Genomic DNA, 72,089 nt, shown 5'->3' with positions numbered 1-72,089 from the left:
TCGAGGTTGACGAGAAGGCTTATCTTCGGGTCACCCCTCTGAAGGGAACCCATCGTTTCTGTATCAAAGGCAAATTGGCTCCTCGTTACATTGGACCTTTTCGCATTCTTGCCAAACGAGGAGAAGTTGCCTACCAGTTGGAACTACCTCCGCACCTCTCCAGAGTTCACGATGTCTTCCACGTTTCTCAACTCAGGCGTTGCTTCTCGGATCCTATCCGTGAAGTGGACCACGAAATGCTTGATCTCCAAGATGATCTTACATATCGAGAGTACCCCATTCGTATCCTCGATCAAGCCGAACGTACCACGCGACGTCATGATATCAAGTTTCTCAAGGTTCAATGGTCGCACCATTCTGAGGATGAAGCAACTTGGGAAAGGGAGGATCGTCTTCGACTTGAATATCCCGCCTTCTTCCCGGAGGAACCCAAATCTCGGGACGAGATTCTTTTGAGTGGGGGTGAGTTGTCACACCCTAGCTAGTCATGCATTAGAGTATTGCATCATGTTTACTCTTTCATCAGAAACTTGAAATGGGGATGACAGAACCCCCAGTCCCCTCTGAAACCAACTAGGGTTACTAAAATAATTTTTCAATGAACCTGAAATGCCCTTCTAAAATGCCCATCATTTTTGTCTTGGTTCAGAACCTCTGCCAAAAGTGGTGCACATTTTCCTAGGCCATCCTAGGGTTTTTGAATTAAATCATAAATATTTGAATTTGGGCATTTAAAATAATATAAAATATTTAAATGCTCAAATATCTCCAAACTAAAATGTTTCATGTTGGAAATAATCCAACTATGGGCCAGGAATAGTTTGGTGATTTTTGAAGTTGCCTAGGTATTTTATTTAATTCAACAAAGTTGCAGATATATTAAATAAAAACAGAAATAGAAAAAAAGGGGAAAACTTACCTGGCGCCACCACAGGCCCACCAGCCAGCCCACCTGGCCGGCCCAGCCCGGCCACCGCTCCAGCGAGCTGCTTGGCTTGCCAGGCAGGCAGCCAAGGTGCTCGGCGGCGGCACCGCAGCTCGCCACGCAGCTGCACGCCGCCCGGCCTCCCCCTCTCGCCGCCCTGATGGCCTGGACGAGCTCCACGTCGCGCCCCGACCCTCCTGGACACCTCCATTCGCCCCCAGCTCCTCTCCCTCGCGCTCCCACGCCATGGCCGACGCCACCGTCGCCGCACCACCGTCGTAGCCGTGCTCCCCGTCGTCTCCACGCCGCGCCACCCTGTCCAGAAGCTCCGCCGTCCTCTACTCCTTCGAGCTAGCCGAGCCCCGAGCGCTCGCGTGCCTCGAAGCCGCCGCACCAACCTCGCCCGAACCGCCATCGCCGGAGATCCCCTTCGCCGTCGCCGCCGCAGCAGCTCGTCCCCGACCCCGCCGGTGGCCTCTACGGGAGCGCTGTGAGCCTAGCTACTCCTCCGACCCTCTCTCTCTCATTCCCGAGCTGTGTAGCCACCGCACGAGGATCACACGCCCGCACCGTCGCGGACCTCGTCGCCGACGTGCTTCCGGCCACACTCCGGCCACAAGATGGTGTCCATCTTGCTCACCGAGTCCCACAACACCTAGCTAGCCACTCCACGAGCCTCACCGACCCCTCTAGCGCCAAGTTCATCCTCGACCGAACCCCGGTGGCCGCCAAAGTCGTCGCCGGCGCCAACTCCGGCCACCCCGACCCCAACGGACTCCGCCAAGAGCTGCGGTTTGTCCTCAGCTCCACTCCGGTGGTCTCCGCGACCCATTTGGTGGCCGAAATGGCCAAAACCACTCCCGCCGCCGCGTCGGGCTCGCCGGCGGCTAAACGCCGGCAGTCGACTTTGACTTTGACCACGGGTGGGCCCTGGTTGACTCCCCTGAGTCAATGACAGGTGGGGCCCAGCCCTGTTAATTAAACAGGATTAGTTTTAATTAAATTTTAATTAAAATAATCACCCTGACATGCGGGACCCACTGTCAGGTTTGACCCAGACCTGTTCCGTTGACCTGCTGACGTCACACTGACGTCAGGCTGACGCAGTAATTGATTTTCTGGATTTAAATTAAATCAGGAAATTCCAGAATATTATTTAAACTTCAAAAATTCATAACTTTTATTCTGTAACTCCAAATTGGACAAATTATAAATGAAAAATGATCAGAAAAATCCAATCTATCCATCTGTACTATTTTCATGCATGATCAAACAAGTTAAATTGATATTTTAAGCAGAACAAGGAAAAGCACTTAAAGAGGCCATGTTTGAGTTTGAAATTTGAATCTTTGATTCAAATTTGTTCAAACCCTTCTGGTTTTAGTTGCATTAGCCCAACACACTCATATTGCCATGTTTCATGCATGCATCATATTGTTGCACATTGTTTGGTGATGGTTGTGTATCGGTGTCCTTTGCGACAGGTTCTGCCCCCGAGGAGTACCGTGATTACCCTAACGAAGAACCTTATCAGTGCATCGAACCATCAGGCAAGCAACCAACCATTTGATCATATCGATACAATCCCATGTTCTCGCTCCTGCTCTCTTTTACTGCATTAAGACAACGCGATTCAAACTGCTGTGTGCTACGGTAGTTGAACCCATTTCCTCTGCATGACCTGTCATTGCCACAGTAACTAGATGAAACCCACTAGCATGTGTAGGAGTTGCTTGAGCCATATGTATGTGTTGTTCCTACCTTGCTATGCCTGCTATGCTTAGAGTCGTGTCAGGTCTGGTTCATCTGGGTGATGGGCTAGAGTGAAATGTTATGTCGGTAATGAGAGTGGTGTGGTGAACACGATTTGGTAAAGGTATCGATGAGAGGCCATGTAGGAGTACATGGTGGGTTGTTTCATTGAAGCCGACCTTAAGCACTGAGATCTGTATGTGTGATTTAAGAATCAGCTACTACCATGCATTGGGCCCGAAACCAATGGACCCTCTCGACTTCTTATTCACCCTAGTTCTCCGTCCAGGAGTTGCAAGTAGTTTCTGGTGTTTGTAGCCTACTGGAGGCCGTGGACAGCGCTGACCGTAGGGGTGGGCTGTGATGCGGTAGGTACGTGGCCGGGTGTACCGAATACCCGTTAGGTATCTCGGGAACCCTGTTCACATCGTTCGGGGCCGTATGGGAAACCTCGGCCAGACTCCCTGCGGATGGAACCTGAATAGGCGATAAACCTGGACTGGAGGCTTAGGTGATTAGGTAGGTCGTGGCCGACACCCACGTTGGGCTTCCGCTTGAAGGTTGCCGAGTACATGTCGTGTAAACGGCGGTAAGTGGTGAGAGCGTGTATGAAGAAGTACCCCCTGCAGGGTTAACATGATCTATTCGAATAGCCGCGTCCGCGGTAAAGGACTACTTGGTTGCCTATACAGTTCATAGACAAGTAAATGGAAACTACTAAAAGCCTCAAGATAAGTGTGAGTGCCGAGGATGGCTCTTCCGTAGGAAGACGGAGGTGGATCCTCGGTAGTGTATTGAAGTGGTGAATAGTGGACTCGTGTGCGCAAAACTATTTCAAGTTGGAGTATCGTAGGATAGTCTAGCCAAGAGTCAAAGCTGGCTTGCTGCAATAACTCCACCAACCCTTCTTGATACTATGCATGTATGTAGGATCTGATGTAAGTCTTGCTGAGTACCTTTGTACTCATGTTGCTATAATCTACATTTTTACAGAAGACGCTGCAACCCCTTCTGATGGGTTCTATGTAGACGTTGACATCAACGAGTAGGCTAAAGACCCAGGTGGTGACCCTGAACTTGTAAAGGACCACGTAGTATAGCTAGGCTTTCCAAGCCTCTTTTATTTTACTAGTTGTCTGTACTCAGACAAGTTACTTCCGCTGTTGGCTTGTATGACTATATGACTTGTATGTTGGGTCGTGAGACCCGTACCTTTGTGTATGATATGTATGGCTCCCTGAGCCTTAAATAAAGTACTTGTGTCGTAGAGTCATGTTGTGATGCTTCGTTGTATTTGCACATATCGAGCATATTGTGTGTATGATTGAAATGCTTGGTATGTGTGGGATCTGACTATCTAGTTGTTTATCTTTAGTAGCCTCTCTTACCGGGAAATGTCTCCTAGTGTTACCGCTGAGCCATGGTAGCTTGCTACTGCTCTGGAACACCTAGGCTGGCCGGCATGTGTCCTTCTTCGTTCCTGTGTCTGTCCCTTCGGGGAAATGTCACGCTTTGAGTACCGGAGTCCTGTTAGCCCGCTACAGCCCGGTTTACCGGAGTCCTGCTAGCCCAGTGCTACAGCCCGACCTGCAGGTAATTCAATTACTGCGTCAGCCTGACGTCAGTGTGACGTCAGCAGGTCAACTGCGGCTGGCTGAAGTCAAACCTGACGTGTGGGGGCCACACGTCAGTGACAGGGGGGGTTAAACAGATTTAAATTAATTCTAATTACTAATTAGTGGCGCTGGGGCCCACTGTTAGTGTCAGGGGGGGTTGACTAACAGTAGTTAGCGCTAACCTAACCATCTGGCCGACAGGGCCCACGCGTCAGTGACCCTGGGGGGTCAAACCCCAGGTCGGTCAAGTCAAACCCCACCGGCGACATGACGCCGGCGAGATCCGAGACGGCGGCGAGAGTGCTTTTTGCCATTCCGGCGACCAAATGGACGGCGGAAGGCATCTACGTGTTGCTGAGGTTGAGCCGCGTCTATTGGTGGTGGTGGTTGGGCTCGGGGTGGCCGGAGTTGACGGCGGCGAGCTCGGCTGCGGCGGCCGGAGTTCGGGTGCGGTCGGGATCAGTGTTGCAGGGGGTTTGGGGAGGCGTTGGTGCGTTCTACGTGCTCCTGGTGATGTGTGGAGCACGATGGTGTGCTCGGTTGGGCGCTACGGCGACCGTGGCCATGACGGCGACATTGCCGGCGGCGTGGAGCTCTCGGTCGAGGTGGAGCTAGGGCCTAGAGGTCGGGAGAGACCAGGGAAGAAGGGGGAAACGCTCCGGGGGCTCACCGCGGTTGCAGTGGGCGTCGAAGCGGGCTCGGGGACGCGCCGGAGACGACGAATTTGACGGCGACGGTGGTCGGAGTCCGAAGAGGGGAACGGCGACGTGGCGGCGATGCAGGGCTTCCGGGGACCCGTGGAGCGGTGGGGAGGAAGAGGGAGTCGAGGCGGAGCTCCTGAGCTGGTCGGGGGAGCGAGGGGTGGTCGGAGACGGCGGCTATGGCGAACGGCGGCGACGGTGGTGTTCGGTCGGGCGGGAGAGAGAGCGAGGGAGAGCCGGGGAGAGTGAATGGGGTGTCGGCGAGGTCGGGGCGACGACCAGAAGACGATCCACGCGGCGCAACGGCGACCAGGGCGATGCAGAGAGGCTGGGTGGTGCGTGGCGAGCTCGGGCGCGCCATGCTCACCTCCCTGCCTGCTCTGGCAAGGGGAAGCAGCTGGCTGGCACGGGCCAGCACAGTGCTGGGCCGGCTGGGCTGGGCAGGTAGGTCCAGGTAAGTCTACTCCTTTTATTTAATTTTCTGTTTTCTGTTTTTATTTAATATATCTGCAACTTTGTTGAATTAAATAAAATACCTAGGCAACTCCAAAAATCACCAAACTACTCCTGGTCCATAGTTGGATTATTTCCAACATGAAACATTTTAGTTTGGAGATATTTGAGCATTTAAATATTTTATAGTCCATTTGGTGGCCGAAACGACCAAAATCACTCTCGCCGCCGCGCTAATGGTCGCCGCCGGCCAGAACTCCGGCGGGCTGACGTGGCCTAGTTAATTAGTCACTAACCCCCCCACCTACTGACGCTGACAAGTGGGCCCCAGGGCTTAGTCAAAGCTAACCAGCCCGGGTCAACACGGGATTAGCCCCTGTGTCACTGACGTGTGGACCCCACACGTCAGGTTTGACCCGAGCCAGCCCTGTTGACCTGCTGACGTCACTGTGACGTCAGGCTGACGCAGTAATTGAATTTCTGGATTTAAATTAAATCAGGAAATTCCAGAATATTAATTAAACTTCAAAAATTCATAACTTTTATTCTGTAACTCCAAATTGGACAAATTATATATGAAAAATGATCAGAAAAATCCAATCTATCCATCTGTACTATTTCCATGCATGATCAAACAAGTTAACTTGATGTTTTAAGCAGAACAAGAAAAGGCACTTTAAAAGGCCATATTTGAATTTGGAATTTGAATCTTTGATTCAAATTTGTTCAAACCCTTCTGGCTTTAGTTGCATTAGCCCAACACACTCATATTGCCATGTTTCATGCATGCATCATATTGTTGCACATTGTTTGGTGATGCTTGTGTATCGATGTCCTTTGCGACAGGTTCTGTCCCCGAGGAGTACCGCGATTACCCTAACGAAGAACCGTATCCGTGCATCGAACCATCAGGCAAGCAACCAACCATTTGATCATATCGATACAATCCCATGTTCTCGCTCCTGCTCTCCTTTACTGCATTAAGACAACGCGTTTCAAACTGCTGTGTGCTACGGTAGTTGAACCCATTTCCTCTGCATGACCTGTCATTGCCACAGTAACTAGATGAAACCCACTAGCATGTGTAGGAGTTGATTGAGCCCTATGTATGTGTTGTTCCTACCTTGCTATGCCTGCTATGCTTAGAGTCGTGTCAGGTCTGGTTCATCTGGGTGATGGGCTAGAGTGAAATGATTATGTCGGTAATAAGAGTGGTGTGGTGAACACGATTTGGTAAAGGTATCGATGAGAGGCCATGTAGGAGTACATGGTGGGTTGTTTCATTGAAGCCGACCTTAAGCACTGAGATCTGTATATGTGATTTAAGATACAACTACTACCATGCATTGGGCCCTGAAATATGACCCCGCTCGACTTCTTATTCACCCTAGCTCTCTGTCCAGGAGTTGCAAGTAGTTTCTGGTGTTTGTAGCCTACTGGAGGCCGTGGACAGCGCTGACCGTAGGGGTGGGCTGTGATGCGGTAGGTACGTGGCACGGTGTACCGAATACCCGTTAGGTATCTCGGGAACCCTGTTCACATCGTTCGGGGCCGTATGGGAAACCTCGGCCAGACTCCCTGCGGATGGAACCTGAATAGGTGATAAACCTGGAATAGAGGCTTAAGTGTTTAGGTAGGTCGTTGTCTACACCCACGTCGGCTTTCGCTTGAAGTCTGCCGAGCACATGTCGTGTGCAGACGCTAAGTGGTGGAAACATGTATGAAGAAGTACACCCCTGCAGGGTTAACATGATCTATTCGAATAGCCACGTCCGCGGTAAAGGACTACTTGGTTACCTATACAGTTCATAGACAAGTAAATGGAAACTGTTAAAAGCCTCAAGATAAGTGTGAGTGCCGAGGATGGCTCTTCCGTAGGAAGACGGAGGTGGATCCTCGGTAGTGTATTGAAGTGGTGAGTAGTGGACTCGTGTGCGCAAAACCATTTCAAGTTGGAGTATCGTAGGATAGCCTAGCCAAGAGTCAAAGCTGGCTTGCTGCAATAACTCCACCAACCCCTCTTGATACTATGCATGTATGTAGGATCTGATGTAAGTCTTGCTGAGTACCTTTGTACTCATGTTGCTATAATCTACATTTTTACAGAAGACGCTGCAACCCCTTCTGATGGGTTCTATGTAGACGTTGACATCAACGAGTAGGCTAAAGACCCAGGTGGTGACCCTGAGCTTGTAATGGACCACGTAGTATAGCTAGGCTTTCCAAGCCTCTTTTATTTTACTAGTTGTCTGTACTCAGACAAGTTACTTCCGCTGCTGGTTTGTATGACTGTATGACTTGTATGTGGGGTCGTGAGACCCGTACCTTTGTGTATGTTATGTATGGCTCACTGAGCCTTAAATAAAGTACTTGTGTCATAGAGTCATGTTGTGATGCTTCGTTGTATTTGCACATATCGAGCATATTGTGTGTATGATTGAAATGCTTGGTATGTGTGGGATCTGACTATCTAGTTGTTTATCTTTAGTAGCCTCTCTTACCGGGAAATGTCTCCTAGTGTTACCGCTGAGCCATGGTAGCTTGCTACTGCTCTGCAACACTTAGGCTGGCTGGCATGTGTCCTTCTTCGTTCCTGTGTCTGTCCCTTCAGGGAAATGTCACGCTTTGAGTACCGGAGTCCTGTTAGCCCGCTACAGCCCGGTTTACCGGAGTCCTGCTAGCCCAGTGCTTCAGCCCGGACCCACTTGCTGATGACCGACACGTTCGAAGCTGGGTCATGGATGCCTGTCCCTATAAGTCTGTGCCACTTTGGGTTTACGACTAGTCATGTCAGCCCGGGCTCTTTATCATATGGATGCTAGCGATACTATCATATACGTGAGCCAAAAGGCGCAAACGGTCCCGGGAAAAGGTAAGACGACACCCGTGGGGATACCGTGCGTGAGGCCGCAAAGTGATATGAGGTGTTACCAGCTAGATCGATGTGACATCGAGTCGGGGTCCTGACATCCTTGGAGCAGAAGACTGCGGACCAAGCATCTGAACTCGCCAAGGCTCTCCAGGATGTCAAAGAAGCCCGGGTTGAGTCCCAGAGCGCTCACCAGAAGATCCAGCAGGCGAGCCAGATAGTGGCTGGTAAGGCCTTTCTTTTGCAGAGTAAACTTGGAAGTAGGAGGTATATCTTGCTGACCCGAGTTAAGAGTTCTCTAGGCGCGTTGGCGGATCTGCCGAGTGTTCCTGACATCGTGTAGTTCTTCCGAGCTGAGGAGGGGAGCTGACTGAGAAGCTGTTCTGGTCGTAGTATCTTGCTCCAGAGCATCCGACGCCCCTCAACGACCAGCTGAAGCAGCTGACCAAGCTGCATATGGTGGCCGGCTTGGCCATGAAGGATCCAATAGTTCAACTTTGGCCAACTGAGCCCATGCCCAGCAGCTACTTTAGCCTCGTGAAGTGGCTTGTCAATGCACGTCATCGGATCAACGCCATAAATCGATCAGCCTGCATAGAAGTTGTCCGGATGGCCTTCGCCAACGTCAAGATGCAATGGGCGAAGATGAAGGCCACCGAAGTGGTCACCGCAGGTCCCCCCAAGGGCAAAGTTCATCGGAAGCCAAAGAGGTACTTTGAAGATGTCCTAGAAGGGACCTGAATAGTAGAGGGACAGTGTTCAAAGGATGTTATGTTTGATTAAATGTATTCGGGTGGAAGAAACCATGCTATGAATCCGCGCTATGATTGCGCCTTTTGTGTTAATTTTATCCTCCTATGCGGTCGTTTACTATTTATACTTCTGAAGGTTGCTAGTCATCGGCTTCTTCCCCCATGTAAATATTACAGGGGTGTTCGTGAATGCATGGCCGCACTTTATCCAACGTCTTGGTCCTTAGAGGAGGCGTCTGCGAGGTGAACTAGGCAATCAGACTATGCGGCTTTATTACCTTCACTTAGCCATAGGAGTCTATTGATGGGGCTAAATACTAGCCCCTATTGCATTGAGCGGCCATCCAGATTACGGTGCCTTTGCAACACGACTGGTCGAATCCCAGCCCCTCACATGACACATCAAGAATCACTAACGATCTTTAGTATAACACTAAGTCACCGGCGCTGACCAGCTCTCGCTTATCATGACAGACAGTTTTCGGCTTTCTCTATTAAGGTACTTAATTGGATGAACCAGAAATACAATCGCATTAGTTCTCCCTTTACTACTTTAGCCGAACAGGCGGAACGTAAGGTGGTAAGCACAGGAGCCGGGCAACCCAACTATGGACCAAAGACATGAATCAGAGCCGGTGCATATAATGCAATATCCAGGATGCCGAAGACAGCCCCCGGTTCAGACTTTAAAATGTGCAAGGCCGAAAACAGCCCCCGGTTCGAAGGCCGGGCTAAAGCACGTACGTCCATCAGAAGTAAGGAGGGAATACATAGGATAATATAACATAAGTAACAAACAAAGGGTGGTGATCATTTGCTTCCTTTATATCCTTATGAATACATCGAGACGTGTTCAGACAAATAGTGCCATGAATATTGAGGTCATGTTACATGCCAGAAAATTTGCATAAGGGAAAGGTTTATAGAGGGCCTTAAAGTAATGGTTTGAAGATCCCAATGGTACCCTGCCGCACGTCTGCGCCATTTCTCCTTAGTAGTGAGTCCTTTGAGAGGAGATGTAAGATGGTTGTTTGTAAAGAAGAGAAAGAGGGGCCAAAGAGGGAGCCCTCAGGCAACCATACAGCTTTTAGGTTTTCGAAAGAACCTGCAATGAAAGAGAAAAAAACAGGTATGTGAGGTCCGAAGGGACGAGCCATACTATGGGGTTGTCCCGCAGTGTGCCTCTGGCATTGTCCAAGGTATTTTAAGTACGTAGTTATGTACGCGCGGTACATATACTTTGACCTTATGGGGCAGTCGACGGAGGCAGAATTGCTATTTGAGGTCCGGGTCCGCCGAGCTATCTCCATGAGGTGCGGACCAGACATTTTTGACAATGTCATTGGTCTTGATGGCTGACGAATTGTTTGGCTTGATGAGGCCGCCGTATACCTCCGCTGCTAAGGCCACGGTGTGCTCTTCAGTATGGAGGGAGTGCTCCATATTTCCATTAACTATGATGACGCCCCGTGGTCCGGGCATTTTAAGCTTCAAATAAGCATAGTGTGGGACTGCATTGAAACAAGCGAAGCAGTTCGTCCGAGCTGTGTGTGATAGCCACTGCGGATAGGGACGATATCAAAGATCAGTTCTTCACTGCGGAAGTTGTTTGGAGAGCCGAATACCACTTCCAGTTTTAATGAGCCCGTACAATGGGCCTCCACGCCGGTTATCACTCCTTTAAAGGTAGTGTTACTTGGCTTGATTGCCCATTTTGCGAACAGTATCTTGATAGATCAAGTTGAGACTGTTACTGTCGGTGTCAAAACCAGCAGAATCGGGTAGGGGTCCCGAACCGTGCGTCTAAGGCTAATGGTAACAGGAGGCCGGGGGGGGCATGATGTTTACCCAGGTTCGGGCCCTCTCTATGGAGGAAATACCCTACTTCCTGATTGATTGATCTTGATGAATATGAATATTACAAGAGTTGATCTACCACGAGATCGTAATGGCTAAACCCTAGAAGTCTAGCCTATGAGATTATGATTGTCGTCCTACGGACTAAACCCTCCGGGTTATATAGACACCGGAGGGGGCTGGGGTTACACAAAGTCGGTTACAGAGAAAGGAATCTTCATATCCACATCACCAAGCTTGCCTTCCAGGCAAAGGAGAGTCCCATCCGGACACGAGACGAAGTCTTCTATCTTGTGTCTTCATACTCCAACAGTCCAGCCACACTACATAGTCCGGCTGTCCGAGGATCCCCTAATCCAGGACTCCCGCAGTAGCCCCCGAACCAGGCTTCAATGATGATGAGTCCGGCGCACAGATTGTCTTCGGCATTGCAAGCCGGGTTCCTTCTCCGAATACTTCAAAGTAACTGACTTAAATAGCAGTGTCCGACCCTTCATTTAATGATGCGCTCCTCGACTTCTGCACCTTCATGATTTTGGCTTCCACGTGTTCAGCGAATACGAGAGGTTGGGGCATTTTTGCATTTACCACCCTGACCAGATAAGAAAATTGTCTATTAAAGAGACGAGTATCTTCAGATCTAATCCATCCCGTCTTCCCACATGAGAAATCCTCAGAGCTAGCTCGCAGAAAACCACCCAAACATGGCTAGCGCTCCCAGCTCTCCCTGTCGCCCTCACGGCCCCAAACAGGGTGATTGGGAAAAGTGTTCCATATCCCACGACCAACTGGTGAAGCTGTAGACCAAAGGATTCCTTCCCCCGCAGATCTAGTCCCCGATTGAGCCGGACTGGTTTCCTTCGATGGTGGGGAGCAGGCGGATAAGTTCCCCAACCCATCTAGGGGGGAACGAGTATGCTTTGTTCATTATTTGTTGAGAGGTGTCGGATTTCCAATCTACCCGTTCCTCCGGGGGCTTTTGGAGCACTATGGCCTCCAATTGCATGACTTTACACCTGTATCCATCCTGCATATCGCGGGTTATGTAGCTCTTTGCGAGCTATTTCTGGTCTACGAGGCTCATTTCGAGTTATGGAAGAAGTTGTTTTGCCTCGTCCCTCGCAATCAAGAGGGATCAATATTCCAAGTGCGTGGATCCGAGATATGGCGCATCGCCGGGACCGGATACCTATCTGGCACACCAAATAAGGCATCCGAAGAATGGCCTTCCGAATGGTTTTATATTGAAGACGTATCCCTTCCTGACCCAATCCGGAGAGGTCTTCCCAAATATTCAAATACTCCGTTGAAGAAGCGCCTCAACTGGCATCCTCGGAGCCCTAGGGAAGGGGATAGCACGGAAGTCTACCAACTGATGAGCAAGAAAAAAAGTCTTGCTAAATCCGGATTGTCAATAGTTGAGGTTATGGCGATATCCATAATGCGAGGGGTTCAGCCACTCCAATACCGAGGGCACCCCATGTGGCACTTCAATGGAGAAGATGATGCCACCTGCTATGGTCGGAAGGGTCCGGACAATTTCGCTACTTTAGCAAAAATACTGTTCGGATTATACAAAGGAGACGAGGAGGAGTTCATCCATATTAAGCCTAGGGATGGATTTTCTATGTATAACCCTCCCAGCTAGGTGAGCTTCCGTCTATTCCATCAACTCCCTAAATTCTTTTTTATAAATATTAATTCATCATTTATAACAGGAATGGCGGAGAGTCACCAGGGAGATCCACAGCCTTGCGCCACAGCCAGAGGACCAGAAGACCCTCGACCCTGGATTCGAAGAGGATCCGGATATATCCATGGAGCTCGGGGAAGGGGCGTTTTCCCAGGCAAGCTATGATGGCATCGGAGTGGCCATCATTGTCGACTATCCCGGCCTTCTCCCTGCGACGCATGTAAGTGATCAGGAGGCTTGTCCTTTGATAGAATTCCCTTTTTCTGCCATACACACCGCACTATATTGTGCCCTAAAGGGGAGGAGGTCAGCGCACAAGAAGGCGGCGCCTACGACGGGAAGGCTTCCGAAGAGGAAGGCAAATAGAAATATGACCGAGCCTTCATTGAAGAGGTATGGTTTTAAATATTCCCCATGGTCGTCATCTCAAAGTTGACACTACTCATTGTGTCTTAAGAGGAAGAACATTCGCCTAACTGTGTCCGAGGACCCTGCCGGCCAAGCCTCCACTAGCCGGATTCCGGACCGGGCCACGAGGACATAGGCTAACGTGGAGGTAGCACCGGATTGTCCTTATGTGGAGGATTCAGATAAAATATCCGCCACAAACTCCAAAGTGGAAAGCGCCATGAATCATCAGCGCCGACGGGCCACTCTTCGCGACCCTAGTTTTTTAGAAGATGCTTTCAATGCCTTCAACTCGGGTGATGCATACATCCGAGCTGCCGGAGATGGTCTTTCCAGAGCAATAGATCAGTATTTGAAAGATATGTGGGTAACTACACATTTGTGCAGAACTGATAATCATATACCAGTAGCCCCCGAGACTTGAAGCAGTTGGTAGAACGGATTTAAGGATCGTTATATGACCAGGTGCTCACAGAGAAGAATAATCGGTTGTCTCAAGAGCTAAAAAAGTGTCAGGCCCAGCTGACTAAGGCTACTACCGAACTGGAGAAATCCAAGAAGGCAACATCTGGTAATGTTCCCCTCTATCGAGAAAACATAATCATATACCAGTATTATTAATACAAGCGCAATTCTTATAACAGAAGCACCAGATGTCGCACAAGCGAGAGGTTCAGGAGCTCAAAGGCAACTGGCCGCGGGTGAACGTATCCTGACACAGGTCAGGGCGGGTAAGAACAAACTCCAAGATGCCAACACCAAGCTTGGTGAAGAGCTTAAATATGAGCGAGCCTAGCTAGCTGACTCTGTAAAGGAAAACAAGAAGCTGCGGGGCGACATATTTGGTATGTGTTTGGATTTACGTTTATACAGTTCCGCAAGGGAAGGAACTAACAGAATTATGTCCGTATGCATATTGACAGGCCGTCCAGTAGAGGAGGTGTCCGGATCATTGAGAGATCTGCTACAAGAGCTGTCGCAAATGCACGAGCGAGCTCGACAAGTGATGCAAATCGTTGCTGAGGCTTTATGGCCATCCAACTCCCCTCCAGGAAGTATGGAGGGGCTTGTACATCTACTCTAGGGAGTGCGGCGGCGCTTCCGATTATCGAAGATATTGGCCTGCCGTGAAGGTGTGTGAGAAGCCTGGGCAATGGTGAAGACCAGCTATACCAAGCTCGACCTGAATCACATGGCCCGGGTCGGACCTATAGGGTCAAATGGAGAAGAAATTCACGTTAGCTTGGTATATGACCAAGTACAAGTAGCCGCCAAGTATTCCCAGCAGGATTGTAGGCTAGGTAGCTTATTAGATGGCATAGAAGGAGTGTTTGAGTCTAAATGACTATGTACTTCATTTGACAACTTAATGTCTCTAGCTGAATTGTAAAAACACTTGTCATGGTAGACCTTTTCGCTTCAACCTCTGTGCCCAAAGGTGCGGAGTGCTTACGAATACCTGCTCGGTAATGTAAACCGGGGTATGCGTAGAAGCCAGGCGTAGGGGTCATAGTTGCTTGAACAGACAAGTATCCGGCTAGTTATGTTATATTACATTCTGAAGAAACATCTTCCAGAGAGAATAGTTCTGTTAAGGGTTCCTTTCCCTGGGTAAGCATGCATGAATGTTCATGTCTGATCTATGTTTGAAAAAACACAGCGTACATAACATCAGGGGGTTCATAAAATGATAAGTAAAAAACATCTTTAGTTCGCCGATCGAATATTCCCTTAAGAATGCTAACTTTTTACTTCACCAAGTCTGAGGTACGCATCCGGATGACCCAATAGTAACAATAGCAGAGGTGCTCCCTTTATGCCCTAGCCGAACTAATGTGAACGTAGGGCATAAGCACAGGAGCCAGGCAACCCAGCTTGGCCAAAACTTAAGTCATATCGATGCATATAATGGTGAAGAAAAGTTACATACGTGGAAAAGACACATATGTGGTGAGCTTGATGCTCAGAAAATAATGAGAATAAGCTTATGTACAAGAAGCCCCTAGGTATAATTGAGATACATATTAAGAGTTGTATGCATTTGTAGGTGTATGGTCGAGCCGTACAGGAGCTTTACAGCTTAGTAAATAAAAAATGAAAAGAGAGGAAAAGTAAATAAAACAAAAGGAAGTGGAAAAGGAGACGAACGAAGAGTCCGACGCTAGGCATAGAATCTTCGGAGTCTGGCCGCGTTCCATGGGTTCGGCTCCAGGCGGTTATCTGATGCATCACGTACGCGATAGGCTCCTCCGGTGAGAACTTCGTCGATGATGAAGGGACCCTCCCACTTGGGCTTGAGTTTGTCCTTTTTCTTCTCCGGCAAGCGTAGAACGAGTTCACCAATGTTATAAGTCTTAGCCCGTACTTCTCTGCTTTGATATCCGTGAGCCTGTTGTTGAGAAAATGCGGAACGAGCCTTAGCAACATCGTGCTCCTCCTCCAGGGCATCTAAGTTGTCCTGCCGATCCAGCTCGACCTCTCTCTCTTCATACATGCGCAGTCGAGGTGAGTCATGAATAATTCGCAGAGTAACACAGCCTCTGCGCCGTACACCATGAAGAAAGGTGTATATCCAGTAGAACGATTGGGTGTGGTCCGCAGCCCCCTTAGTACGGAGTTGAGCTCCTCCACCCAGTGCTTGTCTGATTCTTTCAAAGACCACACTAATCTGGGTTTGATGCTGCTCATAATAAGACCGTTAGCTCGTTCGATTTGTCCGTTGGTTTGTGGGTGGTATACGGAGGCATAATCGAGCTTGATCCCAGATTGGCACACGAGGCCTTCACTTCATCGGCTATGAAATTGGAGTCGTTGTCAGTGATAATGCTATGTGGAACACCATAACGGTGCACAACGCCGGATATAAAATCTATCACTGGCCCGACTTCAGCCGTTTTGACTGGTTTGGCCTCTATCCACTTAGTGAATTTATCCACCATGAACAACATGTATTTTTTTCTTGTGGCTTCCTCCTTTAAGGGGTCCGACCATATCAAGCCCCCAGACTGCAAAAGGCCAAGTGATGGGGATTGTTTGTAGAGCGGTGGGTGGCATATGGCTTTGGTTAGCGAAAAGCTGGCATCCCACAGAGTGTTGGACGAGGTCCTGCGCGTCTGCTCGGGCCATTGGCCAATAGCAACTTGTATGGAAGGCCTTGCTTACAAGGGCTCGAGCTGCGGCGTGGTGACCGCCAAGACCGGCATGAATTTCCGCCAAGAGCTGCCGCCCTTCCTCCTCGGAGATACATCTTTGAAGTACTCCGGTAGCGCTTTTCTTATAGAGTTCTCCCTCTTGAACCTTGTAGGATTTAGAGCACCGCACAAGGCAGCGTGCCTCATTCTGATCCTCAGGAAGCTCTCTCCTATTAAGGTAGGCTAAGAAGGGTTTAGTCCATGGGGCTATGACTGCCATAATGAGATGGGTCGACGGTGTAATTTCGGTTGCTGAGCCCCCGATGATATCGGTGTGTTCAGAATCTGGGGTTGTATTCAGATCCGGATTGGTATTACTGCTCTCCCCTTGCCACACCACAGATGGCTCAAACAGCCTTTCTAAAAAGATGTTAGGTCGAACGGGGTCACGCTTAGCACCGATGCGATCAAGGACGTCCACTGCTTGATTGCTTTCTCGGGCCACATGGTGAAACTCGAGCCCCTCGAACCGAGCCGACATTTTGACAACAGCGTTACGATAAGCCGCCATCTTCAGATATTTGGCATCAAAATCTCCATTTGTTTGAGATATTGCGAGGTTTGAGTCCCCCCGCACTTCTAGGTGTTGTATGCCCATGGAGAGGGCCATCCGAAGCCATGCAATAAGGCTTCTTATTCGCCTGTGTTGTTGGAGTTCATGAACAATATTTGTAGGATGTACTGAATAGTATCTCTAGTAGGGGATGTTAGGACAACGCCTACCCCTAGGACTGCTAGCATTTTAGAGCCGTCGAAGTGCATGGTCCAGTTGGAGTATGTGCCGTACTCTTTAGGGAGTTCGGCTTCGGTCCATTCGGCGACGAAGTCAGCCAATACTTGAGATTTTTAATGGCCCTGCATGGTTTGTATGATATGTTGAATGGAAGGAGCTCAATGGCCCACTTGGCAATCCGGCCCGTAGCGTCGCCGTTTTTTTAAGTCATTGAGAGGTACTTCGGAGGCCACTGTAATTGAACACTCTTGAAAGTGGTGTCGTAGCTTCCGGGATGCCATAAAAACCACATATGCTATTTTTTGGTAATGAGGATACCGGGATTTGCATGATGTGAGGACGGTAGATACGTAGTATACTGGTTTCTGGAGAAGGAATTTGTGTCCGTCTGCCTCTCGTTCGACGACAAGCACCGCGCTCACGACTTGGTGTGTGGACGATATGTATAGTAACATGGGTTCACCGACGTTTGGCGCGGCCAGGATTGGGTTGCTCTTTAGAAGAGCCTTTATTTCTTCCAATCTGGCCGTTGCCGCATCCGTCCACTTGAAGGGTTCGGTGCACCGGAGGAGGATGATAAAGCGGCTTAAAGCTGCCACACATCCGGATAATTTTTGGACCTATTTAAGGTCTGTTGGGGTAGCCAACTGTGACAAAGCTCGTATTTTAGCAGGGTTTGCCTCAATTCCTCTATTGGAAACAATGAAGACCAGAAGTTTTCAAGCGGGAACGCCGAAAACACACTTTTTCGGATTGAGCTTGATGTCATATGTTCGGAGGTTGTTGAATGTGAGACGTAGATCGTCTATCAAGGATTTGACGTGCCTAGTTTTGAGACTACGTCCTCCACGTATGCTTCAACTATATTGCCGATTTGTTTCTCCAGGCATGTTTGAATCATGCGTTGATTGGTGGCACCGGCGTTTTCACTACAAAAAAATAAACTTCCGTGATGATACGTGTTTGTCACAGTAGGTCACGTTTTTTGTCATGCATGTACATCCATGACAAATTTATGACAGAATCAAGATAGTCATACCTGTGCTGTCATAGAAGTGTTCCATGACACTGCCAAAATTATCATCACCGAAGTGTCCACTTCCATGACGATAAATCGCGCGTCACAGAAGTGCTTTCGTCAAGGGTGATTGATAGTGGCATCCACCGTAACGGAACACCGTTAAGCTATCGGGTCGGATTTTGGATCTGATAACCCGTTAACAGCCCCGGCCAATGGGAAATTTCCACGTGTAAAATCATCATTGGCTGGAGGAAACACGTGTCAGCTCATCGTTGGGACAACTGTCATCCACTCATTAGACAGAAGGCGCCTATGATACGTCAACACGTGGCACGGCCCATCAAGTTTAAATGGGTCGGCCCAACTAAAGGCCCACAAGATTTTGCGGACCATAATGGGCCGGCCCAGTTAAAGGCCCACGAGATTCTGCAGACTATAATGGGCTGGCCCAGCTAAAGGCCCACAAGATTCCGCAGGCCATATTAGGCTAGCCCAGTAAAGGCCCACAAGATTTTTGTGTGCCATAATGGGCCAGCCTAGGTAAAGGCCCACAAAATTCTTGCGGATCATAATGGGTCGGCCCAGCTAAAGGCCCACGAGATTTCACCGACATTAATGGACCGGCCAAGATGTAGGCCCACAAGATTTTGAGGACCCTAGTAGTCCGGCCCATTAACTGGCTGCCATGTTTTGGGCCAAATGCCGGCCCATATGTGATCCGGTCCATTAATGGCCTGCCACGTTCCAGGCCTAATAATGGCCCATATAAGATCCGGCCTGTTAAAAGCCTCCCACTTTCTGGGCCAAATCATGGCCCAGATCAGGTCCGGCCTTTTAAGAGGCTTTGGGCTCAATTATGGCCCATATCAGATTCGGCCCATTGACTGGACACTATGTTTTTGGGCCCACTTGCTAAAGGCCCATTTTAGTAATTCGGCCTGATATTAGTTTCGGCCTGTTAAGGGCCCATTTAACATTTCGGCCCTATATTAATTTCGGCCTGTTAAAAGCCCGTCATATAGTTGGGCCTAACTATGGCCCGGTTTGCATCCGACCTGCTCGCAGCCAATATCTGATTGGGCCAAACAAGGACCAAGACAACTTTGGCATGTTAACAGCCCGTGAATTGATTCACACAATCATGGGTCGAGGTCCATTTCGGGCTGCTGCCGGCCCGTGAGCTATTCGGCACGTTTCAGGTCCAGCCTACTTCTCAGCCTCCTAAAAGCCCATTGAGTTTTCTTGCGGAAAGAGGGCCGGGGGTTACTCGGCCTATTAAAGGCCCGAATCTACTAGTGGGCCAGTTTGATGGGGCCCATGATGCGGATAATACATCGTGATTGCATGATGGCCCGATTATGTACCATAATTTTACGGTTTGGCCAGATTACTGCGAAGACAGGATATATATACAGTAAAATAACTGCAGCATCGTGAATAAGAAAAAACCTAGACTATACAATAAAGAAATTATGGCATATTACATCCACTGGGCAACAAAGTTTGCCACTATGATAATAAAGCACAAGCAGACAGCAGATTACAACACTGGGCATCAAAGATCGCCACCAGTGCAAATAAACACGTCAACAAAATAATATACAAAACCGATAGCAGTTCAATAGAGTTCAAAAAAGGTTAGCCCTGCTAGGGAGCTGCACCGCATGCAGCTGAGCAAGATGATGAGACTGCGCTTGTTCAATACTTATATCTTCCTCACTCTGAAAGATAAAGAAGCAGACAGATTATAGGTTTTGCACATAAAAGTATGAGTGCTGACAATTCATCACATTTCTTACCGACGAATAAAGTGACACAGTTTAAAATTGCGTTAACACAATATGGTATTGTTTAGGTCAAGACATGGCAGGAAATGACATTGTGAAGGAGTTGGCAGCTTCACGACACCACTAGATTACAGATCAAGAACTCATAAGTATCAATGGTTAGTGGGCTGTCAATTTATCCCATTTTAGATTGGCAAATAAAGAGACGGTTTAAATAATACTCCCTCCGTCCGGAGTTACTTGTCATCAAAATGGATGTGTCTAGAACTAAAATACATCTAGATACATCCATTTAAATGACAAGTATTTTCGGACAGAGGCAGTAGTAGAATGATATGACATTGCTCATAGTTAAGACATTGCAAAATATGACATTGTGGTGTAGTGGGTAGGTTCACCACACCACTGGATTACGGATGAAGAATAGAAGCATACATGCAGTGCAAAAGAAGATCACTTGCTCTCTATAGTTTAATTTACATGGTATGAAGAAGGAACTTGGTTGTACAACTGAAAACTTAAATTGAGAAGGACAAAATTTTGTTTATGAACTACATAATAAACTTTAAACATGCAATTTGATGCAAACACCAAAAATAAATAGCTGTTTTAGTCATGCCTAACCAAATATACACAACAAAGTTTGAAGGCTTGAGAAGGACAAACTTACATTATTGGTGAAGACAGGCTCTATAAAGCCCTTGTCCATGCTGATGGGGGGGGGCAATTCAAGAAGTTTAGCACATAATGTTCTTCATAAGCATTGCCTCTATTCTACATTTTGTTAAGAGTAAATATAGATGTGATAATATACGAAAAAATGGATAATATTTAAGATAAGATGAAGAGTGATGCTACATAACCAAGTAGATATAAATGTATGTGCAGCGATACATGCAAAAGGCACAGCCAAGAGCAATGCACAACTAAACTTCTTCAGTACCAACCTTATGGTAAGAGTAAATATAGATCTGATGTGTAGAAAATGGAGGGCAAAGGAAAATAAGCTGCAGAGTGATGGTACATGAACAACTACCAGTCAATATAAGTACACTGATAAAGGACAACATGTACTTACAAGAACAATGCAGAGCTAAAAAAATTCATTGGCATTGGATATATTCTACACTAATGTAACCATTCATACAGATCAGATAATTTGGAGCGAACAATTGATAAGCAAGATATCATGCATACTTCTGTCACATAATGAACCAGGTATGTATGCAAGTACATTGATACAGGAGAATAGGTACTAACAAGAGCAAAGCAGCGGGCATCATATTTGCGATATCCTGTCGTACTTTTCAAACCGGAATTCTTCTTCGAGCAGATTTCCTGCAAAAAAGATCCATAAGGCACTTGCCGAAAAGTAGAAGTTCAAATTGTCATGTGATTTCATAGACAGTACCTCATCCCGGGAACGAGACCAGTGCATAACAAGGTTTTTCCATTCAATGTCTTCTAAATTTAGCACAGGAGACTTCACCAGAAATTCATTTATAGACTTGCCATCAAAGTGTGATTTCCTCAAGTAACACCGATACTGCTGCAATGCTTCCTTGAAATGCACAAACAAGCTTTGCTCGTCATGACTATCCAGATTGACCCTCACCTAGTTACAACAATGTAATGTAAATCATTGATGTGTTCGATCAGCAGAAAACAGGAAAATGATAACCATGAATAATAGCACTTACACATAAGTTGGACAGGAAGATGTCAAAATGGTGTTTGTCTTCACTATAATCTTCCCATGATGGGAATATATGCACGTAGTCCCTAACAACATTGAAAACATTGTATTGTAAACTGGGAATAAATGGAATGGGGTTCCAATCTGCAGGAATTGGCCGTCTCTGCAGTTGGGATAGGTCTTCGGCTGGTGGACTTGCTGTACTTTTTGTTGGAGTGGGATTTTTCTGTGGTACGGCTGGTACTATGGCAAATGAAATCGGTATACCTTTTGCTAGAGTGCGGGTCCTATGTGGTGGGGCTAGTGGTGTGGCTAGTGAAGTATGGGTACAGTCTGCTGGAGTCGGTCCTATGTTTTGTGTCACTGGTTGTACAACCAATATAAGTGGGGCGTTGTATGATTTCTCCGGCACCACAACGTTTTTCAAGGACTTTGCTGGTGATCCTTCAGGTTCGGCAATCACCTTCTTCCTTTCTAATGTCTGATGCACAAGAACAACATTTGAGTGGAAAACATGGTATGATGACAGATGGAATATGTATTGATAATGGATGGGCATGGCATCTCGAGTTATATGATGAGTAAACTAAGCAGATGGTGGTGCAACAAAGTAGAAGAAATGCAAGACAGCATATGCAAGATACGCACATTCAATAAAACCTTGCCAAATTAGAATAGGAACCTTGATGGGTGAACACGACAGGCCATCTGCCTTTGACTCCTCGAGGTTAGAATAGTCATTAGGATGATATTCTGAACAAAAATCAACAGGTGGGGAGCGTACGAGTTTCATTGCTTCCAGAATGGCACTCAATTCCTTGGTGCCAATTTTGTAAGTCATTGCAGTGTTCCACAATATTCTTCTGATGTGCGGATTCTGATATTCACTGTAATTCCGTATAATATCTGAGAACCATGAAAACATAAATAGTTGTGAGATTATCTTTGTAATGCAGATGATATTCTAATATAGGGGTGCCCCTGTAAACACTTATGTGCTATCACTGGATTCTGATGAGAGAGCTCATGTGTGCTATAATATCGTGTGTGCATTTATATAATCTGGCACAAGTACACAAAAAAATAGGCTCCAGAACTAAGGATAGCTGGTAGATGATAGGTTCATAATATACTATATAGAGAGTTTATTGCCAAACCATGATAACAAGAGCACACAACAACTAGGCAGATCATAGTGTACATAACAGGGGTACACCATAACCATGATATATAAATCGGGAAAGTGGAACTGGCTTGAAAATATAGTGTTGTATTGCCGCTAGTAATTGAAAGCCTATCGATCACGTACATGCCAGCACTATCGAACATGCTAAAGAAGAGCAAGCAGATTTTGGATAATAAAATGTTGGTTGCGCAGTGCCCACACATGATGAACCGGAGCGCATTAAGAATGCAACTCCCAGTTGTCTCTCGACCATTTCAGGCGGTTTGATGAAGATCCTACGTCTCCTAACCCTTCTTCTTCCTTGTCTCTGATTCTTCCCATTCAGAACACCGCACGGGCCGCCGGCCGGACCACCGGCCCCCACCGCCTGTGTTCTTCCGCCACCCCACCCCCCACCTGCGTCGAGTTTTCTTCGTTCGGCGAGGCCCCACAACCACCCGAGCCCCTTGGATCGCACTGGTGAACTCGGGCGAGCTCTGAAAAATCGATTGACCCAATTTTGAAATTTAGTCTACTATGATTTAACTAGTGTGGAATATAAAAGGGGAAAACCGTAAGCATTGGGAGTATAGTGTTGAGCATGCCATGGCGGATCTGAAGTTGCAAACCGGACAAAGGCAACTTCGCAACTAAGACAAGAAATCAGAGTAAAGTAGTGCCGATCTATTTTCTTGCTGCGATAAATAAGTTGAGCAGATACGAAAGAGTATCGCCTCTGGTGCGGCGCCGTGTACGCATCTGCTGAGAATTTGACGGTGCTGCGGTAGCGATGGCTGTCGGCGGCGTGGAAGTAGATCTAGGAGGGTAGACGGTGGCGGTGGGGCACGGTGGACGAGACGGTCGTAGGAGCAGTGCTGGCAAGGTGGACGATGGCGGGGATGAAGCGAGAGGATGGGATGCAAGGATCTCGGTCCGAAGGCGTGGACGAGAGATGTCGATCTCTTGTAACGGACGGCGGCGTCGGGGTATCAGCTCCAGCATGGTGGAGGAGGACCGTGGTGGATGGGGTGGCGGACGGCGGCGGACGGAGGAGGGTGGGGTGGAGAGGGTGTTTTGGCGCCTACGGAGTACAAATGGGGAAAAGGGAGGTAGAGAGGAAGAGGGGGAACAATGTATTCAGGGCGCGCTTGTCTCAAATGCGAGGAAATTTACAAACTTAGCCCCCGTTTCAAATTTCTACTACATCACAGCAACATTAGTCGGTTGGGGATAGGACGGTAATCTCGCATACACCAAATATTTGCCGACGAGAGTTTGTTTTTGGCGCCCACCGTGTATGAATATGAATCGGGGAGGGAGTCCATTTCTGTCGAGGGCACACTGTGTTTTTGTTGGGGAACGTAGCAGAAATTCAAAATTTTCCTACGTAACACCAAGATCTATCTATGGAGAGACCAGCAACGAGTAGAAAGGAGAGTGCATCTACATACCCTTGTAGATCACTAAGCGGAAGCGTTCAAGTGAACGGGGTTGATGGAGTCGTACTCGTCGTGATTCAGATCACCGATGATCAAGTGCCGAACGGACGGCACCTCCGCGTTCAACACATGTACAGCCCGGTGACGTCTCCCACGCCTTGATCCAGCAAGGAGAGAGGGAGAGGTTGAGGAAGACTCCATCCAACAGCAGCACAACGGCGTGGTGGTGGTGGAGGAGCGTGGCAATCCCGCAGGGCTTCGCCAAACACCATGGGAGAGGAGGAGGAGGAGGAGAGACAGGGCTGCACCAAGAGAGATCAAATCGCGTGTTATGGGCAGCCCTATGCCTCATATATATAGGGGAGAGGGGGCTGCGCCCCCCTTTAGGGTTTCCCACCCCCAAGGGGTGCGGCCAGCCCTAGATGGCAAAGGGGGCGGCGGCCAGGAGGGGGAGAGAGGGGAGGCGCCCACTAGGTGGGCCTTAAGGCCCATCTGGACTAGGGTTTGCCCCCTCCCACTCTCCCTTGCGCCTTGGCCCTTGTGGGGGGCGCACCAGCCCACCTAGGGGCTGGTCCCCTCCCACACATGGCCCACGCAGCCTTCTGGGGCAGGTGGCCCCACTTGGTGGACCCCCGGGACCCTCCCGGTGGTCCCGGTACAATACCGATATCGCCCGAAACTTTTCCGGTGACCAAAACAGGACTTCCCATATATAAATCTTTACCTCCGGACCATTCCGGAACTCCTCGTGACGTCCGGGATCTCATCCGGGACTCCGAACAACAATCGGTTACCACATACAAGCTTCCTTTATAACCCTAGCGTCATCGAACCTTAAGTGTGTAGACCCTACGGGTTCGGGAGACATGCAGACATGACCGAGACGTTCTCCGGTCAATAACCAACAGCGGGATCTGGATACCCATGTTGGCTCCCACATGTTCCACGATGATCTCATCGGATGAACCACGATGTCAAGGACTTAATCAATCCCGTATTCAATTCCCTTTGTCTATCGGTATGTTACTTGCCCGAGATTCGATCGTCGGTATACCGATACCTTGTTCAATCTCGTTACCGGCAAGTCACTTTACTCGTTCCGTAACACATCATCCCGTGATCAACTCCTTGGTCACATTGCGCATTTGATGATGTCCTACCGAGTGGGCCCAGAGATACCTCTCCGTTTACACGGAGTGACAAATCCCAGTCTCGATTCGTGCCAACCCAACAGACACTTTCGGAGATACCTGTAATGCACCTTTATAGCCACCCAGTTACGTTGTGACGTTTGGTACACCCAAAGCATTCCTACGGTATCCGGGAGTTGCACAATCTCATGGTCTAAGGAAAAGATACTTGACATTGGCAAAGCTCTAGCAAACGAACTACACGATCTTTGTGCTAGTCTTAGGATTGGGTCTTGTCCATCACATCATTCTCCTAATGATGTGATCCCGTTATCAACGACATCCAATGTCCATAGCCAGGAAACCATGACTATCTGTTGATCACAACGAGCTAGTCAACTAGAGGCTTACTAGGGACATATTGTGGTCTATGTATTCACACGTGTATTACGATTTCCGGATAATACAGTTATAGCATGAATAAAAGACAATTATCATGAACAAGGAAATATAATAATAATACTTTTATTATTGCCTCTAGGGCATATTTCCAACAGTCTCCCACTTGCACTAGAGTCAATAATCTAGTTCACATCGCCATGTGATTAACACTCACAGGTCACATCGCCATGTGACTAATACCCAAGAGTTTACTAGAGTCAGTAGTCTAGTTCACATCACTATGTGATTAACACTCAATGAGTTTTATGTTTGATCATGTTGCTTGTGAGAGAGGTTTTAGTCAACGGGTCTGAACCTTTCAGATCCGTGTGTGCTTTACAAATCTCTATGTCATCTCCTAGATGCAGCTACCACGTTCTATTTGGATCTATTCCAAATAACTGTTCTACTTGGAGCTATTCTAAATTGTTTCTCCATTATATGTATCCGGTATCTCTTCTTAGAGCTATCTGGATAGGTGTTAAGCTTGCATCGACGTAACCTTTACGACGAACTCTTTTACCACCTCCATAATCGAGAAAATTCCTTAGTCCACTAGTTACTAAGGATAACTTTGACCGCTGTCCTGTGAGCCATTCTTGGATCACTCTTGTAACCCTTGACTGACTCATGGCAAGGCACACCTCAGGTGCGGTACACAGCATAGCATACTGAAGAGCCTACGTCTTAAGCATAGGGGACTTTCTCTCTATTCTGCCGTGGTCGAGCTTTAAGTCTTAACTTCGTACCTTACAACTCAGGCAAGAACTCCTTCTTTGACTGGTCCATCTTGAACACCTTCAAGATCATGTCAAGGTATGTGCTCATTTGAAAGTATTATTAAGCATTTTGATCTATCCTTATAGATCTCGATGCTCAATGTTCAAGTAGCTTAATCCAGGTTTTCTATTGAAAAACACCTTTCAAATAACCCTATATGCTTTCTAGAAATTCTACGTCATCTCTGATCATCAATATGTCAACAACATATACTCATCAGAAATTCTATAGTGCTCCCACTCACTTCTTTGGAAATACAAGTTTCTCATAAACCTTGTACAAACCCAAAATCTTTGATCATCATCAAAGCATTCATTCCAACTCCGAGATGCTCACTCCAGTCCTTAAAAGGATCGCTGGAGCTAGCATACCTTTTAGCATCCTTAGGATCGACAAAACTTTTCTGATTGTATTGCATACAACCTTTCCTTACGAAACTAGTAAGGAAACTTGTCTTGACATCCATCTGCCAGATTTCATAAATGCAGCTAATGCTAACATGATTCCGACGGACTTAAGCATCGCTACGGATGAGAAAAACTCATCGTAGTCAACTCCTTGAACTTGTGAAAAACTTTTCGCCACAAGTCGAGCTTCATGGATGGTGACATTACCATCCGCGTCCGTCTTCTTCTTAAAAGATCCATTTATCTCAATGGATTGCCAATCATCGGGCAAGTCCATCAAAGTCCATGCTTTGTTCTGATATATGGATACTATCTCGGATTTCATGGCTTCTAACCATTTGTTCGGAATTTGGGCCCACCATCGCTTCTCCATAGCTCGTAGATTCATTGTTGTCTAGCAACATGACTTTTAAGACAGGATCACCGTACCACTCTGAAGTAGTACGCGTCCTTGTCGTCCTACGAGGTTCAGTAGTGACTTGATCCGAAGTTTCATGATCAATATCATAAGCTTCCACTTCAATTGGTGTAGGTGCCACGGGAACAACTTCCTGTGCCGTGCTACACACTGGTTGAAGTGATGGTTCAATAACCTCATCAAGTCTCCACCATCCTCCCACTCAATTCTTTCGAGAGAAACCTTTCCTCGAGAAAGGACCCGATTCAAGAAACAATCCATATTGCTTTCGGATCTGAATTAGGAGGTATACCCAACTGTTTTGGGTGTCCTATGAAGATGCATTTTATCCGCTTTGGGTTTGAGCTTAATCCTGAAACTTTTTCACATAAGCGTCGCAGCCCCAAACTTTTGAGAAACGACAACTTAGGTTTCTCTAAACCATAATTCATACGGTGTCATCTCAACGGAATTACGCGGTGCCCTATTAAAATGAGTGTGGTTGTCTCTAATGCCTAACCCATGAACGATAGTGGTAATTCGATAAGAGAAATCATGGTACGCATCATATCCAATAGGGTGCAACTATGATGTTCGGACACACCATCACACTATGGTGTTCCAGGCGGTATTAATTGCGAAACAATTTCCACAATGTCTTAATTGTGTGCCAAAACTCGTAACTCAGATATTCATCTCTATGATCATATCATAGACATTTTATCCTCTTGTCACAATGATCTGCTACTTCACTCTGAAATTACTTGAACCATTCAATAATTCAGACTTGTGTTTCATCAAGTAAATATTCTCAACATCTACTTCAATCATCTGTGAAGTAAGAACATAACGATATTCACTGCATGCCTCAGCACTCATTGGACTGCACACATCAAAATGTGTTACTTCCTACAAGTTGCTATCTTGTTCCATCTTACTGAAAACGAGGCTTTTCAGTCATCTTGCCCATGTGGTATGATTTGCATATCTCAAGTGATTCAAAATCAAGTGAGTCCAAACGATCCATTTGCATGGAGTTTCTTCATGCATATACACCAATTAGACATGGTTCGCATGTCTCAAACTTTTCAAAACGAGTGAGTCCAAAGATCCATCAACATGGAGCTTCTTCATGCGTTTTATACCATTATGACTTACATGGCAGTGCCACAAGTAAGTGGTACTATCATTACTATCTTATATCTTTTGGCATGAAAATGTGTATCACTACGATCGAGATTCAATAAACCATTCCTTTAGGTGCATGACCATCGAAGGTATTATTCAAATAAATAGAGTAACCATTATTCTCCTTAAATGAATAACCGTATTGCGATAGACATAATCCAATCATGTCTATGCTCAACGCAAACACCAAATGATAATTATTCTGGTTTAATACTAATCTTGATGGTAGAGGGAGCGTGCGATGTTTGATCACATCAAACTTGGAAACACTTCCAACACATATCGTCAGCTCACCTTTAGCTAGTCTCCGTTTTATTCCGTAGCTTTTATTTCGAGTTACTAACACTTAGCAACCGAACCGGTATCTAATACCCTGGTGCTACTAGGAGTACTAGTAAAGTACACATTAACACAATGTATATCCAATATACTTCTATCGACCTTGCCAGCCTTCTCATCTACCAAGTATCTAGGGTAATCCTGCTCCAGTGGTTGTTCCCCTTATTACAGAAGCACTTAGTCTCGGGTTTGGGTTCAACCTCGGGTTTCTTCATTGGTGCAGCAGCTGATTTGCCGTTTCATGAAGTATCCCTTCCTTCCCTTGCCCTTCTTGAAACTAGTGGTTTCACCAACCATCAACAATTGATGCTCCTTCTTGATTTCTACTTTCGCGATGTCAAACAACGCGAATACCTCAAGGATCATCATCTCTATCCTTGATATGTTATAGTTCATCACGAAGCTCTAGCAGCTTGGTGGTAATGACTTCGGAGAAACTATCACTATTTCATCTGGAAGATCAACTCCCACTTGATTCAAGTGATTGTTGTACTCAGACAATCTGAGCACAAGCTCAACGATTGAGCTTTTCTCCCTTAGTTTGCAGGCTAAGAAAATCGTCGGAGGTCTCATACCTCTTGACGTGGGCACGAGCCTGAAATCTTAATTTCAGCCCTCGAAACATCTCATATGTTCCGCGACATTTCGAAAACGTCTTTGGTGCCTATACTCTAAACCATTTAACTGAACTATCACGTAGTTATCAAAACGTGTATGTTCGATGTTCGAAACATCCACAAACGACGTTTGGGGTTCAGCACATTGAGCGGTGCATTAAGGACATGAGCTTTCTACTGATCGCATAATTGCTACTATCAACTTTCAACTATATTTTCTCTAGGAACATATCTAAACAGTAGAACTATAGCGTGAGCTACGACATAATTTGCAAAAGGTCTTTTGACTATGTTCAGGATAATTAAGTTCATCTTATGAACTCCCACTCAGATAGACATCCCTCTGGTCATCTAAGTGATTACATGATCCGAGTCAACTAGGCCGTGTCCGATCATCACGTGAGACGGACTAGTTAACGTCGGTGAACATCTTCATGTTGATCGTATCTACTATACGACTCATGCTCGACCTTTCGGTCTCCGTGTTCCGAGGCCATGTCTGCACATGCTAGGCTCGTCAAGTTAACCCTAAGTGTTTTTGCTGTGTAAAACTGTCTTACACCCGTTGTATGTGAACGTAAGAATCCATCACACCCGATCATCACGTGGTGCTTAGAAGCGACGAACTGTAGCAACGGTGCACAGTTAGGGGAGAACACTTCTTGAAATTTTGTAAGGGATCATCTTATTTACTACCGTCGTTCTAAGTAAACAAGATGCATAAACATGATAAACATCACATGCAATCAAATAGAGTAGTGACATGATATGGCCAATATCATATAGCTCCTTTGATCTTCATCTTCGGGGCTCCATGATCATCTTGTCACCGGCATGACACCATGATCTCCATCATCATGATCTCCATCATCGTGTCTTCATGAAGTTGTCACGCCAACGACTACTTCTACTTCTATGGCTAACGCGTTTAGCAATAAAGTAAAGTAAGTTACATGGCGTTCTTCAATGACACGCAGGTCATACAAAAATAAAGACAACTCCTATGGCTCCTGCCGGTTGTCATACTCATCGACATGCAAGTCGTGAATCCTATTACAAGAACATGATCAATCTCATACATCACATATATCATTCATCACATCCTTTTGGCCATATCACATCACATAGCATACCCTGCAAAAACAAGTTAGACGTCCTCTAATTGTTGTTGCATGTTTTACGTGGCTGCTATGGGTTTCTAGCAAGAACGTTTCTTACCTACGCAAGACCACAACGTGATATGCCAATTGCTATTTACCCTTCATAAGGACCCTTTTCATCGAATCCGTTCCGACTAAAGTGGGAGAGACTGGCACCCGCTAGCCACCTTATGCACGAAGTGCATGTCAATCGGTGGAACCTGTCTCACGTAAGAGTACGTGTAAGGTCGGTCCGGGCCGCTTCATCCCACAATACCGTCGAAACAAGATTGGACTAGTAACGGTAAGCATATTGAACAACATCAACGCCCACAACTACTTTGTGTTCTACTCGTGCAAAGAATCTACGCAATAGACCTAGCTCATGATGCCACTGTTGGGGAACGTAGCAGAAATTCAAAATTTTCCTACGTAACACCAAGATCTATCTATGGAGAGACCAGCAACGAGTAGAAAGGAGAGTGCATCTACATACCCTTGTAGATCGCTAAGCGGAAGCGTTCAAGTGAACGGGGTTGATGGAGTCGTACTCGTCGTGATTCAGATCACCGATGATCAAGTGCCGAACGGACGGCACCTCCGCGTTCAACACACGTACAGCCCGGTGACGTCTCCCACGCCTTGATCCAGCAAGGAGAGAGGGAGAGGTTGAGGAAGACTCCATCCAACAGCAGCACAATGGCGTGGTGGTGGTGGAGGAGCGTGGCAATCCCGCAGGGCTTCGCCAAACACCATGGGAGAGGAGGAGGAGGAGGAGAGACAGGGCTGCACCAAGAGAGATCAAATCGCGTGTTATGGGCAGCCCTATGCCTCACTATTTATAAGGGGAGAGGGGGCTGCGCCCCCCTCTAGGGTTTCCCACCCCCAAGGGGTGCGGCCAGCCCTAGATGGCAAAGGGGGCGGCGGCCAGGAGGGGGAGAGAGGGGAGGCGCCCACTAGGTGGGCCTTAAGGCCCATCTGGACTAGGGTTTGCCCCCTCCCACTCTCCCTTGCGCCTTGGCCCTTTGTGGGGGGCGCACCAGCCCACCTAGGGGCTGGTCCCCTCCCACACATGGCCCACGCAGCCTTCTGGGGCAGGTGGCCCCACTTGGTGGACCCCCGGGACCCTCCCGGTGGTCCCGGTACAATACCGATATCGCCCGAAACTTTTCCGGTGACCAAAACAGGACTTCCCATATATAAATCTTTACCTCCGGACCATTCCGGAACTCCTCGTGACGTCCGGGATCTCATCCGGGACTCCGAACAACAATCGTTACCACATACAAGCTTCCTTTATAACCCTAGCGTCATCGAACCTTAAGTGTGTAGACCCTACGGGTTCGGGAGACATGCAGACATGACCGAGACGTTCTCCGGTCAATAACCAACAGCGGGATCTGGATACCCATGTTGGCTCCCACATGTTCCACGATGATCTCATCGGATGAACCACGATGTCAAGGACTCAATCGATCCCGTATTCAATTCCCTTTGTCTATCGGTATGTTACTTGCCCGAGATTCGATCGTCGGTATACCGATACCTTGTTCAATCTCGTTACCGGCAAGTCACTTTACTCGTTCCGTAACACATCATCCCGTGATCAACTCCTTGGTCACATTGCGCATTTGATGATGTCCTACCGAGTGGGCCCAGTGATACCTCTCCGTTTACACGGAGTGACAAATCCCAGTCTCGATTCGTGCCAACCCAACAGACACTTTCGGAGATACCTGTAATGCACCTTTATAGCCACCCAGTTACGTTGTGACGTTTGGTACACCCAAAGCATTCCTACGGTATCCGGGAGTTGCACAATCTCATGGTCTAAGGAAAAGATACTTGACATTGGCAAAGCTCTAGCAAACGAACCACACGATCTTTGTGCTAGTCTTAGGATTGGGTCTTGTCCATCACATCATTCTCCTAATGATGTGATCCCGTTATCAACGACATCCAATGTCCATAGCCAGGAAACCATGACTATCTGTTGATCACAACGAGCTAGTCAACTAGAGGCTCACTAGGGACATATTGTGGTCTATGTATTCACACGTGTATTATGATTTCCGGATAATACAGTTATAGCATGAATAAAAGACAATTATCATGAACAAGGAAATATAATAATAATACTTTTATTATTGCCTCTAGGGCATATTTCCAACAGTTTTGGCGCCCACCGTGTATGAATCCGGGTGAGAGGCGGTTACGTCACATTTGGGTGAAATTACAAACCTACCCCTATCGAAACCTATAGAAATCCAGCAGATAGGCTTCGCGTGGCAGGGATAGGCAGTAGTGATTTCCATCTTGCAGATTTTGGTTTCGGGCGGTTACTACGACTTTCCCCACTTCGTTCAAATTTTGCACAGTGCACGTTTACCGTGCCAACTCAATTCGAATCTCGTTTGTATTCTACTATTTTTTTCGGGTGGGATCCATTTTCAATTGGAATTACATTCTATATACATCATTTTTTATATATACTTTCAAAAGCACAACACCATTTATACATAAATATGGTTTACAAATGGCATGATCTCAGATTCATAAGGTTGTATCCATCAATTTGGATTTTCAAATATTTGAAACCACTTTATGTTGAAATCCAATGTATGCATTCCTCGCTAACTGTCTCCAATTAATGTGTGTTTCACGCGGTTTTTTTTAACTTCTCAAACATGTATAATGTGTTTCACACACGCAACATATATTGTAATCCCGTTTAGACATTAATTGCATATAAACAATGCATTGTTTGTAATTGAAGAATCTATGGATCACCAATATTGATAAACTATATAACATTACACGTGTGCCCAAATTCAAATGAATATGCATGTTTGATACACCAATTTGTGTTATGATATTATCGATGTTGTGATCTCCAGTTTAAATATTTGAATCCCCTTTAATCTAGATATTCGCCTCATATAGCTATCACTCATGCTTATATAGGACTATCTCTCTGGACCTATACGCGTTCATCATCTCTCAGGCATCTCTCGTGCTACCTGTATGTCGGCAATGATCTTTTATCTTCATAACACACTGACGGTACTCTCTCCCTCGACCTTCATCACTCTATCTCTCTCTAAGTATATCTCGCTCCCTGCTATGTGTCTCTAGCTATGATTCTCCATGTGGAATCTCTTTCTCTCACACAAACACAAAACTTTGTCTCCTGGGGTCTCATTTCTCTCAACTATTCCCATGTGTGCCACTCGCACACCCCTCATACAGAGATGTCTTTCTCTCCTTAGATATGAGAACCTAGGACTCTTCCTCTTCAATATCTCTTTCTCACACACAAACACAAACTCTGTCTCCCAGGGTCTCATATTTCTCCATTGTTCTCTTGTATGTCTCTCAACACACCCTCTCTCCCTACAGATATCTTGTGTTCCCTCATATGTCTCTCTAGCTATCACTCTCGTTGTGAAATATCTTTCTCTCTCACAGACACAAAACTCCGTCTCTCTGGATTTCATTTCTCTCTGATATATGTTTGTATGTGACTCACATGCACCCTCTCTCTATCTCTCTCACACTCACACACATAACCCAGCCTTCTGATCCACTTGACTCCTATCTCTATCGCACACTAGCTAGCATCTTTATCTTTCTATTTGTCTGTTTCTCCATCAACCTTCTTTCTCGCCCTCACTCTTGATTCCTATCACGCACACAACATATGTTTCTCTCTACATGCAGTCAAGTGCCCTCTCACACACATATATAACTTCACCCTTTGAACCACCCGACGGTCATCTCCAACACCCAAACTAACGGATGTCCCTCTAGCTAGCATATCCATCTCTGTATCTATCTGTAGTTTCTCCGTCAACATTTCTTTCTCGCAGGGAGTCTTGCTTCCTATCACCCACACTATATATGTCTCTCCATACATATGCATTTATAGGTTGATCTCTTTTGCACAATCGTTGCGCCTCACCCCCTCTGCTCGCCATAGATGCATGCTCCAGCCCACGCCACTATCTCTTAAAGACAAAAACACATGCTCAATTGTCGGGCCTTCTTCCCTGCATTCTCACATGCATGCATATTGTCATACCGACTCGTCTCTCCCATGTCGTTGATCTTATGACTTATGTCTTCTTTCTTTGATCTCGATCATGCGCGGGCGCACACACAGACATCCCACGTATACATATATACCTCTCACACATGCACATTCAAGATCTCTATGTCTCCATACGTAGTTAATTACCCTCAATCCTAACGCCACATCGAATCGTTCTACTCTTTTGTGCACATAACTTATGCCTGGATGGGCAAAACACACACTCACACTTAACAATCTCCTTCTAGCTACCCCCCCCCCCCGCGTGCCTCTCATTCTTCCCCTATATCCCCGAAACCAATAAGACCATCCCTTTGTTTAATTCCCGCCTACATGCACCATTGATATATAGTAGTCTTCCTGGGTGTCTCTCAAACAATCATGTTGTCTCGATGTCGACTCCTCTGACGCGCACGCACCTTCTCTTCCCTCTCTACGGGCATTTTCTCTCTCGCACCCCATCGTTGGTGGCCTCTGCCATACACATCACCTCTCTATGATGAAGCCATGCACACTTAAATTACATCCGCCACAGAGGACCCCGCGACACACACACGCACACACACACACATACACACACGCACACATGCACGCACCACCCCCCCACACACACACACTAAGACTCCATCTCTCTCTCTCTCTTTCTCACACACACACACACACAAGCACACACACACACGCACCCCCCCCACACACACACGCTTAGACTCCATCTCTCTCTCACACACACACACACATACACACACACACAAACTAAGACTCCATCTCTCTCTCCTCTCTCTCTCTCTCACACACACACACACCCCACACACACACTAAGACTCCATCTCACACACACATGCTCTAGGCGGAGCATTTGTTCCTACCACCCTTCATCCAACCTTACCCTATGATAAACAAACACCTTTATTTACTTTCATAACATGGACAGATTCCATTTTACTTTAGTAGTCAGCAAACTTATCATCTGTACCCTTATAAAAAACCAAGTTGGCGATGATGGTGTGCCTGCCATCTTGTAATACAGACCGTATGATCTATATCTGACGGATAGAAAGCAAACTATGATAATTTTACAAAATATACCCGCAACTCTCTCCACATCATTATCTCCCGCAACCTCATTGCTCAGCAATTAAAAAAGGAATAAGTCTCTGGAACAATCTAGCATGCATGGTGGCCACTGCCGCCTGCCGGCACCGTCCATCCCCATGCCTCCGCCCATTCCGACCACCAGTCACCACCACGCCCCACTCCTCCTCGCCTTATCTCTCATCTTTCATTTTTTCGATGACATTCTCGAGATACTAGTTTTCTGATAAAATTCTCGAGATATCATTAGTTTTTATACATGCGATTACTCCTGCATGGGTCAATCACAACAGGTGTTTTGTAAAAAAATGCATATAACACTAATCACGAGCACGAAGTGACATTTTTTGACAGAACCACGTTAACATGGCCACGTAAATCACGAGTAGGAAGGAGAAGGGTAGTTTTGCAATTTCTTAGGAAACTGAGTGCAATAATTGAGTAGTTTTGCAAACTACCATTACTACTACACCTGAAATGGTTCAAAACCTATACTCCCTTGCCAGCGCGTGCTTCCCGCGTGAAACGGTCAGCGTCACCCTGGAGCGTCAGTGCCACATTAATTCCCGGCCAGAGCGGAGGCGACCTCTCACTAGCGCCGGCTTTGAAGTGGCGCGACGGCTGAGAGAGCGACGCTTCCCTATGCATGCGACTGCTCCGCATCGAGACTGGCCATAGGCCCTGTTTGGATCCATGGGTTAGAGTTAGTTTGAGCTAGTTGGGGCTCAAATAGCCCTAAACTATCCAAGTATGAGGGTTTAAATTGGAGCATGTTGCACCGAACCCACCAAAAAAACAATCCCACCCAAGAGGTGCTAACTGGAGATAGTTCTCATTGGGACCACTGAAAAATCACTTATCTCTCTCCATGAAGTGCATTTATTGTCAATCTAACCCTGTCACCCAAACACCTCTTTGGCTACAGTTAGTTCAGGGTTAGTCATGAGTTAGTCTAACCTCTAGCTAAGTTAGAGTATCAAACAGGAGCAGTATAGGACATGCAAGTTGCTCAAAGCATACAGGCAAATTCGTACGTGAAAGGATTTTTTTCTTTTTGAAAACAGAATGCGAAAGGATTTTTTTAGAATGCTCTTGGCATGTCGCTAACATGTGATAGTTAACCGACCTCAATAGACGGCAGAAACGCCAGCCCGTCGCACTTTGATAGAGATGAGGAGGGAGAAGCGATAAAGGCTGCTGGATTACTAGAGACATGTGTCGCACGGAAGCCAAGAAATATGGTGATAGCATGGGTTAGCCATGTACTAGTATGATGTAACTACAATGGGATGCCGTGTTTCGTACTCTTCCAGTCCACTATGGAGATTATTGGTTAATTTTATATCGCTGAATAATATTAAATATTATGAGTGCATACGCTCCACCACGAGGTTCCTTGCTCCTTCTCGGTCGTCCGGAATCTATGTTCTTCCACTCTATTTTTTTACGTGAGCTTTGTTCATCCTTTTGCCAACACGCGAGACATCTAGCATCAAGGTGCACGTGTTATGCAATGATTGTTCCATCTATATGAAGAACACGTGGGACTAGAACTACAAGACAAACATGCACCCAGGAGTGGACGTACGAACCTGAGTAATGTAGCGCAGTAAGTGAAGTAGAAAGGCACAAATGGTATGAACATGCGTGGCATACAGGGTATGTTTGGTTGCGTTCTCGTCTCAGCATAGTTGTTCCCTCTTCATGCATGCTCAACTCAACACCGCTCTTCATGCATGCTCTCTTCATGCATGCTTCTAGTGTATTTGTGCTAAATTAGTGTGGACTCATGCACCCTACATACACTCTACCAAACACCCAAAAGTAGGTCGAGAAGGGAACTCTTGGGCGGAATTTGTCTCTTACTACGTACTACCACTAAATGTTGTATGTGCAATGCACGGTGATGTTATGGAGTACGTGTCTAAGTACTCTACTACTACTATATTAGTTGGAGGCACATATTAACTTTTATATTTGTTTACGTGTATGCCCCGAGACCTTCCAACTAGACGTGTCTTTCTCTCCAGGTCGCACTTTGTATCATTCATACAGCTAAGTACTACTACGTGTGGTCTCCGACCCAGAAGTGGAAGAAGTGGAGATGCTCTACCATGTTGTTTTTTACGCTGGGCTCTACCATGTTGTTCATGTCCCACTCCTTTCGCTGACGTGTGGGACATCCAGCACGTGCCGTGTTTGGCACCCTTCGTCGTAACAGTTGAAACGCTAGCATTCATCATAAATAAAAAATAATTATAAATCGGAAGTGATACTATTTTTTTGCGAACCAATCAGCAGTGTTACTATACCACGCGGTTTCCTTGCTCCTCGATATCAGAAAGAATACTTCCGTTTGCCAACATGTGGGAAGTCGACCATCCTGGTCCACTTGCCATGCACGCAGAACTCCAAGGGAGAGTCACCCAGGTCGTCGCGCCGCAGTAACAATGACTAATGAGCCTTCAAATCACAGGTCCACTTCCCACTTTGAAGTTGCTTGAAGAAAACTACTGTAGTAGCAGTACTGCTAGCTACAGTATTTACTCCAACAGAGGCCTTCTTTCGTTCATAGGATAGGAATGTGAAAATCATAGGAAGTGAGATGACATGCATCTCAATTCCTATAGAGAAAGAGATGCCATTTGATGCATAGGATAGGAATTTTTCCACTTAGTCTAGGCTAATGTACTGGTAATTTGCTCTAAAAACTACAGTAGTAACTAGTAGTACTGGTACATGATCGTACTCAGACACAGACGCACACACTAACTACTAGTACTACTACTTATCACATGCTGGCCATACGTCATCGTTCTCCTTGCCGGCTTTGTCGGTGACACCCCACCGTGCTTGGATCTCCGCCGACCTCTCCGCAGCAGCGCGTGCATCCTTTTCTTTCTTGCGGCGGCGGGCCTCTCTTTTCTTGAGTGCTTTCTGACTTTTCCGCTCCCTTTGTGCGGCTTTGGCCGCCTCTTTCTCTACCGCCCATTTGGCCTTGGCATCTTCAAATTCCTCCCACATAGTTGTGAGGTCGCGAGCGGCGATGAACTCGGCACGGCGGGATGCCATCACTTCCCTACCAATTTGTGTGCGTTTGTGAGAGGCAAGGGACTTGGCGCGGCGGGATGCCATCGCTGCCTTACCGGTTAGTGTGCGGTGCGGTGGCATGAACGACGCTTGGTGAGAGCTCTGGGGTGGAGTGGCCGGACAACCGTATAGTGCATTGGTTTGTCAAGAGCTCAAGGACAGAAGACGAAGCAAATTAGGATTCCCCTTCAATCTTGGTCATTTATTACCGAGTAAAATGCATTGGAGGTCATCGCACTTGTCTTGATAGCTCACTTTGATCATTGTATACGAGATATGGTGATTATACGGTCACTGGCTTAGCGTATAGCTTCGTATTTGTATGGTTGACCAGTCAAACAGTCCGCATGTGCCACATCAGCTCGTGTTCTTTATCTATCTACACGGGCCTACCTGTGAATGGAGAAAGAAATACTGTAAAAACCAAAATTATGCGTATGTGGGGAATCAAACCACGGACTCGTCGCTGCAACGCACCCTTGTCAGCCAAATGAAAATGAAATACTTCACGTCAGACACTCACGCTCACGCTGTCAAAGCATGCTAATGCATGCACGTCGCCCTCTAAATCAAAGTCCTGCTCATGGCGCAACGCAAACGGCAAGCCCATCACCTGCGCGCCCCGGCGGTGCCTGACATTACTGTTTAGACGTTTGATGGAGGCCTACGCGAACGCCGAGCATGTATTCACCTGGCTCAACACCAACGGTCATACTCGGACCGCCTTGCTCATGTATATCGTCCATCATAACGACAATCTATAAAACAGCCTAAGCTAGAGAGGGTACTATGGTAGTATGGTACGGAGTATGTACTATCGTGAGCGACCGATCTTAGTGCCACTGCACACCGAAACCCCTTCCATCGCTAGCGCGCGCTTGCCGCCTGAAATGGTCACCATCTATCCAGAATGTCAATGCCGCATTCACTGGACTTAAGTGCAGGTGCAATTGGTGTGTCACTAACATGCGGGCCAGACGCCGTTGGGCCCACATGTCAGTAACCCAAACACATCTGCAGTTAAGTCACTGAAGCAGCGTCCCCATTCACGCCCGACGAACCTACTCCGGCGCCAGTTCTCCATCCGTCTGCCGCGGCTCATTGCCATTCGCCCGCTATATTAACTTGAGCCCCAGCTCCCAGCCATAGCCAAAGACCCACACTTATTCTCCTCCGGTCCCTTCCTTCCGTCGGCACCACTTCAACCATGGCCTCCTGGCGCTCCGAAGCTCTCTTGGGCGTACTGTCGCAGGAGCAGACGAGTGACATCGGCGGATCCACTCCGGGCGCGCTCCAAAGCTCTCTTCGACTTACTATCGCAGGAGCAAATGAAGGAGATCGCTGGCACCCCCCCGGCCGCCCTCCGCCGCCACGACCACGAAGCCGGCGCGCGTTCACGGGCGCAGCCGGCAGCGAGGAAGTGTAGTACATGGTAGGTCGCCGCCTCTCTGGTCCCGGGAAGGCCACCGCTACTCCACTCAGTCGACACCAAGCTTGCTGGGGTAAACATCGGTGCCCGATTAGCCACTTGACGGCGACGTGGAGGCGGAAATCTTCAGAACCTTGTGCTCCGGCCGGAGGAGGAGGTTATCGATGCGGATGAGGAGGAGGCAATGGCAATGGCCGGCTTTCTCGGGTTCATGGCCGGACATGGTGGTCGGGCGCCGGCGATCGTTTAGATTAGGTTTACAGTAGGTTTAGTACGATTTGTGCGAAATATGAAATGAATTTCGTCCAGTTTGTAGGAAAAGTTTTTGAAATGTAATGAATTTCATCCGGTTAATTTGAAATTTGCTTTGTTTGCACGAATTTCGTCCGGTTAGTTCATATAGTTGTCGAAAGGTATGCGGGCAGCATCGGACAATCATGCTATAATCGCTAACAATCCTCCATTATTTTGCAGGGAACAGTTATCCCTCGATCAAAATCAGATCCGCGGTGTTTCGCACTCCTCCCGAGTAAGAGTGTAAACTCTTGCTTACGTAAAAACGGAGCAAGTGGACGGCACTGTAGCACGTCATATCACTCGAACTAGCCCGCCTAATGAGCGGGAAAGCACCGCCCTCGTCATTTTGTTCTGGATTTCTATCGATCGATCGCGCGAAAATGTTATGCTTCGCAAGTTCTAAAGGAAAAGGCAGCACACTTATGACTCGTACGCGTCGGAACCCCAACAGTCTGGCTCGCACGCCGCTCACCGGAGGGGACACGCGTTGTCCTGCAATTTCACTGACATGTGGGACCGTAATTGAATAAACCGTCGATAGCCGAAATCTAATCGCTCAGCAGGCGTCGGCTGAGAAGAGGGAAACAGGGGAAGGAGAAGAGATCGCCCGCCCGCCGCGCACGGACTCCAAGAAATATATGGTGATAATGAGGTGGGCCATGCTGGAGTCTGGACCGCTTCCGGAGCCCGCTCTCACCGCCCTGGCCCCTCAAGACGCCAGCTGCCCGCTGCATGCATAGCAAGTAGTCCCCGCTTATGTGGAGGAGAGAGAGGCATTGACAAAGTCAAGGAGTAACAGTGGAGACAATAGCTTTCATCAAAAATAAACAATGAATACTCGTTGCTCGTCCTCTATATCGGAAAGAATACTTTCATTCGCCGACATGTGGGACGTCGACCATCCTGGTCCACCTGCCATGCACAAAATTATCCTGGTCTACCTCGGTCGTATCGCAGGCCCAACCTTTCCCACTGTAAGTTGTTCGGACGAAGGAACCATCATGACTTCGTTGAATTCCACTTCTTAAAGAAAACTTACTGTACCCGCAATACTGCTACCACACGTGAAGACTAGACGGCACGGTACCACGTCATATCACTGACACCCACTAGGCCAAACTAGCACGCCTAGGTCATCTATTTTGGACTGGAGGGAGTACGTCTGTGCACTGCTATGATTTTGTGTTGCACGTTCTCTGTACTTTTGCTACGATTTTCCTACCCTATGAACCAAATGAGGCCTGAATGTATGTCGACTATTGTCTGATCGATCGCTAAGCCTACAATTTTAGGAGCTAGGGCTATTGGTTGATTGACGAGGGATAAGTATAAGCGTACCACGAGCTCATCAACCCCAATGTTTCTCTTCGGTGAGTGTTTTGCAAGTACTATAGCTCGCACAGTAGCTAGCCTACTAACACCAAGGATCATCAAACAAGCCCTGCTAATATGATAAATAGTTCAAAATTACATCTAAGCATGCCATATATTACATCAAAAGATGGTGAGCGTACATCTGTTTCCATAACTCGGAGAGGGTTCGCATGATTCATCACATGATTTACTATCAAACAAAAGTAGCAAGATCCGCCCACACAAGATAGTCCACTAGCCCTAAGATGGTTTGATAACATGCGTCATTCTGGTAATTAAACACAGGGCAATGCAAACTACCTTGAAGGATTAGTGCAACCAACTATTTCTTGTCATCGATCTCTCGGGCAATGACCATAGCACGGACAGCGGCATGGGAATCGATTTCTGGGGCGATGTCCACAGGACTGACCGCGACATTGGAATCGATCTCTGGGGCGATGTCCACGGGATGGATAGCGGCATCAGAATCGATCTCCGGGGCGATGCCAACAGGACGGACCACGACATTGGAATCATCAAGGACAACCACCGGCACCTGCACAACCCTATCATATTAGCAAGCACATTGCAAATAATCAAAAAGCAAGCACATTGCAAATATTCAAAAACCACAACTATGGTAATAAGCCATTATTTTTTACCTTCTGCAGCTCACCGGGGGATCTCATCCCTCCGGGGGCCATCTCCTCATCCTCGATGGGGGCCATCACCTTGCCAGGGGAATACTACTTCTCAACGGTTACTATCTCCTCAAACTCGGTCTTGAGCCTCACATAGGTGGCAATCAGAGTTCCTGGGGTAGGCACGGTGGGGACCTTGCTGTTCTTCCAACTTTCTTTGAGGAGTTCGTCCGCCAATGTCCTCAACTCTTTGGCCAGTGCTTGTTTGTTGGAGTTCTTCGTCTCCATGGGTTGGCCCGCCAACATGGTCAACTCGTTGGTCGGTGCTCGCTTCCTGGAGATCGCTGTCTCCAGTGGGTAATCCGCCGACAACTCTTTGCCTAGTGCTCCACGATTCATCAATGAACTAACAAACAAAAAGCAATCAAAAGGAAACCACAATCGCAATGAAAACGGGAAAAGAATAGGATGTGAGAATCTGTCGGTGCTTCGCAAAAAGAAGATTATTGGAATAAAAATATAGCAGCATAACTCATTCGCCCACCTTTCCTTCGTTGGTAGAGAAGAAAAATGGCAGAAGTGAGTAGCCTGGAGTGAGGTTTTCTTCAAGAAAGGGAAGAAAGGCTTGAACGAGCGTTCCAATGAAATGATGGTTGCTTCGTCCAGTCCAACTTGGAGGCCACCTTACCACTGCTGGTGAAGGTGTGGGTTTTGTGATATGACGGGTCATGACGGCCACACCAGGGTGATAGGTGAGTCTCAACTGTAGCACCTCGCTGTGATTTGGTGGATGGCATGCGGGCCCGGATGCTTTGAAATGTCCCGCATGTAGATAGAGCGACTAGTCATATAGGAGTGCTCAATATTGTGCACCGTGACCAAGGCGGAGAGGAAAACGAGAGAACTACGTAATTAATGCATGAGTTTAATTAGGGTAGTTTTGTAAAGTACGAGATACAGTACATTCCTCCAATCGCAAAATGCCTTGGTTCATGAGATTTGAGATTTGAGCCCTATAAACCGGAAGGGAGGGGGTACTGCACATGGTGTAGTCCAGTCACTTGTTGAAATCTTTAGAAAGGCAAATACTCCTTTCCGGTTTACAGGTCTACACTACTCCCTCCGTCTAGGTGTGTAAGTCATCTTACGGAAACCAAATAGTCCCAAAACACTTGGGCGCGGTGCATTAGTTTCTACCTTGTTTCTTGTTTATTGACATACGTATGAACCAATAAGAGATGAGAGGTGTGCATGCTTTTAATGACTTGCAATGGCTAGTTCATTGCATGGAATGCTATTAATTAGCAAATAAACATTGGTGACCCCAGGAGGAAACGGTGCTAAGCGCATGGACCTACGCAGAATGAGTATCAACCAATGGATAATGGAGTTTAATTGTTAAACAATAGCAATTTTGTCTCATGCAAGAGCCTGGCTAGTACTCCAAGGAACCGCACCACACGACCGTTCGCAACTGCCACGTTCGGTTTGCGCTTGGCTCTTCGCCTCTTCGAGAAGACGAACAATGATGTTACTCCTACTTCTACAGTATCAAATCCACTGCTGCATGTCCGTCCACCTCGTGCAGGAGAGATAGCGTGTAGCGAAAGCTTCTACTTACTGCTCCTGCCTTTGCGTCTATGACAGGTGGGCCCAACAGGTGGTTGGCCCACCTGTCATGCAGCCAAAGGAAGGTGTAGTTAACACACCAGAGCTCGTTCGTGAGGGAGAGGGCATCGTAGTAATAAAATTTCTCGGTCTTGTACGAGTTGACGCGACACATCAAAGCACTACACTCGATAAAAGTCTTTTTACACATTTCAAATGGGCTACTTCGTATGTAGGAGTAGACATATTCTGCTTCGTATGTAGTCACTTGTTGCATCTCTAAAAAGACTTATATTTGGAAACGGAGGGAGTACAACGCATGCATGCATGCTGTGACTTTCCTTTTGATACTTGCATGTGTTGATTTGATGCACCTTGCCAAATTTCGACTATAAATTTAACTAACCAAATTTTCATGCATGTCACAAAAAATTATGGGGTTGTTTGGATTGTGACTATGTTTGTCTTATGTTGCCACATTATTTTTCCCACACTTGCCACACATGCCTAACCTGAGTTGCTCAAATTGTTAGACACACTTTGGCTTGCCTAAGGGAGTCTTGCCACAATTTTTGTGTCTATGACATGTATTGTTCACTGCTAATAAAAAAATTCTTGTCTTAGGTGTGGTTAATAAAAAAGACTTATATTTTGGAACAGAGGGAGTAGAAAATATAAATAATAATGCATGTTGGGGCAACCCACGTTTCCGCTAATTTTAGCCATGGGCTTGTTCACAATTTTTATGAGGGGGTGGTTGTTCATTTAATGGAGGGACATGTAGTACCAGACTTGAACGATAAAAAGGGCGACCTGGCACACCATAACACCACTTGGAACAAGCGAGTAGCTATCTCAAAAAACAATCAACAACTAAAAAAACCCGACCTGGCATGTAGTAGTACACAATTTCAAACGATTGTTTTGATGGAGTGAAAAAGGAAAACTACCCCACTACTTATATATAGGCCGGAGCCTCCGCGCTTGCTTGCTAGGGCTGCTCTATTCACACACTCTCATCCTCTCCAGATCTAAACAAGATAGGGGTAGTAACACTGTCTTTCTCCCTTCAAAAAACACTGGCTTTCTATCCTCACTGTTGGTTACAGATCCGGATGTATCCCCCTCCATCGGTGAAGGGGAGGAGGGGCAGCGTTTAGGCCGTCGTCGACAGCGTGGGAGGAGACCCACTATCGGTCGCACCATTATCTCTGGCCGAGCGCCGGCGCGGGAGGTCCTCCGATCCCTTCGTCGTTGCCTGTGGGCGGATCCGGCCTCCCGTCGCCCACCTATCCACATCCTAACGACCTTCAAGTATATCTTCGTTTGAAACCACCTTAGTTCTACTTCCCCAGCTCGCTACGTCGCTGCATGTGCATCATTTTCTACCTCTCAGCCCCTCTCGATCGGATGGTCCAACGTCACCTATTTTTTTCTTCTATTGTTAGAGGTAAATCTACTTCTTGGAGTCGAATCTTGTACTCCCTCTGTCTGAAAATACTTGTCATTGAAATAAAGTGGGGGTGGGGGAATTTAGTATGTACATCGGACTTGGTAAAAACAGGAAGGAAAGGGGATGAAAGTAGTACAGACTGGTCATCCAACCGGTCTCTTGGTCAAAAAGGGAAATATAGAGGTAACGTTGTACACAGTGGTATGACCAGGATTAGATTTGCTATCCACACATAGGTGTAGGTGGCTAGAGTGAACAAAAAAGGGGACCAACCCAGATATGTTTCTTGGATGTTTGTTTCTCGGGGCAACAAACTATGAATCACCACTTTATGCCCCTGTTTACGTACATGGTGATGTACTGCTGGTGCACCCACTGTCCCATGCCCTTATACCAAATATTTAGGCTCCGGTCAGAACAAAGGGGCAGAAAAGAGGACCGGAAGAGGAAAGGAATGTAGGTGTAAAACTATGGAACAACGAACCGGAGGAAACTCTCAAGAGAATGTGTTCGGATGGACTACGAAGTGTACAGATTTGTTTTTTTAGAGTAGCAGGCTTGGCAGTATGAGATGCTATTTGTTTATTCAGCTGCATAGTGACTACTCTTGTCCTCACCTCACGTACAACACATAGGTTGATTTTTTTATTCCGGCAAACACAGCACAACAACCTGTCTAATGCATGGCAGCGAGCGCCTGCCTCGGGCTTCCGCCCAAAAAATGAGCAGTGCATGGATGTTTCTAATCCGATGGAATCAGTACTACCAGACCAGCTTTCCTATGAAACACTATTCACCTTTCCCGTGTTCCGAACGGTTGGAAGGGAAAGAATACCGTAGGAATTGTGTTCCTACGAAAATCCCGCACCAAACCTATGAACCGAACGCAGCCTTAGCTGCTCTTAATATAATGTCCCTGGTAAAAATGAAGTCATGCCACTGTTTTTGCCTGTAATTGTTTGAAACTCTGACAAGTTTAGCCAAATGTTTTTGCCTATAATTGTTCGAGACTCTGACTGTTTCCTCTATGCCTTTTTGTGCAAACAGGGATATCCAATTGACTTGGTTGCTATTGTGACCTTTTGGTGCACTGCACAAAACTCTTCTTAAAAGAAGTGACTTTTGTGTTGTTTAACTGGAATGTAAGAATGGAACAGTTGGTTCATTTTGGTGGAACTGCACAAAGGGAGATCTGTGTTCCAATCCTCATCATCCATATTGGTGCCATAACCTTCCTTTAGGTAAGAATGATATTTAATGCATATGTTCATCTCTACTTTCTGACTGCCATGAGAAAATAATGTTGTTTTTTACTAGTCCACTTGTACTCCCTCACCGACAAAACCAATTCTGAATTAGAAGGCCAATCATGTACTTTGTTTCACCAACTGGTGAGGAGAAAGAGAAACAGAGCATGAAGAGGAAGAAGAAGAAGAAGAAGCAGTGCCAAGGCGATCTTGCTGAAGCCTGAGGCCTCAGTCGAGGCTATTCAAGGGCTCCGGCAACGACTACCTTACATGTGAGACGATCCTCCAGGGAGCTCTTCCACTTCTGCTGTCTCACTTAATTAATTAGGAGTACTTAAGTACCACTAATTTATTACTGCCTAATTTTCCTGTTGGAGTTAAACAAATCTTTAGTAGGACCCTATGCTGAATCATGTACGTGTGAATGTCTGTCTATGTAGGTGAATCATGTGGTGGAGCAGGGAGGGAATATTATTAGTGTCATGACATAATAGTGCTATTGTTTTGCATGTCAATTTATTGCCATTGGTTCAATGAGGCAATGTTTTGCGTATTGTCCATCATGAATTTGATGCTACTGTTTGAGTAATATGTTAATGTCTTCCTATCCTTTCTCACTAAGCTAATGAAGGTTTCACCTTGTTCCTACTTGTGCAAATAGGGATCATGTTGTGCCAATCATACATTTTAGTTGAACTACACGAGGCAATACAATGAACTGTATCCCAACCAGTTCTTTAACTCTGATGGAAGTTCTTGATAATCTTTCGATATAATCTCAGCACTGGTAAACAAGAGTGATTTCAACCAAACATTTGAAGTGCACAAAAATATATACTATTGTGTGATTCCAGTGAGTGCTTTGTCATCTCTTATGGGACTACATGAATAAGCTTTTTTTTCTTAGGTTGGAACGGGCCTAAGGCCTTCATCCATATTAGTTTGCTGTCATCTCTATTTGTATCGTGCTAATGCCATGAGAAACTCCTTTATCTTTGCACTTTTAAGTTTTGCAACCTATGATAAATGGGAATGCTTTGAGTGTTGAGTTGAGCTAATTGGCACTGATTAAATAAACTAATACCTCTCTTTAAGAAAGACTACTATGTTGCTAACTTTACCCATTAAGATAATGAGGGTGCTTATATTTGTTAGTGTATGTTTCATCAACTAGTCCCACTATTAGAGTAATCTCACTCTCTCAATATATGTGCCAACAGGGATGCTCGATTTTGGTGGAACTGCTCAAAAACTTTGGGTGCTTCATTGCCTTGACAACTTCCGTCCTTTCCTATCAGTCGCTAATCTCTGCTTGCTTTCTTCCTTTGCTGTCAGTCGCTTGGCTTATCTCGGCTTCCAGTCAAAGGAAATAGTAATTGATATGCTACCTCACATAGGTTGTTACTGGTCTTTATCCTGATTATTGTGCCTGTCATATGTATTGGTAATTTGGTATTGTGCAACTGTTTGCCGATTTCATAAAGGAGTAATTTGGAGCCTGAACTCGCAGGCAAATCATTACATCGGGTGATTTCAGTAGAACTGCACAAAATGATTAGATGGACAGGTACTTATGCTGCTACTATGTACTCCAAAGTTCACTCCGACAAGCATCGATGTTGACAAGAAGTTCCTATATTCATTCGAGTATCAACCGACGTCAACCAATTGTCAAACTCCAAGTATTAGGAGAGTGAACGCCAAAAATATTGCTTGGTGCATAGCTCAGAAAAACGAAGTCCAGTCTTTGGTCCCAACTTGTGCCTTTTGGTTATCAGCACATATGGTAGCAAACTATATGGCATGGAGTCTAAAGATTCCAGACAAGTCGGTTGACGCGTATATTCATCTGGCACTTAATCAGTCTGCACGCCAAGGACACTCCATTTCAGTTGAACTGCACAAAAAATTTGGGTGGTTCATTTTCTCAACCACCTCCTTCCTCGTCTGCAATGTAGAATTTTGGCGAGATACAGGACCAAGATGAGCTAGTAAACTAGTTGGATGAAAGTAGTGGCTAAGTTGCTCAAACCTCCCTCGGCACGAGGCCACTATTTGAGGATAAACCTACAAGAAAAGTTTAGACTGTGTGTGCTGCCTCTTATGTACTCGAAAGTTTACTCATACAAGAACTAATTTTAGCAAGAAGTACCTCCGATTGAACACCATTTACTAGTATGTACCCTAGGTAATTAAAGTTCGTCCATGGAACATATTGGCTGTGATCTCAATCATTTGGATGCATAAACATACTGAACATGTGTATATCTAAACCTTTTTGTGAATTATGTATGAATATTGTCGTGTGATCTATCAATCATTTGGATGCATAGATATGCTGAGCTTGTGTATATATGAATCTTTTGAGTTGTTGATAGTGAATGTTGGCTATGAATATGAATGTGTCCTGTGAACCTAAGTTTGATATGAATGTTTGCCTTTTCTGTTGTATTTGTGTGTGAACTTGTTAGTGTGCCTACTGTCGGGTATAAAACGCAGGTCTCTTATAAAAGTAATGATCTGTCCAATTTATGTTTTCCCTTCTAACCACATTATATATATTTATATTATTAGTATTATCGTATATTTTATAGAGACTTATATATATATATATATATATATATATATATATTATAAAAAAATCCCACGTGTTATTAACTTATAAAAGTAAATGTTTAACGGAAAATGCTGGTTGTTTTTAACTCACAGGCAAGGAAAATCCTGGTGATTGCGTACAAAAGGTTGCGAAGATTTTAAGGACCAATTTAATAATAACACGCTCATTTTTATTTTGAGCAATAACTCGCTAATTTCTTAATTATATATATATATATAATGTGCCTCTCCGGTTTATTCTTTGATATTAATTGCTCCTTCTAACATAACATTATATATATAACGAGCCCACCTAATACGTGTATTTCAAGGAAGTGCAAATGGGCTAGGATTTCTTACAAAATATAAATGGGCCTGATTGACGCGAAATTATTTGTTCACCCAGCCCAGCAAATGGAATGTACATTCTAGAAAACATGGGTTAAATATATGCCACATTTTTGCAGGCTGACATGTGGGCTAATAGGTCGAAGCCTACGCAGGGCGTTGTCAACTTGGTCAACAAATGATTGTGTCATCCACAGCCATTGGATTTATATCCAACGGCCGACATGCACCTTCAATCTCTCGTCTTCTTCCTCCAGCGTCGCCGGGACCGCCTGGTCCGGCCTCCGGCGGCTAGCGGGTCTGCTTAGCACGCATCGCTGCGAAGTGCTACCCCACCGCCGGCCAGGCTATCCCTCCACCCCTCGACACCTCCTGTTATTTTCCACAGACTACAGCCCCACGCCACAACAGAACCAGTTATAACCCTTCTACTCCTCTAAATTTGCAACTCCACTGCCGTGTTTTCCCATCTCCGAGTCGTTCCCGTCCGGGGCCTCGCCGTCGTCCAGCGCCTCGCTGTGTTCGGTGTGGCGTGGTCAACAAACGAGAGTCATCGGAAGAGGACTGTACGTGGAGAGCCTGACGGCTGGGACCCACGAGGTCCATGGTCACACGCAAGGAAAGTTCCTCCTTATTAAGCTGGAAAAAATGTTTCCTCCACCTGACAGCTGGGACCCACCGGCTGTATCTTCGCACGGAAGGAAGTGCCTCCTTGTTTTGCGAAAAAAATTATTCATCCCGTTGAGAACTGGGACCCGTCAGATTTGGTGACTGACTTGTGGGCTGCTAAGCGGACGTGTACGCACGGCTTTGTCAACTTAATTAACAAATGATTCTAGCAGCTGGACCGTTGGATGTTAATCCAACAGCCGTGCTCCTTCTTCAACCTCTATTCTTGCTCCTGTCTCCCGTGCACCACGGCTATGCTGCTGCGCACCTGAACCAGTGAAGTTTCCCACTCCTCTCCATCTGCGACTCCACTGCCCCGTCTTCCCCATCTCCGGGTCGTTTCAGTCTGGGTGTGCTCGGCACGGTGTGGTCAACGTGGTCAACAACCGAGAGTCATCAGAAGATGACTGTACGTGAGAGGCTGACAGTGGGGACGCACCACGCGCCATGGACGCATGCATGCAACGGAACGCGGCGAGGTCAACGTGGTCAACGAACGACTTCCATCGGAAGTATACTGTACGTGGAGAGTCTCAGCTGGGTCCACGGTCGCAGCAAGTAAGTGCCTCCTTATTACGCGAAAAATAATGATTCGTCCAACTGACAGCAGGGACCCACTGGATGGGCCACCGTATTTTGCGAAAAAAGTGTTTGCCCCCTAACTGCTGGGACCCACCTGACGGGCCACCGTATTTCGCGAAAGAAACATCCCCCTGCTGTCATCTCGGACCCACCAGAAGTGCCTCCTTATTACGCACAAAAAAATGAATACTCCCCCTGCTAGCTGGAACCCACCTTGGTGGGAGGCTGACTTGTGGGCCTACTAAGTTGACAGGGACGAAGGGCTTTGTCAACTTAGTCAATATGAACGATTCTAGCTCCAGTGACCGTACGATATCCATCCAACGGCCGTAGTGCTTCTTCAACCTCTAGTCTTCTTGCTTCAGCCGCCCAAACCAGCGCTGGTCGTGCCTCATGCTCCTGCCTCCCGTGGCCGGCTGTGCTGTCACGGAGGCCTCACCGCCAACTACTATTCCCACCGCTGGCCAGGCCCTGCGGCGATGGCAGCCTCACACCGCAGCCGAACCAGTGAACCCTTGTACTCCTCTCCGCGCGGGCTTCCACTACCGCATCTTCCCTGGCTCCGCGTCGTCCCCTTCCTAGGCCTCGCCGTCATCCACCGTCGTGGTGCTCTCCGCGCGGCGTGGTCAACGTGGTCAAGGAACGACTTCCATCGGAAGAGTACTGTACGTGGAGAGGCTGACAGCTGGGTCCACGGCCACAACCCTGTTTTTTTGTGATTTGCCAAGTCGTTTTGTCAGGCCTGTTGGGCTGCAAATCTTTCAAGATGAGGAGGGCTTTCATTCGGCTGGCCGAGAAAATGGCCCATCAGTAATGAGAAATGGGTTGTACATTTTTAAAACACATCAAACCGGCAATTAGTTTCAAATATCTTTTTTTCATTTCGAGATTTTAAATTACATTAATTTTTATGCGTGGAGAATTTGTTGGATTTTATATTGATATACATTTATTTTTAGAATCAGTTTGAATGTGAGTCGAAATTTCGGGATTAAAAACAGTTCGGACTGAACCGAAATATGCAAAATTTCGTATAATTTTTTAACCGTGGCCACAGTATGGGCTGTAATGCTAACAAAAAGAATATGGGCTCCAAAAAAAACCTTAAGAATTAGCAAATGGGATGTAAATTATTAGAAATAATGGCAGATGGGATGTATGCTATTTTCCACAGATTTGAGGCTTTCCTGAAAAAAAGGTTGACGCACAAGCAGTGACTGTTGGATGGCCATCCAACGGCCGTCGTGCTTCTTCAATCTCTTCTCTTCCTGCTCCAGCCGCTCAAACAAGCGCCGGCGGGACTGCCTGCTCTCTCCTCCCCGCGGCCGGCTGTGCTGCCGCGCAGGCCTCACCGCCCCACAATACTCCCATCACTGGCCTAGCCATCCCTCTACTCACCCACACCTGATATTATTCTCCGGCGACGGCAGACGAACCAGTAAACCCTCGTTCAGTCGCACTCCCCTCCATGTGGGAAACAACTGTTGAGTCTTCCCTGCCTCCGTGTCGTTCCCTTCCTGGGCCTCGCCGTCATCCACTGCCCTGGTGCTCTCGGCACGGCCTGGTCAACGTGGTCAACGACTGACATGCATCTGAAGTGGACTGTACGTGGAGAGGCCGACAGCTGGGTCCACGGCCGCACGCAAGGAAATGCCTCCTTATTACGCGCAAAATAATGATTCCTCCACCTGACATTAGGGACCCACCGAAAGGGCCTCTGTATTTCACGAAAAAAACGTTACCGTCACTGACAGCTCGGACCCACCAGCTATATCTTCGCAAGCAAGGAAGTGCCTCCTAATTACGCACAAAAAAATGAATACTCCGCCTGTTAGCTGGGACCCAATATAGTGGCAGGCTGACTTGTGGGCCTACTAAGTTGATGGGAACGGAGGGCTTTGTCAACTTAGTCAATATGCACGATTCTAGCTCCAGTGACCGTACGATGTCCATCCAACGGCCGTAGTGCTTCTTCAACCACTGGTCTTCTTGCTCCAGCCGCCCAAACCAGCGCCGGTCGTGCCTCATGCTCCTGCCTCCCATGGCCGGCTGTGATGCGGCGGAGGCCTCACCACGCCCTTCTACTCCCACCGCTGGCCAGGCCATCCCTCTACTCACTCACACCCCCTGTTATTCTGTGGCGATGGCAGCCTCACACCGCAGTGAACCAGTGAACCCTCGTACTCCTCTACGCGTGGGCATCCACTGCCGCGTCTTCCCCGGCTCCGCGACGTCCCCTTCCTAGGCCTCGCCATCGTCCACCGCCCTGGTACTCTCTACGCGGCTTGGTCAACGTGGTCAAGGAATGGCTTCCATCGGATGTGGACTATACGTGGAGAGGCTAACAGCTTGGTCCACGGCCGCAGCAAGGAAGTGCCTCCTTATTACGTGCAAAATAATTATTCCTCCACCTGACAGTAGGGACCCATCGGACGGGCCACTGTATTTCGTGAAAAAAATGATTCGCCCCCTAACTACTAGGACCCACCAGCTACATCTTCGCACGCAAGGAAGTGCGTCCAGGCAAAAAAATGATTCGCCCCCTTGACTGCTGGGACCCACCAGCTACATCTTTGCACACAAGGAAGTGCGTTCGGGCAAAAAAAACGATTCGCCCCCTAACTGCTGGGACCCACCAGCTACAACTTTGCACGCAAGGAAGTGCCTGACAGTCGGGACCCACCTGGTCGAAGCGTACGTAGCGTTGTCATTCTGGTCGCGAACGTGTACATACATACTGTTCGATGTAGAGGCGTGCATGTGTCGTAGATGTAGAGGCGCGCACGTGTCATAGTAGAGGCGCGCACGTAGCATGTACACGTACGTACATCAGCGAGGGTGCAAGAAAGAAAATACAGCCACGTACGTACATACAGGCAGGGTCTTGAACGCCTACTCGCGCATACGTCCATGGCTGGGTCGGAACTGAGAAGCAGCATCGTCGTCGTGTTCATGGGGAGCCAACGGGCTGGGTCGAAACGGAATGTGTGGTCGTGTTCATCGGGAGGGCTTGGACGGAACAGGCGATGGAAACGAGGCCTGGCATACCGCACAACAGAGGAAACGGCCTTGTGTTCGACTGGCCACGTTTGAAACGGGATCCTATTGATCGGGAGGGGCCTCGCGTACCGCACAACGAGGAAATAGACCTCCTACGGTCGAAACGGGGGTCCTGTTGATCTTGAGGGGTGTGGCGTACCACAAAATGGAAGAAACGGGCCTCCTACTATTGAAACGGGGGTCCTGTTGATCGGGAGGGGTGTGGCGTACCGCAAAACGGAGGAAACAGACCTCCTACGGTCGAAACGGGGTCCTGTTGATCGGGAGGGGTGTGGCGTACCGCAAAAGAGACGAAACAGACTTGTGTTGGAGCGCTACGGTCGAAATGGGGGTCATGTTCATTGGGAGGGGTGTGGCGTACCGTAAAACGGGACTCCACGAGATACTGTTCATCTCCACCGTCGACCTGCTCCAGCCTCCACGGGCTACCGTCGACCTCATCCAGCCTCCACAGGCTCCGGTTCATCCAGCCTCCACCACACGCTACTCCAGCGGTTACTGTTCAACCACCCCTCCACGGGCACCCCTCCACCGTCTACTGTTCATCCAGCCCTCCACACCACGGGGTCCTATTCAACCACCCCTTCACGGCCACCCCTCCACCGTCTACTGTTCATCCAACCCTCCACACCACGGGGTCCTATTCATCCAGAGGCAACGCCACCGCTCACTGTTCATCCAAACCCCCCCCCCCCAGCAACGCTCACTGTTCATCCAATCGATCGGCTTCAGTTAGCAACAGTAGCGAAGGAATCGCTCCATCGGGTTCAGTTAACAGCCATCGATCGATCGCTCGGGTTCAGTAGCGCGTAGCATCAAGTGCAATCGCTCGGGTTCAGTTAGAGCCCAACGCCTCGCTCGGGTTCAGTTAGAGCCAACGCCTCGCACACACGCGCGTACCCGTATGAGAGAAACGCGCATCGCTCGGCCCCCGACCTCCCACCGTAACCGGCAACTCCTCGAAATTTTCCTCCCCCTCGCTTCTACCACGGTTTTTTCCGTCATGGACGGCCCAAAGAATGTCATGCAACTGTGTCTCCGGCCCGCCCTGGACGAAAAGCCCATTTTGTGTCATGATTTTTTGTCATAGAAGTAGGAGCCCACCACATCTATGATGATACCAGGTTTTGTCACAATTATCGTCATAGAAGTGTCATATGTATGACAGAAAAAAAATTCGTTCGGCCCAAAATATCACGGATGTGTCTTTTTTTGTAGTGTTTTGAGCCCGAAAGGCATAGTGTTAAAGCTAAAAGGCCTGTATGGGGTAATGAATGTCGTTGCGGCCTGATCAGACTCCTTCATCTTGATTTGATGGTATCCGGAGTATGCGTCGAGGAAGCACAGTGAGTCGTGTCCCGCGGTAGCATCAATGATCTAATCAATGCGGGGGAGGGGAAAGGGGTCCTTAGGGAAAGCCTTGTTGAGGTCTTTCAAATCGACGCATAGGTGACAGGATTTGTCCTTCTTTAGTACCATCACCAGGTTTGCTAGCCAGTCTGGGTGTTTTATCTCTCGGATGAATCCGGCTTCGAGTAACTTGGCTAGCTCCTCTCCCATAGCTTGTCGTTTTGGTTCGGAGAAGCACCGTAATGTTTGCTTGACCGGTTTATATCCCTTCAGGATATTTAGGCTGTGTTCAGCCAGCCTGCGTGGGATCCCTGGGATATCAAAAGGGTGCCAGGCGAATATGTCCTAGTTTTCATGTAGGAACGCCCGCAGTGAGGTGTCGATCGTGGGGTTCAGCTGTGCCGCGATGGATGATGTCTTCGTAGAGTCCGTTGGATGGACCTGGAATTTGACTATTTCACCCGCTGGTTTGAAGGAGGTGGATTTGGATCGCTTGTCGAGTATCATGTCGTCCCTATCCACCGTGGACTGCAATGCGGTTAATTCTTCGGCCGCGAGGGCTTCAGACAATGCCTCAAGGGCTAAGGCGGTGGTATTGTTTTCGGCGCGGAGTGCTATATCCGGATCGCTGGCGAGAGTGATGATTCCATTGGGCCCGGGCATCTTGAGCTTCATGTACCCATAATGGGGTATAGCTTGGAAGCTTGCAAATGCATCTCGGCCTAAAAGGGTGTGATATCCACTGTTAAAAGGGGCCACCTGAAAGGTAATCTCTTCGTACCGATAGTTCTCCGCGTGCCGAATACCACATCGAGTGTGATTTTTCCGGCGCACCGTGCCTCCCGACTGGGAATAATTCCTTGGAAGGTCATGATGCTTTGCTCAATGCGGCTCCTGTCTATTTCCATTTTGTTGAGAGTTTCCTTGTAAATGAGGTTTAGTCCGCTGCCGCCGTCCATGAGAACCAGTGCGACGGGTGCCTGGACTATTCTGAATTTTGGTTCGTCAATGGCATTGGAAGTTATGGCCGTGTTGTTCCAGGGGTTTATTGCTGCAACTTGGCAGACTTCAGCGAGGCTGCGGAGCACCCTTTTGTGCCTATTGTTTGAGGCGAAAGTCTCAAAGACTGTCAGCACTGTATGGTTATTGTCCTCCGTGGGATGTTGCTCTGCGGTATTTTTGATGAGGAGATCCTCGCCGCTCTTGGCCACCTGCCGGAGTATCCAACATGCTATGAGGTTGTGGGTTGGTATGGTATCTGGTGTTGTGTGTATCTTGCATGGCCTATCGAGCCATCCCTCTAGGACGGTTCCGTGCGCCGTGATGGGCTTTTATTTTTTGGTTACTAGATCGGGCGACCGACGAGGGTGCACCCTTTTTGTCTGGATGAGGGGTTTAGTGGAAACCGGCGACTCCCAAGAGGTTGCCTGAGTTATCCAGGCGCTCTTCATTGTGTAGTACTTCTGTACTATGGTTGCCAGATCAGGAAAGTGTGGTACGTGACGACGATTGATTGCATTGTGGATTCCCTCGTCCGTGCAGTTTTTGCAGAATAATGAGATTGCGTCTTCATCGCGGCAGTCTTTGATCTTGTTCTTGACAAGGAGGAATCTAGCCCAAAAGTGATGGACTATTTCTCGAGACTGCGGTTTGATGTGGGTAAGATCGCTTATATCTGGGTGGGTGGGTGGATTTGAGTCCGAACCCTGACCCAATCTGGGATCCAAAGCTTGAGAAACTTCCGACCTTAACAGTTCGGGCTCCAGGATATCAACCAATTTCTTAGGCCCACAGTCTGATTCTAGGTTCGGAGTACGGGGCAGGTCTTCCCACGGGTGAGTATCCGTCTCTGAGAGCTCGGAGGTCCAAACATAGTTCGTCCTCAAAATAGGGGAAGAGTCATCTCGCTGCTCCTCCAATACCGTTATCTTATGGGTGATCGGTGGAGATTCAATTTCACTCTGATCGGGTTTAAGCCCAATCTGATCGTAGTCTGTAGCGACTCCCAAGGTGGCGATGCGATCCAGGAGCTCGTTTAAAGATGACAACTTCGTCGGATCCATCTGTTCGGAGTATTCTGAGCTGACATGGAGGCGATTTTCGATGACACGAGAAGTCATCGTCGGCCCGACGGCCGAGCGGGTGACCATGGTAAAGCCGCCCAGCCGGAGGGTTTGGCCTGAGGCCAGGGCTCCCCTGGAGGTGATGTTGTCCTTGATAACAAGGCGATCCATCAAGCCTATCTTTGACATCACAGCGGAACTCTCAATGAAAGCACCAATGTCGGTGTGAAAACCGGCAGATCTTGTGTAGGGGGTCCCGAACCATGCGTCTAAGGCTAATGGTAACAGGAGGCGGGGGGCACGATGTTTACCCAGGTTCAGGCCCTCTCTATGGAGGTAATACCCTACTTCTTGCTTGATTGATCTTGATGAATATGAATATTAGAAGAGTTGATCTACCACGAGATCGTAATGGCTAAACCCAAGAAGTCTAGCCTATGAGATTATGATTGTCGTCCTACAAACTAAACCCTCCGGTTCATATAGACACCGAAGGGGGCTGGGGTTACACAAAGTCGGTTACAGAGAAAGGAATCTTCATATCCACATCGCCAAGCTTGCCTTCCACGCAAAGGAGAGTCCCATCTGGACATGGGATGAAGTCTTCTATCTTGTGTCTTCATAGTCCAACCGTCCGGCCACAGTACATAGTATGGCTGTCCGAGGACCCCCTAATCCAAGACTCCCTCAGTTGCCGCCGTCCATAATTACTCTAATGAGATCGTGTCCGTCGATGATAGGAGCGAGTACCAGGGCGGCTGAACCACCGTGACAGATACTGGTTGGATGATCCCTGCAATCAAAAGTGATCGGACAGGCTGACCTTGGATTGAATTTTGGGGCGACAGGCTCTACAGCGTAGACGTCCCTTAGTGCGTGTTTGCGCTCCCTTTTGGGTATGTGAGTGACGTAGATGATGTTCACTACTTTTACTTCGGGGGGAAATTGCTTCTGATCCCCGGTGTTCTCCTGACGGGGCTCATCGTCATCCTTGCTTGGAGGTTCCTTCCCCTTGTGTTCGGTATTTAACTTACCGGCCTGTTTAAAAACCCAGCAATTTTTATTAGTGTGGTTGGTAGGCTTGCCGGGGGTACAATGAATCTGACAGGGCATCTCGAGGATTTTTTCCAAGTTGGATGGACCATCCTTGTTGCCTTTGAAAGGTTTCTTCCGCTGGCCAGATTTAGAACCAGTGAATCCAGCATTGACTGTCGTGTCTTCGATGTTGTCGTTGTGATTTTGATGTTTGTTTTTGTTGTAGTGTGGCCTGCTATTGCTGTCCCTGGCCTCAGAGGTGCTGGGATCGCTGGAACTGTTGCGTCTAGGAGCTAGCTAGCTATCTTCGCCCGTGCAGAAGCGGGTAGTGTTGTCAGGGCTGCCATGGTTTTCGGTTTTTCCTGCCCGAGGTTTCAGGCGAACCATTCATCACAGACACTGTGTTTAATGTCTGCTAAGGCTTCGGTGTCTGGACAATCCATGATTTGGTTCTTTTTAATGAGGAACCAATTCGAAAGTTTGCGAGCTGACTCTTCGGGTTGCTAGATTATGTGACTTAGGTCGTCGGCATCTGGAGGCCGAACATAAGTGCCCTGAAAGTTGTCGAGGAAAGCAGCTGCTAAATCTTCCAAGCTCGCGATGGAGCTCTCTGCAAGGCTATTCAACCAGTGTTGTGTTGGTCCCTTCAACTTCAAGGAGAGGTATTTGATGGTGTGGAGGTCATATCCGCGAGCCATGTGAATGTGGAGAAGAAAATCTTCAATCTAGACGGTAGGGTCTATTGTTCCATCGTATTGTTCGATGTTTACGAGTTTAAATCCTTTCAGAAATTGGTTTTGCATTACTTCAACAATAAAGCACATAGGGTGTGCGGCACCTCTATATCTGGCTACATCCCGATGTTGTTCGGATGACATCTGTGTTCGGTGCTGACCTCGAACTTGGTGATGCTTATTGCGCCAGGTTTGGTGGCTATCATCTCGTGCCGGAGCACGTCCTCTGGATCCATAGATCGATCTGGTCTAATTGGCTTTGTTTGCCTGGTCCTGACATAGGTCATAAGTGTAGTCTCGCGCCGCTGTCTCCTTGCCTCTATGGTGAAGTGGTGCGGGCTGGTGTTCGGCGTGATAGGCCGTTTTGTCCCGTCCACGTGGTGGCTAGTCTGGTTGATCAGCATAATTGTGTTTCGACGGAATTGGCTTGAGAGCTTCATCGTCGAATTGTGGCAGCAGCCTGCGCTTGGGGTAACTCTTTACTAGTTGCTCACGGCTGAACTCTTCGGCGGCTAGGACCTTAGTCCATCTATCGTTCATCGTGTCCTGTTCAGCATGAAGCTGCTGCTATTTCTTTTTCAGGCTCCACGCAGTGGTGATTAGTTGTGCTTGAAGCGTTCATGTTCGAGGGGTTCCTCCGGGATGATGAAATCTTTGTCACCGAGGCTCACATCCTCTTCGGAGGCAGGTAAGTAATTGTTGTCCTCCGTGTCCTCATGATCAGCGTGTTCGGGGCTGTACTGACCATCCTCCCTCACGTCCTATTCGGACGTGAGCTCGACGGAGTGTTCTTCGGTGTTGTCCAGGGTTTCATTATCTCCGGTGCCGGCAGTACTATCCTTTACCCGATGTGACCCGATGTGATTGTGAGCAGCGCCCCTAATGCCAGCGCTTTGGTGGTTCATCGACGGGCTTGTCCTTGGATGGATCTTGAATGCCATCGTCGTCCTATTCCTCAGGAGTGTCCACCATGTATACGTCGTAGGTAGAAATGGTTGTCCAACACCCTGTAGTAGGTGGGTTTTGGCTTTGTTCGGCATCGACATCATCGTCCATGCCGTCGCTATCTTCGGAGGTGTAGTCTAGCATGTCGGTTAAATCCTCAACAATGGCTATTAAGTGGGTGGTGGGTGGGCTGTAAAATTCCCTGACCTCAGCCCCCAGACTGTGTTGGGCGTAGTTCGGAGGTGAATCTTACGTAATGGCAAGAGATTGTATTAAGCCCAGTGCTTCATCTAAAAGCAAAAGCTGGATGGGAGTCTGCGGATCTACGGGGCCGGGCACTTGATTGAGTCCGGGGGGCATAGACCTCAGCAGTTCAGAGTTATCCTGCAGAGGCGAGTCCGGCTGTCCGGTGACTGGGAGAGTTTCGTTTGACTCCGGGGTTACCAACAGCGCAATCGCATCTCAGTCTCCAGCTGAGAGTTCCATGATAGGAGAGAGTTCGGTGGGATCAATCCTCCCGTCATCGGAAAACCTGATGTGCCTCGGATCTAAAGCCGAGGCAGGTGTGAGCATTGACCCCTGGACAAGATCTGATAGCGGATCCAAAGGGCCCTCTTCATGAGGGTGGGGAGCAGTAGTCGAGGCCTCGAACCCCTCGAAGATGATATCCCCTCGGATATCAGTGATGTAAATCAAGTTCCCAAACCTGATCTGGTGTCTGGGGGTGTAGCTATCAACCAGCTGTCAGGACCCCGACTCAATGCCACATTGATCTAGCATGTAACACCTCATATCACTTTGCGGCCTCACGCATGGTATTCCCACGGGTGTTGCCTTACCTTTGCCCGGGACCGTTTGCGCCTTTTGGCACACGTATATGATAGTGTCGCTAGCATCCATATGGTAAGGAGCCCGGGCTGACATGGCTAGTCGTAAACGCAAAGTGGCACAGACTTATAGGGACAAGCATCCATGACCAAGCATCGAACGTTTCGGTCATCAGTGAGTGAATCCGGGCTGTAGCACTGGGCTAACAGGACTCTGGTAAACCGGGCTGTAGCGGGCTAACAGGACTCCGGTATCCTTCGCGTGACATTTCCCCGAAGGGACAGACACAGGAACGAAGAAGGACACATGCCGGCCAGCCTAAGTGTTCCGGAGCAGTAGCAAGCTACCATGGCTCAGCGGAAGCACTAGGAGACATTTCCCGGTAAGAGAGGCTACTAAGGATAAACAACTAGATAGTCAGATCCCACACGTACCAAGCATTTCAATCATACACACAATATGCTCGATATGTGCAAATACAACAAGGCATCACAACATGACTCTACAATACAAGTACTTTATTTAAAGGCTCAGGGAGCCATACATAGCATACACACAAGTACGGGTCACACGACCCACATTCAAGTCATACAAGCATACAAGCCAACAACGGAAGTACCTTGTCTGAGTACAGACAACTAGTGAAATAAAAGAAGCTTGGGTAAGCCTAGCTATACTACATGGTCCTTCACAAGCTCAGGATCACCACCTGGGCTTCAGCCTACTCATCGATATCGACATCAACAAAGAACCCATCAGAAGGGGTTGCAGCGTCTTCTGTAAGAAGTAAATTAAAGCAACATGAGTACAAATGTACCCAGCAAGACTTACATCAGATCCTACATACATGCACATTATCAAGAAGGGTTGGTGGGGTTATTGCAGCAAGCCAGCTTTGACTCTTGGCTAAGCTATCCTATGAGACACCAACTTGAAATGGTTTTGCGCACTCGAGTCCACTACACACCACTTCAATACACCACCGAGGATCCACCTCCGTCATCCTACGGAAGAGCCATCCTCGGCACTCACGCTTATCTTGAGGCTTTTAGTAATATCCATTTACTTGTCTATGAACTGTATAGGCAACCAAGTAGTCCTTTACCGCGGACGTGGCTATTCGAATAGATGATGTTAACCCTGCAGGGGTGTACTTCTTCTTACACGCTCTCACCGCTTACCGTCATTTACACGACATGTACTCGGCAACCTTCAAGCGGAATCCCAACGTGTGTGTCGGCCACGACCTACCTAAACACCTAAGTCTCTAGTCCGGGTTTATCACCTATTCAGGTTCCATCCGCAGGGAGTCCGGCCGAGGTTTCCACATACGGCCCCGAACGATGTGTACAGGGTTCGAAGACACCTAACGGGTGCCCGGTATACCCGGCCACGTACCTACCGCATCACAGCCCACCCCGCGGGTCAGCGCCGTCCACAGCCTCCAGTAAGTTACAAACACCAAAAACTACTTGCAACTCCTGGACAGAGGACTAGGGTGAATAAGAAGCCGAGAGGGTCCATTGGTTTCGGGCCCAATGCATGGTAGTAGCTGAATCTTAAATCACACATACAGATCTCAGTGCTTAAGGACGGCTTCAATGAAACAACCCACCATGTACTCCTACATGGCCTCTCATCGATACCTTTACCAAATCATGTTCAACACATTACTCTCATTACCGGCATGATCATTTCACTCTAGCCCATCACCTAGATGAACCAGACCTGACACGACTCTAAGCATAGCAGGCATAGCAAGGTAGGAACAACACATTCATATGGCTCAATCAACTCTTACACATGCTAGTGGGTTTCATCTAGTTACTGTGGCAATGACAGGTCACGCAGAGGAAATGGGTTCAACTACCATAGCACACAGCAGTTTGAAACGCGTTGTCTTAAAGCAGTAAAAGAGAGCAGAAGCGAGAACATGGGATTGTATCGATATGATCAAATGGTTGGTTGCTTGCCTGATGGGTCGATGCACTGATATTGTTCTTCGTTGGGGTAATCACGGTACTCCTCGGAGGCAGAACCTGCCACAAAGGCACCGATACACAAACATCACCAAACAATATGCAACAATATGATGCATGCATGAGATATGGCAAAATGAGTGTATTAGGCTAATGCAACTAAGACCAGATGGGTTTGAACCATTTTGAATCAAAGATTCAATTTTCAAACTTATAAATGGCCCTTTTAAGTGCTTTATCTTGTTATGCATCAAACATCAGGTTAGCTTGCTTAAACATGCATGAAACCAGTACAGATGGATAGATTGAATTTTTCTGATCATTTTTCATATATAACACTTTGCATTTGGAGCTACAGATTAATTTCTATGATTTTTTGAAGTTTGTGGTATTTCCTAGAATTTCCTGTATAAAAATAATTCCAGTAAATAAATTACTACGTCAGCATTACGTCAGGATGACGTCAGTGGTCAACGGAACAGTCCAGGTCAAACCTGACCAGTGGGTCCCACGTGTCAGTGTAATTAGTTTAACTAAATATTAGTTAGTACTAATCCTGATTAGTTAACAGGGCTGGGCCCTACCTGTCATTGACCCAGGGGGGTCAAACTGGGCCCACACGTGGTCAAACGAGGGTCAGCGGGGTCAACTCGCCGGCGTTTAGCCGCCGGCGAGGCCGAACGCGGCAGCGAGAGTGCATTTGTGCGTTTCGGCGACCAAATGAGTGGCGGAGGGCATCTACGCGTAGCTGGGAGCAAGCCACAACTCTTGGTGGTGGTGGTTGAGCTCGGGGTGGCCGGAAACGGCACAGGCGACGACCCGAGGCTATGGGACACGCCGAGGCTCGTGGTGAGGTGCGTTGGGCTCCTGGGGATGCAGTGAGTGTGTTGGACACGGTGGTGTGGCTGGTGGGTGGCCGGAAACACGTCGGCGACGAGCTCCGCAGCGGCGCATGCGGGGAAGCTTCGTGTGCTCGATGTGCTGCACGAGAGAGAGAAAGGGAAGGGGGAGGAGGTAGCTGGGCTCACGGAGGTCTCGAGGGAGCAGACGGCGCGGTCGGGGATGAGCTGGTGCGACGGCGACGGCAAAAGGGATCTCCGGCGATGGCGGAGTCAGGCGAGGTCGGTGTAGAGGCCTCGGGGCAAGCGAGCGCTCGGGGCTCGGCTAGCTCAAAGAAGAGGAGGGCGGCGGAGCTCCTGGACATGGCGACGTAGTGCAGGGACGACGGAGAGCGCGGGTTTCACGGTGGTGCGGGCGCGGCAGCATCGGCCATGGCGCGGGAGAGCGAGGGAGAGAGGCAGGGGGAGAATGGATGTGTCCACGGGGTTCGGGGCACGACATGGAGGTCGTACCGACCAGCAGAGAGGCGAGGTGAGGAAGCAGGGCGACGGGCAGCTGCGTGGCGCGCGCTGGTGCCGTCGTCGAGCACCTGCCTGCCTGCCTGGCGAAGGCAAGCAGCTCGTTGGAGCGGTTGCTGGGCTGGGCCAATTAGGTGGGCTAGCTGGTGGGCTAGCAGGTGGGCTGCCAGGTTAGTTCCCTCTCTCACTCTTTTATTTATCTTTTCTATTTCCTCTATAACTTTGTGGACTTTCTAAAAATACCTAGACAACTCCAAAAATCACCAAACTGCTTATGGCCACTAAGTGGAATATATCCAGCTTGGAACATTTTAGTTTGGGATTATTTGAGCATTTGAAATATTTTATATAATTTAAATGCCCAAACTCAAATACTTATGATTTAATTCAAAGACCTTAGGATGACCTAGAAAATTGTGCACAACTTTTGGTAGAGGTTCTGAACCAAGACAAAAATGATGGACATTTTAGAAGGGCATTTCAGGTTCATTGAAAATATTTTTAGTAAGCCCTAGTTGGTTTCGGAGGGGGCTGGGGGTTCTGTCATTCCCATTTCAAGTTTCTGTTGAAAAAAATAGACATGATGCAACACTCTGATGCATGAACTAGCTAGGGTGTGACAACTCACCCCCACTCAAAAGAATCTCATCCCGATATTTAGGTTCCTCCGGAAAAAAGGCGGGGTACTCGAGTCGAAGATGATCCTCCCTTTCCCAAGTTGCTTCTTTCTCAGAATGGTGCGACCATTGAACCTTTAGAAACTTGATATTATGACGTCGAGTGGTACGCTCGGCTTGATCGAGGATACGAACGGGGTACTCTCGATACGTGAGATTATGTTGAAGATCAAGAGTTTCGTGGTCCACTCCACGGATAGGATCCGAGAAGCAACGCCTGAGTTGAGAAACGTGGAAGACATCGTGGACTCTGGAGAGATGTGGAGGTAGTTCCAATTGGTAGGCAACTTCTCCTCGCTTAGCGAGAATGCGAAAGGGTCCAATGTAGCGAGGATCCAATTTGCCTTTGCTACCGAAACGATGGGTTCCCTTCAGAGGAGTAACCCGAAGGTAAGCCTTCTCGTCAACCTCAAAAGTCATAGCCTTATGTTTTCGGTCATATTGACTCTTTTGACGAGATTGGGCTGTTTTCAACTTTTCACGAATGATGCGAACTTGCTCTTCTGCTTCCTGGACCATGTCCGGGCCAAAGAGTTATCTTTCCACGGTTTCTGACTAGTTAAGGGGTGTTAGACACCTTCGTCCATAGAGAACTTCAAAAGGGGCTTTACCCAAGCTAGATTGATAGCTGTTTTTATAAGAAAATTCAGCAAATGGAAGGCATTTCTCCCAATCCATTCCGAATGAGATAACAGAAGCCTGAAGCATGTCTTCTAGAATCTGGTTGACGCGTTCTACTTGACCACTTGATTGAGGGTCAAAAGCGGTGCTAAAGGAAAGGCGGGTTCCCATAGCATTTTGGAAACTTTCCCAAAATCAAGAGGTGAAGAGACTTCCTCGATCCGAGTTAATTTCCAGTGGAACCCCATGGAGGGATACTATTCGGGAGATATACAAGTTTGCTAGCTGACTAGCAGTTATACTCTCGCAACAGGCAAGAAATGGGCCACTTTGGAAAGACGATCGACAACGATGAAGAAAGCGTTATTCCCTCTCTTGGTCCTGGGAAAACCGGTGATGAAATCCATACCAATTTTTCCCATTTCCATTCAGGAATAGCTAAGGGTTGAAGGGTGCCAGCAGGCCGTTGGTGCTCTGCTTTAACACGACGACAGACGTAGCAGTTAGCAGTATATTGAGCAATTTCTCTCTTCATCCTAGTCCACCAGAACCTCTGGCATAGGTCCTGATACATCTTTGAGCTACCGGGATGAATGGTGAGAGGAGATTCATGAGCTTCCTTAAGGATCAATCGCCTCAGGTTTCGCACCTTGGGAACCACTAGACGGTTCCCGAAGTATACGATTCCTTGATCATCAATGGAGAAATAATCCGCAGCTCCCTTCTTGATGTTTCTTTTGATACGGGAAATCCCCGGATCTACCTTCTCAGCTTTGATGATCTGATCTATAAGGGTAGGTTTCGCCACCAAGGTTGAAAGGAATCCTTGAGGAACGATGTGAAGGTTAAGCTTCCGAAATTCCTCATGGAGAAGCGGTTGACTTTGTTGTAACATCAGATTGTTACAATAAGATTTACGACTTAGTGCATCATCCATGAAATTGGCTTTTCCTGGGGTGTAAGTTAGCCCTAAGTCGAAATCTGTGATCAACTCGACCCAACGTCTTTGCCTGAGATTCAAATCCGGTTGGGTGAAAATGTACTTCAGACTTTGGTGATCAGTGAAGATTTCACAATGATTACCGAGGAGGTAATGTCGCCAGGTTTTGAGTGCATGGACTACAGCTGCAAGCTCTAGATCATGAGTAGGATAATTTTCCTCATGTGGGTGCAATTGCCGTGAAGCATATGCAATTACGTGACGATCTTGCATAAGAATGCAACCTAGTCCTTGTCGCGAGGCGTCCAATAGATAAGAAAGTCCTTAGAGAAATCTGGTGGTACCAGTACGGGAGCAGATGTCAGGCGTCTTTTCAGTTCCTGAAAACTGTGCTCACATTGTGGAGTCCACTTGAACTTTTTATCTTTCTTGAGGAGTTCAGTTAGAGGTTTAGCAACTTTGGAGAAATTCTCGACAAAGCGACGACAATAGCTCGCTAAGCCAAGGAAACTCCGAACTTGCTTGACCGATTCAGGTGGAGTCCAATTAAGTACGGCTTGAACTCGCTCGGGATTGACAGCAATATCTTTACCAGAGATTACATGTCCTAGATAGGTCACTTCTGGCAACCAAAATTCGCATTTAGAGAACTTGGCATAAAGGCGATGCTCTTGAAGTTTCATCAACACTAGCCTTAGATGCTCGGCATGTTCTTCCTCATTCTTGGAGTAGATGAGTATATCATCGAGGTAAACCACGACGAATTTATCCAAATACTCCATGAATATTGAGTTCATTAACCAAGAGAAGGTGGCTGGAGCATTGGTTAAACCGAAGGACATGACAATGTACTCGTATTTTGCCATAACGAGTAACAAAGGCCATTTTAGGAATGTCCCCGTTCCGGATTTTGATTTGATGGTAGCCCAACCTCAAATCCATTTTGGAGAAGAATGAGGATCCAGCGAGCTGATCATACAGATCGTTGATCCTGGGGAGCGGATACTTGTTCTTGATTGTGACCAGGTTGACTGGTCGATAATCCACAACCATCCGATCCGTACCATCCTTCTTCTTGACGAAGAGGACGGGACAAGCCCATGGAGACGAACTAGGATGGATGAAACCCTCTTTCAAGGACTCATCGAGTTGTTTCTTAAGCTCGGCTAGTTCTAGTGGTGCCATCTTAGCAACATAATGGGGTAGTAGAACTGAACTAGGCTTGTATCCATCAAACCTATAAGGTACTACTGATTAGTAACACGTGAACCTGATAGAGAGAAGAGATCCTAATTCCTTAACCCCCGGTGGAAGAATAGACTGACTCAGATCAGAATGCCATGAGGTAAAGGAGTAAAAGGAGCCTTACGTTCCATCCCACAATCAATTCCCCTACATATAACTAAAGCATTTCTAGACTCAACATCGACCAGTTTTGCTTGGAGAACCTACAGGCAGTCCGGCTCTGATGCCAACGCTGTCAGGACCCCGACTCAATGCCACATCATTCTAGCATGTAACACCTCATATCACTTTGTGGCCTCACGCACGGTATTCCCACGGGTGTCGCCTTACCTTTTCCCGAGACCGTTTGCCACTTTTGGCACATGTATATGATAGTGTCGCTAGCATCCATATGGTAAGGAGCCCGGGCTGACATGGCTAGTCGTAAACCCAAAGTGGCACAGACTTACAGGGACAGGCATCCATGACCCAGCATCGAACGTGTCGGTCATCAGCGAGTGAATGTAGGATGTAGCACTGGGCTAATAGGACTCCGGTAAACCGGGCTGTAGCGGGCTAACAGGACTCCGGTATCCATCGCGTGACATTTCCCTGAAGGGACAGACACAGGAACGAAGAAGGACACATGCCGGCCAGCCTAAGTGTTCCGGAGCAGTAGCAAGCTACCATGGCTCAGTGGAAGCACTAGGAGACATTTCCCGGTAAGAGAGGCTACTAAGGATAAACAACTAGATAGTCAGATCCCACACATACCAAGCATTTCAATCATACACACAATATGCTCGATATGTGGAAATACAACAAGGCACCACAACATCACTCCACAATACAAGTACTTTATTTAAAGGCTCAGGGAGCCATACATAGCATTCACACAAGTATGGGTCACACGACCCATATTCAAGTCATACAAGCATATAAGCCAACAGCGGAAGTAACTTGTCTGAGTACAGACAACTAGTAAAATAAAAGAGGCTTGGGTAAGCCTAGCTATACTACATGGTCCTTCACAAGCTCAGGATCACCACCTGGGCTTCAGCCTACTCATCGATATTGACATCTACGAAGAACCCATCAGAAGGGGTTGCATCGTCTTCTGTAAAAAGTAAATTAAAGCAACATGAGTACAAAGGTACCCAGCAAGACTTACATCAGATCCTACATACATGCACATTATCAAGAAGGGTTGGTGGGGTTATTGCAGCAAGCCAGCTTTGACTCTTGGCTAAGCTATCCTACGAGACACCAACTTGAAATGGTTTTGCGCACTCGAGTCCACTACACACCACTTCAATACACCACCGAGGATCCACCTTCGTCATCCTACGGAAGAGCCATCCTCGGCACTCACGCTTATCTTGAGGCCTTTAGTAGTATCCATTTACTTGTCTATGAACTGTATAGGCAACCAAGTAGTCCTTTACCGCGGACGCGGCTATTCGAATAGATGATGTTAACCCTGCAGGGGTGTACTTCTTCTTACACGCTCTCACCGCTTACCGTCGTTTACACGACATGTACTCGGCAACCTTCAAGCGGAATCCCAACGTGGGTGTCGGCCACGACCTACCTAAACACCTAAGTCTCTAGTCCAGGTTTATCGCCTATTCAGGTTCCATGCGTAGGGAGTCCGGCCGAGGTTTCCACATACGGCCCCGAATGATGTGTACAGGGTTCCGAGACACCTAACGGGTGCCCAGTATACCCGGCCACGTACCTACCGCATCATAGCCCACCCCGCGGGTTAGCGCTGTCCACGGCCTCCAGTAAGTTACAAACACCAGAAACTACTTGCAACTCCTGGACAGAGGACTAGGGTGAATAAGAAGCCGAGAGGGTCCATTGGTTTCGGGCCCAATGCATGGTAGTAGCTGAATCTTAAATCACACATACAGATCTCAGTGCTTAAGGACGGCTTCAATGAAACAACTCACCATGTACGCCTACATGGCCTCTCATCGATACCTTTACCAAATCGTGTTCAACACATTACTCTCCTTACTGGCATGATCATTTCACTCTAGACCACCACCCAGATGAACCAGACCTGACACGACTCTAAGCATAGCAGGCATAGCAAGGTAGGAACAACACATTCATATGGCTCAATCAACTCTTACACATGCTAGTGGGTTTCATCTAGTTATTGTGGCAATGACAAGTCATGCAGAGGAAATGGGTTCAACTACCGTAGCACACAGCAGTTTGAAACGCGTTCTCTTAACGCAGTAAAAGAGAGCAGAAGCGAGAACATGGGATTGTATCGATATGATCAAATGGTTGGTTGCTTGCCTGATGGGTCGATGCACTGATATTGTTCTTCGTTGGGGTAATCACGGTACTCCTCGGAGGCAGAACCTGCCGCAAAGGGGAGCAATACACAAACATCACCAAACAATATGCAACAATATGATGCATGCATGAGACATGGCAAAATGAGTTTATTAGGCTAATGCAACTAAGACCAGATGGGTTTGAACCATTTTGAATCAAAGATTCAAGTTTCAAACTCATAAATGGCCCTTTTACGTGCTTTATCTTGTTCTGCACTAAACATCAGGTTAGCTTTCTTAAACATGCATGAAACCAGTCCAGATGGATAGATTGAATTTTTCTGATCATTTTTCATATATAACACTTTGCATTTGGAGCTACAGATTAATTTCTATGATTCTTTAAAGTTTGTGGTATTTCCTGGAATTTCCTGTATAAAAATAATTCCAGTAAATAAATTACTACGTCAGCATTACGTCAGGATGACGTCAGTGGTCAACGGAACAGTCCAGGTCAAACCTGACTAGTGGGTCCCGTGTGTCAGTGTAATTAGTTTAACTAAATATTGGTTAGTACTAATCCTGATTAGTTAGTAGGGCTGGGCCCCACCTGTTATTGACCCAGGGGGGTCAAACTAGGCCCACACATGGTCAAATGAGGGTCAGCAGGGTCAACTCGCCGACGTTTAGCCGCCGGCGAGGCCGAACGCGGCGGCGCGAGTGCATTTGTGCGTTCCGGCGACCAAATGAGCGGCGGAGGGCATCTACGCGTAGCTGGGAGCAAGCCGCAGCTCTTGGTGGTGGTGGTTGAGCTCGGGGTGGCCGGAAAAGGCGCCGACGACGACCTTGGCGGTCGCCGGAGTTCGGGTGAGGTTGAACCCGAGGCTACGGGACACGGCGAGGCTCGTGGTGAGGTGTGTTGGGCTCCTGGGGATGCAGTGAGTGTGTGGGACACGGTGGTGTGGCTGGTGGGTGGCCGAAAACACGTCGGCGACGAGCTCGGCGGCGGCGCGTGCGGTGAAGCTTCGTGTGCTCGCTGTGGTGCACGAGAGCGAGAAAGGGAAGGGGAGGAGGTAGCTGGGCTCACGGAGGTCTCGAGGTAGCAGACGGCGCGGTCGGGGACGAGCTGGTTCGGCGGCGACGGCGAAAGGGATCTCCGGCGATGGCGGAGTCGGGCGAGGTTGGTGCAGAGGCCTTGGGGCAAGCGAGCACTCGGGGCTCGGCTAGCTCGAAGAACAGGAGGGCGCCGGAGCTCCTGGACACGGCGGCGTGGTGCAGGGACGACGGAGAGCGCAGGTTTCACTGCGGTGCGGGCGCGACAGCGTCGGCCATGGCGTGGGAGAGCGGGGGAGAGAGGCAGGGGGAGAGTGGATGTGTCCACGGGGTTCGGGGCGCGACGTGGAGGTCGTACCGACCAGCAGAGAGGAGAGGGGAGGAAGTAGGGCGACGGGCAGCTGCGTGGCGCGCGCTGGTGCCGCCGTCGAGCACCTGCCTGCCTGCCTAGCGAAGGCAAGCAGCTCGCTGGAGCGGTTGCTGGGCTGGGCCGGCTAGGTGGGCTGGCTGGTGGGCTGGCAGGTGGGCTACCAGGTTAGTTCCTTCTCTCTCTCTCTTTTATTTATCTTTTCTATTTCCTCTGTAACTTTGTGGACTTTCTAAAAATACCTAGACAACTCCAAAAATCACCAAACTGCTTATGGCCACTAATTGGAATATATCCATCTTGGAACATTTTAGTTTGGGATTATTTGAGCATTTGAAATATTTTATATAATTTAAATACCCAAACTCAAATACTTATGATTTAATTCAAAGACCTTAGGATGACCTAGAAAATTGTGCACCACTTTTGGCAGAGGTTCTGAACCAAGAAAAAAATGATGGACATTTTAGAAGGGCATTTCAGGTTCATTGAAAATATTTTTAGTAAGCCCTAGTTGGTTTCAGAGGGGGCTGGGGGTCCTGTCATCCCCATTTCAAGTTTCTGTTGA

Source organism: Triticum aestivum, chromosome 4B (assembly GCF_018294505.1).
Source record: "Triticum aestivum cultivar Chinese Spring chromosome 4B, IWGSC CS RefSeq v2.1, whole genome shotgun sequence".
NCBI lineage: Eukaryota > Viridiplantae > Streptophyta > Magnoliopsida > Poales > Poaceae > Triticum > Triticum aestivum.
The sequence above is the reverse complement of the archived record's forward strand: the minus strand, read 5'-3'. Positions refer to the sequence as shown.